The 71,929-nt window shown below is 40.4% G+C and overlaps 3 protein-coding genes and 1 long non-coding RNA gene across 7 annotated transcripts in view; all 4 read right to left on the bottom strand.

The window, feature by feature from the left end:
- LOC120746052 overlaps positions 1-2,498 on the bottom strand; it is a 6,545-nt gene extending 4,047 nt beyond the window's left edge. The window contains exons 1-3 of the mRNA XM_040051259.1: positions 1,816-2,498; positions 826-987; positions 469-575 (exon numbers count right to left, since the gene is read on the bottom strand). Coding sequence (XP_039907193.1) covers positions 496-575; positions 826-987; positions 1,816-2,179 — 606 coding nt within the window. The 5' untranslated portion in view covers positions 2,180-2,498 and the 3' untranslated portion in view covers positions 469-495. The remainder of the gene's footprint in view (positions 1-468; positions 576-825; positions 988-1,815) is intronic.
- Positions 2,499-18,583: 16,085 nt separating this feature from the next.
- Positions 18,584-26,822, bottom strand: LOC120746363. Of its 2 annotated transcripts, XM_040051844.1 has the most exons (4): positions 26,334-26,822; positions 24,171-24,266; positions 20,504-20,601; positions 18,584-20,408 (listed from the first exon to the last, which is right to left on the bottom strand). In XM_040051844.1, the coding sequence occupies exons 1-4, from the start codon at positions 26,695-26,697 to the stop codon at positions 20,316-20,318; spliced, it is 651 nt and encodes a 216-aa protein (XP_039907778.1). In that variant the 5' UTR covers positions 26,698-26,822; the 3' UTR covers positions 18,584-20,315. The 2 variants fall into 2 exon arrangements, with proteins under 2 accessions (XP_039907778.1, XP_039907777.1); XM_040051843.1 differs by having other exon boundaries at positions 18,584-20,601.
- A 918-nt stretch (positions 26,823-27,740) lies between these two features.
- On the bottom strand, positions 27,741-50,562 carry LOC120746364. 3 transcript variants are annotated; one of them, XM_040051845.1, is made up of 8 exons: positions 50,029-50,562; positions 46,435-46,533; positions 45,683-45,780; positions 45,448-45,587; positions 34,283-35,146; positions 33,397-33,501; positions 31,606-31,703; positions 27,741-30,814 (listed from the first exon to the last, which is right to left on the bottom strand). In XM_040051845.1, exons 5-8 carry the CDS (start codon positions 34,644-34,646, stop codon positions 30,716-30,718), a joined length of 666 nt encoding a protein of 221 aa, XP_039907779.1. In that variant the 5' UTR covers positions 34,647-35,146; positions 45,448-45,587; positions 45,683-45,780; positions 46,435-46,533; positions 50,029-50,562; the 3' UTR covers positions 27,741-30,715. The 3 variants fall into 3 exon arrangements, with proteins under 3 accessions (XP_039907779.1, XP_039907780.1, XP_039907781.1); XM_040051846.1 differs by lacking the exons at positions 27,741-30,814; positions 31,606-31,703; positions 33,397-33,501 and having other exon boundaries at positions 34,331-35,146; positions 50,029-50,545; XM_040051847.1 differs by lacking the exons at positions 27,741-30,814; positions 31,606-31,703; positions 33,397-33,501; positions 34,283-35,146 and having other exon boundaries at positions 42,276-45,587; positions 50,029-50,544.
- A 14,765-nt stretch (positions 50,563-65,327) lies between these two features.
- The window catches only part of LOC120746372, a 15,250-nt gene continuing 8,648 nt past the window's right edge, over positions 65,328-71,929 (bottom strand). The window contains exons 2-3 of the long non-coding RNA XR_005698837.1: positions 65,979-66,079; positions 65,328-65,556 (exon numbers count right to left, since the gene is read on the bottom strand). This is a non-coding gene — a long non-coding RNA (uncharacterized LOC120746372). The remainder of the gene's footprint in view (positions 65,557-65,978; positions 66,080-71,929) is intronic.

The raw sequence follows: 71,929 nt of genomic DNA, 5'->3' as shown, positions 1-71,929 counted from the left end.
CACAACACAATTAAATATAAATTAAAATATGAAAACAAACAGAAGATGCATATTCTCTGTTATATGGACCTGCATGAATAAACTTTCTGAATCCTTTATCATCCGCAACTGAATATAGTTGTGGATGATTACTGTACCTTTCTAATGTGACGTTGTTGTCCCTGGCTCTCTTTCTCTGTCTCTCACTCCTGCTCTGTTCCTGTGCTACTGAGTGTAACTACCGCCCCTCCCCCCTCTGCCCAGCGTAAAGCACAAGGCTCGCGTGCAGAGTGAAGCGGAAAAAAAAGTGCGAGAGAGGGTGAGAGAAAGAAAAAAAAACCCATGGCTCGCGATAAGGAGCCGACTCGCGTCATTCACGTCAAACATCCGGCTCTAAGAGCCATTTCGTTCACGACCGACACATCACTAGTATCGAATGTGTACTGTAGACAGCTGTAACTGGTGTCAGTAGTTCTGTGGTTTGTTTACCTGGGAGCTCTGCAGAGTCTCTGTATTCTACTTGGTCACAGGTTGATGTTCATCCGCCTGGTCTCTCTGAGATTTCCTCTTCAACCACAGAGATGCAAAAACCACAGCTGCCGAAAGAGCAACTGGATCAGTTCACTATCAAACTAACATCATCACTTAGTGACTCATAAACACTTAAACTAAATTTAATGCATTCTTCCTGTTTTTCTTCCTGCATTTGTCCAACATGTGTCATTAAGTTGAACCTTCTTTCTGATTGCTCAGTGCTATGAAACTTTATCAGAGATGAATGTGTTTCACTTGTGTATTAGCAGCTTTTAACTCTAATAATGTTAATCCAATAAATAAAAGACTCACCCAGCATAAGGAGGAAGAGGGCAGTAATGACGAAGGCTGAGCGGTACACGATGATAACCTGATGATCTGATGTGGAGCTGTTCTCCTGATGATGATCTGATGTGGAGCTGTTCTCCTGATGATGATCTGATGTGGAGCTGTTCTCCTGATGATGATCTGACTCTTTAAAATCAATGAAATAACACAAAAAGCAACAGAAAAATCTTATAGCTGATTTCAAGTTTAACATCACATAAACAAAAATGTTTAACATCAGACATTTAAAGCATGATGAAAGATTTTGCTGAGTTTTGACAAGAAAAAAGCGATGAATTGAAAAGTAACATGAAAAGTGTAAATCTACCAAAGCTCAGATTTGATGAGAATAAATCTTATGAGACAGTTAGCTTCATCAGAAATGATCAAATTAGGATCAAAAATCTCCAGCACATTGTGTATCGTTTTAGTTGGTGTATAATTATTTTCTGCCATGATATGTTTATGTAAATGATGTAAATGCCTCTCTCCACATGTTATCTGAAGTGAATTTTAAACAGGATGAAGAACACGACTATATGTTGATTCTTTTGGTTATATGATAGAGAATTTCTTATTATTTCTTTCCTGATTTTAGGACATACATGTAACTGCTCACAGGTGCTGGAATATCTTACCGCTCATATAACCCGAGGCAATTTCTAACACTGAGATGGTGCAAAACATTATTATAAATATGACGGAGAACTTTACAGTCATTAATTTTTCAAAGTTGAGTTCAGGCCCTGATGCTGTCAGGAGGTTTTTATGGCATGTTTTTGGAGTGAGCAGATTCTGATGAGCTGTTTTTTTCTTGGAAACTTTGTATGTTTACCACAAGAAACCTTTTCCTTTATTTCCCACCTTGGTTTTTACATTTTGTAGCTTTGAATCTTTCCAGTTCTTAGCAAACTTAACCAAGACATGCATCACACTTTTTAGAGCAATTTTCCAAAATTAAAAACTTTTACTTACCTGAGACGAGGAAGAAAGTCTCCAAAAACTGAATGCTGCCTCCTCTCTTGATGCCACAGAAGTAAAGCCTGCAGTCCTCTGCTGTATAGTTTTTAATCACAAGTTTGTTTCCCAGGATTGAAAATTTGGTTTCAAAACCAGGAGAGTAGTAGGTAGAGCCTGCTGAAGAAAAACTGCGGCCGATACCTGCTCTGAACTGACTGTGGATCTCCATGTACCAGTATGGGTCTGCTGTCTGATTGGAGCAGGTTAGAGTGACATTAGTCCCCAGCTCTCCTCTGACCTCGGTCACGTTCTCGGCCTCTGCACAGAGCAGAAGCACCAACAGGATCATCCACAGGAGAACCATGATCAGCTTCAGCATCCACAACAAGACGGAGTTGTCTGAAAGCAGCTCAGCTCTGATGGGACTGACGATAAAATGTTCTACACTTCCTGTTTCACATGGCTCCCTTTAGCTGATGTGACGTCTAATAAGAAACCACAAATACCAAGAAACTTACAGGAAGTAAAACTTGTTCATGTCCAATCTGCAGATTGAGTTCATACTCTTTCGTTCATACACTTCCAGCTGCTTTCTGTTGATAATTGATGAATTTTAATCACGGTCCTGCGGTAGTAAAGAGCTGTTTTTGTTTGGCTGTAACCAGTGTTGGGGAAGTTACTTTGAAAAAGTAATTAATTAGAACTACTAGTTATTTCTTCAAAAAAGTAACTGAGTTAGTAACTGAGTTACAATATTCTAAAAGTAATTAATTACTTGAAAAGTAACTATTCAATTCAATTCAATAAAACTTTATTGATCCTGAAGGTTGACCCGGAAGGAAATTGTTTTTTTTTTTAAAGTATTGCGTTACTTTAAAAAAATGTTTAACCCTCTGGGGTCCAGGGTATAATTGGCCATTTTTAACTACTTTTGATTTTCCCTCCATATTTTACCTTTAAAAACTATTTACTTTGCCTTGTTTGTTATCATCCTTTTCAGCACAACCTCACGTGTCTGAATTTACAGTTACGTTTTCATTTTGACATATCTTTATTAACACAATTGATCTGAAATCAGACAAAAAACATAAAATCAGAGTAGAAAAAGTGATATTTTTTACTGTAACAACCACAAACATGTTTAATGAATCATATTTCATAACTTTAAATGCAAATATAAATTATAAATTTTAAAATCCTATGCACAAGTTTTGCAAACAACAAAGTTATTTGCATCCATTTACCTTTTACCTTGATTTTTTAAATAATCATTTCAAACTATTTACAGAACAATCAGCTGTTCTGCATTCAATAAGATGCCACACAAATTATTTGTGCCACTCCAAAAAAAACTTTTTGTCCACTATAAAGGAGAACATCACAGCCTGATACCTGCAGGTCTAACAGCAGCAGGTGTATCACTCCTGTTTCTACCTGGACACAGCAGTCGCCTCATTGTTCTGACACACAACACAAAACTATCCACAACACTACACACTAACTACAAACACGACACATTAACTACACACTACAAACACGCTAAACGTCACAAATCTCTCACATCTCAAAACTCGCTCTCTCTTTTTCTGCTGTCTTTCTCTCTCTCTCTCTCTCTCTCTCACCATCACTCCTAAAACTTCCCCTGTTTTTTTGGGGGGGATTTTTTTGCTCATAAGCAGAGTGTGTGCACTAGCTCTGTTCTTAGACAGTAAACGTGACGAAACTATTGGGGAAAAAACGCCGCGTATATATTGTTTATCATGACTCTGGTTTTACGTGGCCTATCAACACAATTTAAAAACTGGTATATATCACCTTGTTGCTTTGTCTTTAAGTGGTCATGTGATTGGCTTACCACGACTCAGTCAAAAAGCAGCACTCATGCGATTGTTTTGCCCCCTCAGCTCCAGGTGTTGCGCCAAAAAGGGATCGTATTACCGTCCGCGGGAGCGCGCGCAGCTGCTTAAAGCTGTAGCGTCCAGATTACTTACAGCTACTTCCGCGCAACTGATATAAGATGCGGTAAACTGAACACAGCTTCAACTGTCTGTTTGTTGAAAAATAGTAACAGACCGCATTTTCTTGTTAGTAACTGTAACGGCGTTGTAATGATAGGAATAGTAATTTATTAGATTACTCGTTACTGAAAAAAGTAACGCCATTAGTAACGCCGTTACTTGTAACGCCGTTATCCCCATCACTAGCTGTAACACTCTACAGCAGGGGTGTCAAACTCAATTGCACAGGGGGCCAAAACTCAAGGCACACTTTAGGTTGGGGGCCAAACAAGATAAACATTTATTGAACACACTAAAACAATGTTTTTTAAACATAAATATGAATAAAAACAGACAGGAATATTATTCCAGATTAAATAAACTTAAAAAAAATATTTTTAATATTTTGCTCTTCATAAAAATATATCCTGTCAAAATTATGCAAGTTAGAAATATGAACATGCTGCCAAAACCCCAGAAAAAATAAATGAAAGCATATACAAGGTTGGAGCCGCATGTAGACGGAGCTGGGGCATTGCTTCAGGAATGGAACTAATAAACTGTGCGGGCCATTCAGTGTCGTACTTTCCCTTGAGTGTATCATTACACTGCAGCTCCATCTGAATCTGCACAGGTGCAGTTCAGCAAAGTCCGCTGACTTGGTTCAACATTACTTGGCAACAGGGAAAGTGAGGCAGGTTGCACTGGTGCAGTTGTGACAGCGTCACTTGAAATGCCTTCACCGCATCATACATGCCATGTCCATGAACTGACAGATTTCCTTGCTGAGCTCAAAAACTCGATTGAGAATTTTTCCCCAACTTAGCCAACAGACCTCTGTATGATAAGGAATGTCGGCAAACTCTGAATCTATTTCCCACATAAAAGACTGAAATTGACGATGATTTAAACTTTTAGCTCAGATAAAATTTGCGTTACGGTGATCATTACATGCTCCATTTTTAGGACTTTACCACACAGCCTTTCCTGGTGTATGATCACTGTTGGGGAGTAACGGAATACAAGTACTGCCGTTTAGTGATGGGATTTCCGGCTCTTTTTAGAGATCCGGCTCTTTCGGTTCGGCTAACTAAAAAGAGCCGGCTCTTTCGGCTCCGAACCGGCTCTTCAGGTTGTTTTGTTGCTTTAATTAATTTATTATTAACAATATTATAAAATTATGCACAAAAGGAATTACTAACGTAAAAAAAGTGGTTTTATTTATATATGTTTATATATAAATATATGCGGTGGTCCCTAGAGACAAAACACGTACAAACTCCAAGACACATTTCTAGCATGAACTGAACTTCCAAAGCAGAGCTACTAGATCACTTAAATTACACAATTGAAAGCATGTGTGTATTGTTTGTGTATTTATACACAGGCACTCATATATATTCAAATAATTTTAAAAAAATGTTCATTTACCTGTTACTACCACACAACAAATCCAGTCATTGGTACTTGCTGGCTTGTGTAGTCACTCGGTAACAAAAGTTCAACACTGCCCCTAGCATCCTGGAGCACTTCTGTTGTCTTTTGTACGTGTTTTGAGTTTTTATGTGCTTCTGAGTTTTTACGTGTTTTGGAGTTTGTACGTGTTTTTACGTGTTTTGGAGTTTTTACGTGTTTTGGAGTTTGTACGTGTTTTTACGTGTTTTGGAGTTTGTACGTGTTTTGGAGTTTGTACATGTTTTGGAGTTTGTACATGCTTCAGAGTTCGTTCGTGATTTGAAGTTTGTATGTGTTTTGTCTGTAGGGGCCACCGTAAATATACTTTTATTTATTCACTCCAAATAAAATGTAATAAATAAATCATATAATACAAAAATCAACTAGTCACATTTCAACTTTTAACTATTTAAATTTTCAGCTTTTTCCTTTTACAAATTTAAAGTGAAACAACACAAAACACTGCAAACCACAACACAATTAAATATAAATTATAATATGAAAACAAAAAGAAACATGCACATTCTCTGTCATATGGGCCCGCATGAATCCGCACTTTCTGAATCCTTTATCATCTGCAACTGAAAATAGTTGTGGATGATTACTATACCTTTCTAATGTGACGTTGTTGTCCCTGGCTCTCTTTCTCTCTCTCCCCCTCTGGATCTGTTCCTGTGCTACTGAGTGTAATAACCGCCCCTCCCCCCTCTGCCCAGTGTAAAGCACAAGGCTCGCTTGCTGAGTGAAGCAGAAAAAAAGTGCGAGAGAGAGGGTGAGAGAAAGAAAAAAAAACCCACGTGACGGCTCGTTATAAGGAGCCGGCTCGAGTCGTTCACGTCAAAGACCCGGCTCTAAGAGCCATTTCGTTCGCGAACGACCCATCACTACTGCCGTTACGTATTTAAAATACAAAATATGAGTAACTGTATTCTGTTACAGTTACCGTTTAAAAAGGTGGTATTTAGAATACAGTTACTTTGCTGAAATAAATGGATTGCACGGCGGTACTTTCCTGTTTCATTTTGTTGCGGGTCAGGACTGTTTGGGTTTTGTTTGACAGCTACGTTCTGTTGTTCCAGGCGGCAGCGTTACGGTTGCCATGGTTACAGGGTGACGCTGTCTCTGCGACTCTGTGTTTCCTGGGTGAGAGAGAGCGCCTTTTTGTTGTTGTTGTTGTTGTGCTAAGCTAATAGGCAGAATGCTACAGGCATAGCCCTAAAGAATGTAGCATCATGGGCAGTGTAGTCCGTGCTACAGGGAGAATGGACTGCCATACACGTTATGTGTCTGTGAGCGCGAGGAGGGAGAAAAAGGAGAGTGGAAAACGTTAGCTGGAAGCATGTAAATATAATAATAACCACTGCAGCCAAGAAGAGTTGCTGACGAGCCCAGTTGTAAGTGAGCTATTAAGACTTGACTGTACGCTGTGTTCGTGTTTTCCTCCGAAACAATAAGTTCCGTTGGAGCAGCCTTTCAATGCCTCTCTCTGTCTCTGGCAAGCAAAGTTGACCCAGACAACAAAGTAAAGCGATTTTTCGGCTACGAGCCCAACACGGAACCTGACGTATTAGCCAGAGGTCCCTTTACTACGGTTCAGAGCCGCGGACCTTCAGCAATAGTAATAAATCACACATCAATAGTACATTCACGTAGTTGTAAAAAGCATGATAATATATTAAGTAATCCAAAGTATTCAGAATACGTTACTCTCATTGAGTAACGTAACGGATTACATTACAAAATACATTTTGGGGCATGTATTCTGTCGAATACATTTTAAAAGTAACCTTCCCAACACTGTGTATGATGCAGTGATATGCTGATAACTCACCGGTACATTTCTCCTCCTGCATCTTTACTCACATCCTGCTGACTAGTCCGCTCTTTTCACCACAAAACACCGGCGCTCCATATGTTGTAAGTCCAACAAGTTTGTCCCTGGGCAGTTTCATGTCGGTTACACTTTGACATACGTTTTAAAAAATGTCTTTTCCTGTCGTTGTCCCGTGCATCAATTTAATGTTCAATATTTCCTCTTCACGGATGAAGATGGCCAGCTGTGCAATGTCCATCATGTCTGTATTTTCATCCACAGCAAGAGAGTATGCAATAAAGTTTTTGCTTCTTTCACACAACTGTGTTCTTAAATCAGTGGCCATCTCACAAACCCGATCAGCAATCGTATTTCTCCTCAGGCTCACATTTGCCAAAATCAGCGTGTTGTCTGGACACAAGACATCGCACACCTTCATCATGCAGCTCTTCAGAGTGGTACCGGTGTTGTGCCAAAAAGTGATTTTCGGTATTTGCCAAAGACTGATTGCTCGTATTTAAACTGCTATAAGTAGCTTGTTGGGCTATAATATGTGAAACATATGTCAAATGCATCCCTTATGGATGACATAAAGTCATCTTGAGCCACGAACAACATTCGTGTAACAAGGTAGAAGCCGCAATCAGTTTTTGGCAGTGACTTTTATATAACCTTTATTTATGCAGTTAAAAAAAGTCATTAACATTAAAAATGTCTTTTGTAAGAGTAAGTTGGCCAAGAGGACAGCAGAAATGGCAGCAAATATTACAATAGTTCAGTAAAAATATTTTAAGTGGGGATAAAGGACTGGATTGGTTATAATGTAAGTACAATAACACAGAGTTGTAAAGATACTTGAAAAACGGATAATTTTTTTATTCTCAATATAACCCCTTTGTAAACCCCGTTCACCGAAGTCTATTTACGAACATACGTAAAGATATTACACATAAAAAATACACAGAAATATTGGAAATCAGTTTTTGGCAGACAATCACTTTTTTGGCACAACACCAGGCTGATTTGGCTCCCCTGCTACAATAAAACTTGCTTTCACAACAGCTTCACTTTGTGATTTTGCTCTGGTGAAAAAAGTCTGCTGAAATGTCAGATTCTTCTTTAGCTCTTCTACTTTCTGTAGTTTCTGCTCTGCATTTAGGTTTTTCAGCTTATCCTGACGTTTTGTCTCGTAGTGCCATCTTAAATTAAATTCCTTAATTACAGCCACATTAGCTCCACTAATAAGACACACGGGTTTACCAGCAATGTCTGTAAACATATATTCAGTCACCCACTGGCGCTGAAAGGCTCTGTTTTCAGAATCAGCTTTTCTCTCCACCATTGTGAGCGGCTAGCTTCGCAATAACAGAAGTTTGACTTGATTGACGCGGGGAATGTTCCCAATTAGCCTAGCGTTCAGCAAGGAGGCTGCAGTGCTGCATTATGGGATCTGTAGTTTGTATATTATTAGCGCCTCATATCGCCGGGCCGTGCATAACAATAATAGTACATCTATATAAAATGATCTCACGGGCCGGATATAAATGTACACCAGGCCAGATGTGGCCCGCGGGCTTTGACATTGACACATGGGCTCTACAGTTTCCTAATCCATCATTTATATTTTGTAGCATTTCACTTTTACAGTGTTATAATTTGCAGACAGACTATGGACCCACGTCACCTCCAGCCAGGGACAAAAAGTTCCAACCATCATCAAACCATCCAACTTGGATCATTTGGATGAAAAGCAATTGAATTAATTAAATCAAGTAAATGGCCTGTATTTGTATAGCGCTTTACTAGTCCCTAAGGACCCCAAAGCGCTTTACACATTCAGTCATCCACCCATTCACACACATTCACACACTGGTGATGGCAAGCTACATTGTAGCCACAGCCACCCTGGGGCGCACTGACAGAGGCGAGGCTGCCGGACGCTGGCGCCACCGGGCCCTCTGACCACCACCAGTAGGCAACGGGTGAAGTGTCTTGCCCAAGGACACAACGACCGAGACTGTCCGGCAACCTTCCGATTACAAGGCGAACTCCCAACTCTTGAGCCACGATCGCCCCCCTTATAGTAGTTATTGTAAGATACAGGGCACAGTTTACTGAAAGTTTAAAAGCTCATCTGTAACTCGTCTAAATTTACAGTGTGGTTACAGATGTGTAATCTATTTTTTTTAATTGACCTCTGACCTGAGTGGAGGCAATTAAAACAATACAACAGGTTGTGGTTCGGTCGCCCCAAAACATTCTACACTTAAGTCAACTCAATACATGATTGACCCGATTTGTTACAAGACAGTCTTCTTCTATATCGATACACTGCTCCCAGCTCTGCTGATATGTTTAGAAGTTCTCTTCTGAGTGCTTGGACCTGTTTACTGGATCTCCTCCCTTTAACTAGAACCAGGTGAGCTGGGCTGCTGGAGGTGCTCAAGATTTCTCAAAGCAAAAGTACCTGATAGTAAAACTTGGGGTTGATGATCTGGCTGATGAGATGCTGCCTTCAGGTTTGGACACTGCAGACTTTGACAGAAGCTGCCGACTGGTCTCTGAGTCATAGTCATTATCATAATGATACTCCATGTGAAACATCAGAAATAGATGTTTGTTCTCTGCACAGGTTTGTAAACTGTGGTGAAAACATAGATGCAAATACAAGTATTCAGAAGACACACCGCTCCTCCTCTGGACATCTCACACCTCATCTTTGAAGAGGAGCACAGAGCACTTTAAATTAGGTGTTTTTTTTCTACTCTCTTTTTTTAATGGTCAGTGTTCAAGTACATTTTGATCATCTACTATGTGGTAATGTGTCTCATATTTACACAAGGTGTTTTAATCTAAATTTATATATGCTCAAGAGATGAGTTAACGTCTTGGTTTTTTGGTCAGGCTTTTATTAGAGACCCACAACCCCACCAGGAAAACCAGCAGCTGTTTATGAGGAAGTGATTCAAACCTTTGTGTTATTTTCAGTTGTGATGGTTTCCATGTTTATAATAAACCAGCTCATAAAAATATTGTAAACATGGGGGAGATGTAAAAGAAAAATAATTGCCCATGTTTATAGTTTGACTGTATGTATTATCTGATTTATACACAATTTTCTTTCTTCACGTGAACACAAGAATTTGAACCTAGTTACCAAGTAAAGTGTGAGGCTTTTGGGATATGTAAGCTAACTTAAACTGGACTAGTCTTCTGCTGCACTAAAATTCATGGTTTGGACTTTTGCTATTACAATGATTGCTGGATCTCCTCCGGTGTCAGGACAGCTCCCTTCAAATGGAATTGATTGTAGAGAAGAGGACCAATTCATGGACTTGTAGTAATGAGATTGTCTTCATCACACTGACATTTTAGTCTTGGTTAAGGAGAGTGTTAAATTTTAAAGTGCGTAAAAATGAGTCACTGGGAAATAAACATACCGTAAGTGTGCTTTTAATTAGATAACATGGCTGTCAAGTGACAGTCTGTCCATGTGATTTGCAGTAAAATAAACACTCCTGATAATTTGGGATGATTCTGTTTTAAGTGAATGTCTCTGGCCTTTGAGTTCTCTCATCTCATATAATATTGGTCTTTGGTTTTAAATTTTAAACCAAAGTTGTAACAGAATTACACCAAAGAAACAAAAAAAAATATCATTAAGTTTTTTGTGACTAAATACACCTTAAAAATAGAGATAAAATGAGTTCAGCAACAATGCTGACTAAAACAGACTTCATCAGATAACTTCTCTCCTGTAGCCTCCTTCAGAGCTGAGAGGGAAATAGGATGTGGTTTCAGAGTGAGACATTTTTTGTTTTTGTTTTTGATGCAAACTTCTCTGTGGTTATAAAGACTTCCCTAAATGGGAAGTCTAAAAGCTTCTGAAGCCTCTCCGTGACTCATAATTAAAAATAAATGACCTTCGTTTAATTTATGCAGATCCCCTCCAACTTCTACTAATTGGGCAGTTATTTTATTTTAATTTATAAACATCTGTAAAATGCTGCTTTTACTGTGTGGAACTCTTTTACTGTGAAATATGTCTTCTATGACTGCACAGTGACACACACACACAGGACTACTACACACTCTGCGTTATTTCACACTACATATGAATATTTGATTACATACTTTACTTGGAAAAAAATAGTAAATGTAATTACATTTAAATGGTTCATATGCTGTACTGATGCTGTTTATTTATTTTTAGAGCTTTGTTTCCTGTCACAACAGGACTGAACGGACTCACGCGCAGGCTCTAGGTCTTGAAAGCACAAGAGTCTTTATTATGATACACCAGGTGATTATTTACAAAAGTGAGGGGAAAGCCGGGCTCTGGGGGTCCACACACGAACGGGAAAGACGCCGATAGTCACACACACACACACTCCGTCCACTCCTCTTCATACTCCACTCACTCGGGTAACACAGGGGTAGGTCCAGGGAATCTGTACACAGAGACACGAAGGGATAGTAAGGTAAATCGCTGTGAAAACACTTCAGAAGTAATTGAGCTGGGGTTACACTGACGAGGGTCGGCAACGGTCCAGCGACGAGAAACACAGGGCTGCCATCTTATAAAGGAGCTGGATCACTCGTGATGAGCCACAGGTGCGTGGGCCAAGGGCAGGAGCCCACAGGTGAGCTCCGCCCAGGCAGAGGGAGGAGGGAAAGAGGGGAAGGGAGAGAGCAGGGAAAAAATAAAAAAAGAATACAAAACATATGCAGCCATACTGAGCCGACCGGGTAGGCACAGGGACCCTGACATTTCCGGCTTTAAATGAATCTTTAAATTAAATGAGTAAAAAAAAATCAGATCAATGCATCTTAACAAGATTATCTTAACTAAAAGCAGAATCTAACTTGTTAATGGAAGTATGGACATGAATGTAGGTAAAAACACTGAACGATGCTGACATTCAACTTTAAAAAAAAAAACAAAAAAAAAATGAAGTTAGTGCCAAAAACCTCCAGTTTCTCTAACGGCCACTTGAGGCCGACTCCTAAAGGGAGTCAATCCCTATAGACACCATATTTTTGGTGTTAACATGGCTGTATCCCAATTCAGGGTCTGCAGCCTTAAAGTATGCAGCCTTAACGGTCCACAAAGGCTGCGTACTCAAAGACCGCTAAGGCTGGAAGTGCGAGGCTTGTGAAATGGGACATCATCATCCGTCACGCTGCCCGGGTTGCCTAGCAACCATGATACTAACAGTGGAAACGTTTCATACAGCTTTGTTTGACAGAAATGAAGGAGAACATATTTTGTTCATTTATTTGTTTGTTTGTACAGGAGCTTTGATTTGATAAGTATCTGAGGTTGAGACCACAGGACAGTAAAACATGATTGTTGGGCTTCATTTCTGTACTGAACGGTCATTTAAGATTAGCTAGTAAATAACAATTAGCTGATGTTGTTCATGAGACAAAATTCATCTCACTTTGGTAATGTAAATATAATATGGCCAATATTAAAGTTATTATTTCAATCAGTATTAGTTATTACAGCAGTGAATGAACTCTGTTTGAAATACTGAGCTTCAGTAAAGATTCAAGCTGCATTTATTTATATTTCCTGTCACCTTAAATCTTCACCCAAAGACAGGTTCCTTTGACACTGTATATATAACTGTGTTATATATAAGAGACAAATATTGTTCTTTTAATATGTTGGCATTACTAAATTTCTCTCAGTGCTTATTTTAAATATCCATAAAATCATTACATTCTCTGTAAGATTAAGCTCAGCTATTGAACGGCGTATATATTAAAGTAAAGGCTTTAAAACCAAGTTAGTACAAACATCACTGTTGTCACATAACTTTGCCGACATGTGGCCAACAGTAATGTTTTAATGTTCTTCATTATTACACATTTGCACATAAATAAGTGACAGAATCATCAGTACTTACTTTTAAGTTTACTTTTCGGCCGCCCCTCTTCCAACGTTTTTTTTTCGGCAAAATTATCCACACCCACTGCCGCACTATGCATTCTGGGATATGTTAGGCCACGAAGTCTACACTGACCCATCCTTAAAATTCAGGGAAATGAAGGACGCATTTGAGGGCCGCATTTCGAGCAGCCTTTGAATTGGGACAGCCTTCGTCGCTGTGATGTAATCGGCCTTAAAATGCGGCCTTTAAGGCTGCAGACCCTGAATTGGGATACAGCCCATGTGTAGTGATCAAAACCACACTCAAACTGCCAATGGCCTTTATACTAATTGTACAAACTTTGAGCACAAAAGTTCTTACATGAATGAGCCCAGAATGAGCAGGACCAGGGGTCAGTATCAGCCAGGATATAAAGTTTGTTCTTGTCTTTTAAAATAATAAAGAGGGTTTGCAATAAAACTAACACATTACGATAGAAGGTCACTAACGACCAACATCATACATCACTTTGAGCTGCAAGTAAACCTGAGAACACCGCTGGTGTTTTGTACAAGGTGCTCATTGGCCACGGCACATGATGATCACTTCCTGCAGTGTGAGGAAGATTGAAAACTGAATCCATTTTGGAGTCTTCAGAGAGAATGAAGCCAACTCAAATAAATAAAGGAACCCCTTTACAAAAGAAATAAGATGGATGGGGAGGTTACTTTAAGGAACTGACATAAGGCTCAGCAAAAAGGGAAATCAGTGATACAACCTTCTTTGAAAAAGTCATGTAGGCAGGACTGTTCACTTTAGTTGTTCTGACAGCCTTTTTTGAGCAGGCTTTGTCTGAGAGCAGACATGACATCTGTCGGTTTCAAAAACTGACTCAAAGATAAACAAGAGAAAAATCTTAAGAACAACAAGAGTTTTCACAGGGTCTGGTTCACAATCCAGAACCACTTCGGGATCAGATCCATGATCACAAAAAACCAGTCTGCACATACAGTACAGAGCAACGAACAAAATAGTTCTTAACAGTTGTTTCTAAATAAAATAAGATCTCATTAAATTTTCAAAATCAAATACACTGTTGTTTTAACCTTGTTTCAGTTTCTATGAATTAAATGTGTATTGCTTTATAGTATTACAATCAAATATATTTATGCATCCCTTTTTAAGGCACGTGTAATCAAATCATGAAATGTTTGTAACTTAATTAGTTTTAAACAACTTATTTAGATGAATTAACCCATAACTGAAATGACAAAGTGCAGAAAAGGCAATGACTACTGTAACTCACTCTTATCTGGCCTGCCACAAAAATCCATCAGCAAGCTTCAACGTAGGTCTGGGCGATATATCGAGTTTTTAAATATAATGATCTATTTTTATACAAGATATGAGATGTGACAATATTGTTTATATTGATATAGTCTATGTTACGTTATAATTATACTTCTGGAGTCGCAGGTTTGCCTCTCTTTCGTCCACTTTTGTCTCTATGCAACGTTACTCTGCCTCGCCTCTCTCCTTCACTGAACACAACTCCCCCTCCCCCATCGCTTCACCTGCAGCCAACGACAAGATGGACACGGCAGCTATCAAAGAGGAGCTGGTCGGCAAAAAGAAAACATTTGGAGATTACTATTTTAGTGCTGCAGCGTTACTGTCATTAAAATGACGTTAACGCCATAACTGTATTAACGTGGCAAATCTCCGTTAACGAGTTACCGCGGATCACCCCGTGTGTGGGGCTGCACAGCGTCAACGCGTTAGCGGTTGGCTCCTTAACGTGTTGACGCCGTGCAGCTAGCACTACTAGTATTTTCACCATTTACAACAGCGCCATAAAGTGCAAAATGAAGAGTGTGTGAAACTGTGTGCTGTATCCCAGACCACGTTTTACATTGAGATTTAAAAATCTAGTTGGTATTGCCAATACCAACTAGATTTTTAAATTGGTATTATTGGTATTCATGTAGTTGTAAAAAGCATGATAATATATTAAGTAATCCAAAGTATTCAGAATACGTTACACTCATTAAGTAACGTAACGGAATACGTTACAAAATTTTGGCGCATGTATTCTGTAATCTGTAGTGGAATACATTTTAAAAGTAAAGTTCCCAACACTGGACACAACCGTCACTTCTGTAATGTCCAGGAAAGCTGTCCCATTAAAAAAAACAAAAAAAAAAAACGGCTTGTGCGCACAGTAGCAGTTCCTTTATTTTGGTTGTTTTGGCACCACTGTAACATGCCTGTGTCACAAATGCAGCTTGACATTCACCCACTTTCTCGCAGTTTGTTGTTACAGGGAAGTGAAAGTTTATTGCATTTACGCAATTATGTTCTGTCCCGACAGCTTTTTAACACGACAGCATGATTAGCATGATCTCAGTTGCCATGGCCCCTGAACCCACTGCAGCTTCACATTGGTCACTCCACCCGACAGCTTACCACTTGGACTTTACATGATAAATTAGCTAGGTCTGTAATGTATTCATTTCTGAGTGTTATTTCTCTCTATTTGCTCTTTTCATGGTTGAGCTTCATGTTCATGCAGGTCTTGAACACCAAGAACATCCAAGCTCTGCATACTTGTATCTGTGTTCACAGGTTTCTTTCATACTCGGAATCTTTATATGACATTATAAATATAGATTATGGAGTCATCAACAAAGTCTTTCACAGAGTAGAAAACCTTTTTTTTAAAAAGCAAACAAACAAACAAATAAAATATCTAATTTTGGTTTATGTTACTGTGAGAGACTGGTGACCCTGGTGGCCGTGAGTTGAATAAGTAGAGGAAAATAGATGGATGTGTCAGTAATTTTGACAGCTTTTCCAGATTTTTGCTGCCCCTCTCCCAACATTTTTGTCATGTACTGTGTGTGGAAGGCAGGATCGGACCCAGAAAGGATTTAAACATAAAAACCCCTCAGCTTTATTGCTGGCACAAGTTAATACTGAACTACATTGGAAAACCGAGGAACAGAACTATGAACAGCACACAGCCGGCTATGTCATGGATCCTGGGTGAGCAGTTGGTGATTTATATTATAATATATCACACTGTGCTGCTGTTCCTGTTGTCCATGCTTGTGTATATAGGCAAGTGGGTGCGGCTGTGACAGGCACCTTCAGGCGTGGTGGGTGTGGCCCTGCCAGGTGACTGGCCACACCTGAAGATTGAGGGCACTAGGGAGCGGACACACGGAGCACAGACACTTGGAGAATACACGGAGTGGGAGTCAGGGATGCACATGGATTCATTGTTGTGTGGATTGTCTTTACGTCACTGTAAATAAACACACTGCATTCATCAAAGAGTCCATCGTTTCGGTCCTCCATCCTCACATCCCCACAGTCTGCCACGTAGACCGTGACAGGCTACGAGGGAGATCACGACAATGAGCATAAGAAGACGCAGACACTAAATATAACAGGGAAACACGGCAAAGAGGAAACACCGCTGGCACTAATTACACTGACAAAACAGGGAAGAGCAAGAGCAAAACAGAACATGATCCACACCAGACAGAACAGACAAATGTACAGGGTGGGCCATTTATATGGATACACCGTAATAAAATGGGAATGGTTGGTGATATTAAAGTCCTGTTTGTGGCACATTAGTATATGTGAGGGGGCAAACTCCTCAAGATGGGTGGTGACCATGGTGGCCATTTAGAAGTCGGCCATCTTGTGTACAACTTTTGTTTTTTCAATAGGAAGAGGGCCATGTGACACATCAAACTTATTGGTAATGTCACAAGAAAAACAATGATGTGCTTGGTTTCAACGTAACATCATGGCTCTCGTCACTAAGTATTTAAGTCAATACCTGATATAATATCAAAATATGCAATTGAAAATTTCTTTTTAAATATTTTTTAAGTGATTAAAATCGTGTCCAGAGTTTTTGTCAATACCGTCAGATTTTTTTAAAAGTACAAAAAAATCAGGAATTATTGTGGGTAGTGTAGGAGTGTTTAGCTTATTTTAGAGTTTAGAAATGTGTTAACATAGAATGTAGAACTATTGTAGAGACATTGACACTGCCCTCAATATAATAAAGGCCTCACTGTGTCGTGAACTTAGGAGTAGATTGTAGGAGACCCCTCCCCCACTTGAACTGTGAAAGTAAAACAGAGAGGAGTTAATGCTGAGTGGAAATTTCCCAGAGGATGTTTGGGTGGGGGTCTCAACATTTGTAACTGGATAACTGTGGTCTGGAAGGGAGAGGGGTTTTATGACCTAGGGAGTTACCTACACCCACAGTGTTTTAACTGTCACGCACACACATCCACACGCACACTCACTCATGTGCACTCGCACATACACACAGGTATGCGTACACAGTCACACACGAGCACTCACATAGACACGTGGGAACGCGCACATGTAGGCATTCATGTGCTCGTGCACATAGACACAGACACAGAGTTTGCAGCACACCGTAGGGGGTTTTATGATGGGGACAGCCTCTATAAAGCTGGCTGTAACGAACAAAGGGGTGAAGATTTGGAGAGGGACACCGGCCTTGTCTTCCCTTCTAGAAGTGCATGCTTAAATGAGGATAAATGAAGAAGAGTAAAGATAAATGAAGATTAGTAAAAGATGAGTAAATGAAGATGAGTAAAGATGAGTAAAGATGAATAAAGATTTTGTGAAAATGACTACTGAGTCCGGTGCCATCTCTGGATGCTCGAGGAATAAAAAGAACCGAGGTAAAACTGATTTCACAACAGTAGCTTACACTCTGAGGACCCCTGTACCACTTCCTGTTTGATACAAATGCCACGAGGTCACTGCTGTGACAATTTGTTTGTTTTTATTTCATTTATTGCACACCTTTCTAATAAAACTCTGTGTTACAACCATAGTGCATCAACACCAAAGTCGATGTAATCCAAGATTACATTTTTTTTTTTTTTTTAAAAACAGCCTCATTTAGGTAGATTGTAGAGGCCATAAGCAAATGATGAAAAACAAGATGGCTTCTGTCAGAAAAACATGTGTTTTGAGAGAAAGTCGGGTATTTTGTCAACACCATCAGATGTCAACACCATCAGGATTTTTATCTGACAGCGTTGACCCTTTTTCTAATGGTGTGGACAAATGTCACAAAAGTGCACTATTTACCATTTATATTAAGTTATTTTTTACTAATATTTCAGTCATATTACGTCTTGTGTGTTTTACTGATATTTCTGCTTCACAGATGTGTCAAATATTATCAAATTTGCCTTATCTTGAATCTCATTGTTTATGTATACATTATTAATCCTGTAGGAAAGTGCTTAGTCCTCTGCATTTAACCCATTCACTCAGTGATGCAGTGGGCAGCTACCAATCCAGGATAGCCTCTGTTCGTTGGATTTGAACGCCCAACCTTTTGATCATGTGGCATCTACTGAGCTAGCTGTGCCCCGAGAGCTGTTCTTTAAGTGATGATGTATGAATCCTGCTTTCGGGCCCAAACTACTCTGCGTTTATTAAGCATGTTGTGCTGTTAAAATGTTTTAATGCTTTTTATCTTGTTCTATTACATCTGAACAAGCCCCTAAAAACAGTCAGTGATCACTGTCAGCCTAACCATCGAGAACCCTCACGATAACTTTTATCAAGTGGAAAAAAGTTAGCATTCATCCTCCAGCTTCACTGTGTTTATGTTATGCTAACACAGCTGTGTCGCCAGCGGTCATGTAGCACATCACTATATACCAGCTGGCCCAACTTCAGTAACCTGACAATAGTCACTGCTGTTTAGTTTTCTGTCTCCATTTATGTTGGAAGTGGTAGCAGAGCTGGTATATCATGTTCAGGTGGAAACAATCAATCTAACTTTAACTCTGTTAAATTTCATATATTCTGTTTTCATGGATGCCTGGATGTTACACCTGGTAGAGCCACACACTGATCATTTTATTAAAGATGAAAGAATTTAGACAGTTTGTAACTCTCAGTGATGCCGCAGAGTTCCTTTGACTTTGGGATCTGCAGCGGAGTTTGGACCTGGAAATGGCTAATGACATCAAACTTAATGGCCGGATAGCATTTCTATTGCTTATGCATAATTGTGCTGTGAATATTCATCCTTAATCTGTGAAAAAGCATAAGGTTCAGAAAAATTATAGTGATTACAAAATGGTACATTTCAGGCTAGAATAGCAAAGAGGAACACCAGTGATCTGAAAGCAAGAGAAAAAAGTCAGAAGAGAAGGTTTTGGAAACAAGCACAGAGAGACAAAAGGAGAGAAAGTCCAGCAAGGTCTAAACACACAACCACAGAGAACTTTAGGAATCAAGGAGTAGTAGGTAGCTACTTGCTGGTGAACTATTGTAGAACTTGACATGTGCAAAAACAGAATTGTTATGACGTGTCTTGTGATATTACAAAGGTTGTTAAGGTTTAATTGTCATTTTGAAAGAAATAATATCTTGTTTTCTACTAGTGTGTCACCACCGTCAGCACGTTGTCAACTCCATAATATGGAGTTTTTGTTTATTTTTCTCTTTTGGAGAACCATATAGTTTCCTCCCTCATGATCTTCCAATAAAAATACGTAATTTTCTCAATAAATGTGTAATTTGCATGCTGCTTAATATGACTGTTTCTTATACAGATTAAATACAAGCTTCTGAAAATATGTACGACTGTAACTCTAATAATAAAAAGCCAAAACAATCTTACTTTTAAATGTGGTATAATTACTTTGAAAACATATGTGCATAAACAATAGAATAGAGAAGCTGCTAATAGTTTAAAGAGCTGAAACAACTTAATTTAAAATATATATTTTTGCATTTCTTTGTGTCTGACGGTGTTGACAAAAACCTTGTACTTCTGCAAAAACATAAATTATTAAAAAGGGAGATTGCTCCAAAACATGGTGAGACAGCCAAAACTTTGTGTAACAATTATATGTAAATATGTTTTTGAAAAATCAAAAAATATATTTTAGAAAATTAAAACCTGTTTTGTCCCTAATCTCAGGAATCACTGGTAACTAAAACTGATAAAGAATACAGACAGAGGATTCAAATAAATATGAAATGTTGGACTGTTTTTTTACAGGTTTTCACAGAAGCTTTGACTTGACGCTTATCTACCTTAAATCCTAAAACACCTTAAAGCAGGATAAACTGGTTTAACCTTAAAGGTCACATTCATTTGAATCTGACTCAAATGGTCTTACAGGATTTTCTTGATGTCCTGTTGTCCAAGAAGCTAACAGTTGACATGAAGAAAGAAATCCTCCAACGAGCAGAGGAGCAGCAAGATCTCAGTCATCAGACTGACCTCTGTCCACAAAATCTGAATCCAGCAGGTATCATCCACCTGTCCAGGTGTGTCCATCAGCTTTGAGGCAATGTGAAGGGAAGAAGCTGAACCTGAGAGTAAACACTCTCAGCAGGAGCAGATCGACAGGGGAGCTTGATCTCCTCGTACTGAAACACAACAGCAGCACTGAGTACAGGACAAAGTAGCACTGAAGGAGAACAATGAGCATGAGCTGCAGGGTCACCTGTACACTTTGAGTTACCTGTGGAGCCTCCAGCCTCTCACTGGTCCCAGCTGGAGGGAGGTTTGCCTGATACTTGCTGATTCTCCTCTTCAGAGACAGCGATACACAAGTCAGACCTGCCAACAGACCGTCAGAGGAGTCACTTCACCTTCACACTCACATCAGCACTCATCACATACAACACATTTCTCCGCTGTGCAGAGAAATCTTCCAACATCTGGCACAACACCTGGACAACAGAAGCACTGCTGAAGCCTGCTGGGGCAGTGAGCAGTACGTTTGTGCTGTACTGTCTGTACAGCGTCGGCTTTCAGCCCCCATGGATTACATCTACGTACTTTGGTAATATGTGAGTAACATTAAGAATGTTGTGGGCCAACTTTAAAAATACTTATTTCCACAAATGTACAACTATAAAACCACCTCACATACTTGCAGCTTATGTGTAAAAGTTACAGTATGAACCTGCACTTGTAAATGTTTTATAAGCTGGATGAATATAAACTACAGATGCCTGAATCCACATAGTAAGAAGCACTGCTGGATGGAGAGGGTTACAAGATGAGTTGACATCTATTATAAAAATAAGAGGTTGCTTCAAAGCAAGCTTGACAGCTGGCAGAACACAAAGAGAGGAAGTTGTTTTTGAACTGTGACTGGAAGCTGCTGCAGGTCTGAACTAAACTCTGATCAGAAACAAGTATGAGCAACACTGATCTCTTTCCACACAAGCAACACCAGCTGCAACACAGCTTTGAAGGTGAAACTCTAAAAGGACATGAACTTATATCTCACACTCAAAATAAAAGACAAGAACTACATGCAAAAGTGAAACTTGTACAGTTTAAATTTTCACTTTGAATATGAACATCTGATGTTCCGATTGTTTATTTTGGTAAGAATGATTAAACCCCATAGTTTTATTTTATTTAATGTCCTGCTTGAATATTCAGAATGAGTTTAAGCAAGTGAATTATGCTAGCCATGATAAGCTAACATTTAATAAACAATATTAAGAAATTAAACAATACTTTTTCTTCAAATAAGTCATACATTTCTTTATATTTGTAACATTTATTCACTGTCTGTGTTTTAGCTAGTAGTAACATCACTTATTTGCTCTTACACATTTGTTAGTCTTGCTAGCTGCGCTGTTTGGGTGTTGTTCAAGTCTCAACATGTTTTAACATTCATTCTGTCCATGATTAAGACTGAAGGTTTATTTTGACAGTGTCTGCCATCTATAATCCAGTTTTCAGTCAGGTTTCACAATGAGTTCACCCGAAACTCTGGCTGATTGGGACCCACACCCGTTTTCAGGTGAAACGTCTTCAAGCAACTTAAAGAAGTCCAGACGCCTTTCTTTGAAAGCTCCTTTGACTCAAAATCTGACTCTAATTCGACGTTAGATCTCTGACAGGGAGACAAGCTAATGTAATGGCTACTCAGAAGGCAGCTGTGACAAAAATACATTTTTCACAGTGTAAAACAAGATAGACCCCAAACATCCAGTCTGCATAACAACCTGGGATGCAATAGGTTTTGCATTCTTTGTGTTTAAGAAAAAGTTGTATGTCATTATGCCATAAGCATGAAAAAAAATGTTTTCTTTTTTTGTCATATCAGGAATACTTCCTGATTCTACACTGTAGCAGGTTTCTGACAGAAACTAAGTATTTATGAGTACTGTTGTGGAAACTGTTGTGGAAATTTTAACAGTACACCTTCAGCCCCATCCTTTAAACCTTTTCCCTCACAGAGAGAATTATGACCTTGTTTTCTGCTTGGTCGTCACCCAAGGACACATATACAAGAAGATACATCCCTGATAAGCAAAAGGAGTCTCACTATCTATTTAACGTATTCCATGAACTAACAATAGCCTCACTGTGTGCGCATATATGTGTGATAGAGCATAAGGCCCATTTGTAGTGCACATGCGTGAGAAAGTGATATTACTATTACTAAAGTGATTTAGCACACTCATTTGAGATGATTTACATTCAAATGGGTTATTTTAGTATAGTTAGTAATTTCGTAAAGTTTTTATTTTTTAGTATAACATGGGTGATAATGTACATTTGGATAATTCAGTTTTTTGATTTGGAACAACTCAAAAGTTTGACTTTTAAAACTGAGTCAGAGAGATTTGAATTCTTTATTTGAAAGAAGCTGAACGATTTGAGTAAGATTGTTTGACTTAAAAAATTTAAGTCAAATTTAATTAAATTAGGTATAAACCTAATTTAATTACTTGTTACCAACTGAACATTAACTAATCAGTTGGATCAATTATTCTCTTTTTTCAGTGTACTAATTTTCAGAACTGCATTTGTGAAATATTTATTTCATTTTTTCTTACTAATTTAGTTCTAATATGCAACATATTGTAGACACCTGCATGCAGACATCACTGACTGTGAGTGATGAGAAAAATAATCTAGCTTAAAGTTTTGCAGATTTTTGACTTTACCTCCAAAATAGTTTTGTAACTACTCTGAAACCAATCCAATTTTTTAGAGAGCACTTTTAAATACCCAGCACAGGACCAAAGTGCTGTACAGAAAATAAGTTAAAAAACAATAGAATAACAGAAAAGAGCAAAAAAATAAATAAATACACATAATACATAAAAATTAAAACAGCCCTATATTCAAAAAGAAAACAAGATAAAACAGCATAGAATCAACTAAAAACAACTAAAAACTTAAAATAAAAACCAACATCTCACGTGGTGTCAAAGGCCAGGGTAAAGAGGTGGGTTTTCAGGAGTGACTTAAAAACAGATGGGGAAGTGGCCTGTCTCATCTCTAAAGGAAGATCGTTCCACAGTTTTGGAGCTGCTACAGCAAAATCACAATCTTTTACGCCCAGTCCTGAGTACATTCAGGAGCAGCTGATCCGCTGACCTGAGAGAGCGGGTGGGTGTATAAGGCTGCACCATCAGAGAGATAAGATGGGGCTAGGCCATGGAGAGCTTTAAAAGCAAATAAAAGAATTTTAAAATGAATCCTAAGAGAAATGGGCAGCCAGTGAAGTGAAGCTAAAATAGGGGAAATGTGCTAAAACTTTCAAGTGCCAGTTAAAAGACGAGCTGCAGCATTTTGCACCATCTGTAGATGACTAATATATGATGCGCTGACCCCAATATAAAGTGCATTACAGTAATCCAGCTGAGTGCTAACAAAGGCGTGGATTACTGTCTCAAAGTGCTGCTGTGAAAGAATTGGCTTTATTTTTGCCAGCTGCCTGAGGTGAAAGAAGCCAGATTTTACCACTGCCTTAATTTGATTATCAAACTTCAGCTCACAGTGCACTTTGACCCCCAGGTTTGTAACAGTTGGCTTAACATACTGAGCCAAAGAATCTAAATACACACTGGGAGTCTCAGTGGGGCGACCAAAAACCATCACCTCGGTCTTTTTATCATTGAATTTTAAAAACCCCTAATGTCATCGAGACACTGAAGTAATGGCTGTGTGAGGTATGTGCCTTTTTTCTTTAGAGGGACATAGATCTGTCATCAGCATAAAAGTGGAAAGCAATGCCGTGCTTTCTCAGTGCAGAAACGTGATCTGATGGTTACATCTATGCACCTCTAAATGCACCACGATGCTGCACACTGCGGAGGTGTGCTGATATTAATAAAACAGCAAACCACAATGTGAAAAAAGGACAGACTCACAGATTACCACAAAAACAAGTGCAGCATTCAAGCTCAGAGAGATAGAGACGACATGATCACTCTGCTGGTTTTTGCTCTTATGTTCAGCTCTTGGATCTGAAAGAAGAAAATGGACACAGGTTGAGAAATAGGTTAAAGAGTGTTTGAAGAAACATGTCTTACATGTTTAAGGACTTTGGGGCTGATTAGTTGAAGAACTTTGTGATCTACATTTCAAGAAAAGTTTGAGAATGAAGTTGTGAACTGGCCCAGCCGTCAACACTTTTTAACAAACTGGTTTCTTTGAAGCCTCAAAGTGTGGACGGCTGTCTGTTTCACAAAGGTACAACGTTACTGTAAGAAGCTGCCTTCAGTTTAAGCATCTTAGACTTTTGAAGTCTGTTTATTTTCAAAGCTTTGGACCCTTGTGAGTGTGAAAATAGTTTTAGTTACAGCTGATTTAAATAAATGAGAAAAAAAATCATGCTCACATGATAAAGGATTTAAGTTGCCTGTGAAACAGCAGAGTAGGACTAGAAAGCAACACTTAAAACTCAAAACAGCTGGAGGGTTACAAAGTAAACATAACAAAGGCTGGGGACTTATTACCATTGGCAACATCCTTTAATGACTAGATTTTATAAAAATATTGCTATAGAGCTTTGGTCAATCTTTCAGATGATCCCACTGAACCCTGTGCTGTTTGTTCTGGGTCTATAGTAGGCCTCTCTGTCTTTGTACAAATGCTTTTGTTATGTAAACCTTTACATTTAGCGAGGCGATGTGTACTGTTTCAGTGGATTCAGAGACAGCCTCCCACTGTTACACAATGGTACAGAGAAACATTCAAGGTGTTGCCAATGAAACGCCTTAGTGCCATTATAAAGGGCAATCGTGATGCATTCTGTAGGATATGGCGGCCTTTGCTTGATCTCCAACCTCATGACCTTACTGTGTTAATACATAAAAGGAGATCACATTTTGTTTTTAAACATAATAATTAATGTCTGTATTCCCTTTTTTCTCCTTTTCTTTCTTTCCGTTGACTTTAAATGTGGAACACTCGACATATTTTGACTCAGACATGTACATTTGTAACTCATGTACCTGTATTTGTTTTTTTTCTTTCTCTTCTTCTTGTTTGTATTTGGCTGTGCTGATTTGTTGCTATTTGTATTGTTCAAAAAGAAATAAATAAATCATTGTTTAAAAAAAATATAACAAAGGCAAGGAACGAATAAAAAAAAAATGAAGTGACGCACAGAATCTAACTAGGAACACACAAAGAGGACACTTTTTGAAGAAACTACATGATGTTTTCAGTTTGAGTCTCAAGACTTTGTAAGCTGTTATTTTTAACTGTACTAAATACAGCATGAGCATGACAGGGACACCCTGGCAACGGGTCACTGGTGGAAGAAAAGATGTTGCAGATAAGTGTTCATATCCAGAAACATGACAATGAGGTGGAACCAGTGGGCATATACTGTGTCCACTCAGAACAGGCAGGTATTTGGTGTAGTCTTTGGTTTCCACCAGTGTGCTAAAACTAGAAGCTGCCTTTAATAATAATGGATTGGATTTATATAGCGCTTTTCAAGGCACCCAAAGCGCTTTACAATGCCACTATTCATTCACTCTCACATTCACACACACTGGTGGAGGCAGCTATGGTTGTAGGCGTACAGGGGCAGACTGACAGAAGCGAGGCTGCCATATCACGCCATCGGCCCCTCTGGCCAACCCCCTGAGCCACGGTCGCCCTTTAACCACGAGGTCACTGCCTGACGTGAACACCTCTAACAGCAGGACTCTGAGACCACATCCTATGCCGCGGACAGTGAACTGTTATTAATACAATGATCCTGATCTGCACCAACATTTAACGACTTCTTCCTTTGACTGAAAACAGAACTTTGATGAAGCTGAACTTGTGAGATTTAGCTTTGGACTCATTCATACATATACGTTAGTGCAAGCTTTTTTCCTAGAGTGCACTTGGGACCTCCAAACAAACAAGACTGAGTGGAAAAACAACATGCAGCACCCTGAGGCCTCACTGAGGATTCACAGATAAAATAACTAAGAACATTTTTAACATTCATTTATTTAAGGTGGTATGATGGCTGTGAGGGGCCATGTTTCTGTAGTTTTCAGCATTAAAGTAAAAAACTTTCTACTTACCCGAGATGATGTGGAAAGTCTCCACAAACTGAATGCTGCCATCTCTCTTGATTCCACAGAAGTAAAGCCTGCAGTCCTCTGCTGTATAGTTTTTAATCACAAGTTTGTTTCCCAGGATTGAAAATTTGGTTTCAAAACCAGGAGAGCAGTAGGTAGAGCCTGCTGAAGAAAAACTGCGGCCGATACATGCTCTGAACTGACTGTGGATCTCCATGTACCAGTGGATCTCTGATGTCTGATTGGAGCAGGTTAGAGTGACATTGGTCCCCAGCTCTCCTCTGACCTCGGTCACGTTCTCGGCCTGTGCACAGAGCAGAAGCACCAACAGGATCATCCACAGGAGAACCATGATCAGCTTCAGCATCCACAACAAGACGGAGTCGTCTGAAAGCAGCTCAGCTCTGATGGACTCTGATAGAGAACTGCTCTACACTTCCTACTTCAGGTGCTGTTGCTCACAAACCACTAATACCAAGTAACTACAGGAAGTGAAACTTGTTCACCTTCAGCCAGAAATCTGCATCAGAAATTTTATACAGTAACTCTAAAGGAAGGTTGACCGTTATACTTAGACGACAGTGATGTCTTTAAAGTACAGAGGAGCAGAGAATGTACTGACTCATGATCATGTAGTACTAGTAGTAAATGTTGCAGTAGAAATAAAAAAAACAGGATTCAAATTGTTGAAACAAATCAAAAGCATAACCAAAGAGCATCCTCACTTTAACATGTCTGAGCTGAAAAAGTGTCTCCATCTTGTGTCTCTAACCAGTTACTGCGTACTTTTATACTGCAGTCTGTACTACAAACACTTCTTATTCTCTCTCTAACAGCGGTGAAGCTTCAACTACAGTATGTAGCAGTAGCCTGTGTACTACTACATGACTGCAACATGCACTACGCCCTCTGACAGTACTGCTTTTATTACAACTGCTTCTCCTTCATTTGCACTACAGCTGTCATCTATATTTAGTTTATACTTCTCTGTTTCCTTTTACTTCATTTTCTACTGTACTTTCTAGTTTTCTATTGTTCTCCTGTAAAACGATGGGTAATAACTTTTGTTATGAGCAGAATTACTACCCCATTACTGCCCCTACTGTCAGCACTGATACTGCAAACTTAACCCTGAAACTGGGTCAGACTGTCTGTCCTTGACTTCAGCCTGGAGATGGTTTCAGTTCTAACACTGTTAGTGAATCTCTCTGTCACCTGATCTGATGGTGTTTAATTGCTGGTTTGTGCTGCTACTCTCAGTCTGATCACTTCGGTCATTATTATTTCAAATATCTTGATAGTTCTCATGTTTTATGCTCAGTAACTTTGCTTTCTGTTCTTCAGTCGCCTTCCAACTGCCTGTGTGAAACACCTGAATTATTTTTTCATGTATAATGTTATACCTGTAATACATGTATGTGGAACAAAAGGGTAAAAAAGGAAGCAGCTTTTATTGCTGTTACACGACACTCCAAACAAAAACAGAAAAATCATAAAGAAACAAACAAAAACTAGAAGCTAGGAAAGGAAAACAAATGAACAAGCAAACTATGACGCTATGAAAACATGGAAACACAGCCTATGGGGACAACACGAAAACAAGCAGGGGAGATGCGGACAAAAGATTAACCAGAGGCTGGACAATAGGTTGGTACACAGCTGAAACTAATTACTCACAAAAGGGACAGAGGAAGCAAAAGTGAAGTCAAAGCAAACAGGACAAGAGATTTCCAAAATAAAACAGGAAGCTACACACACACACTGAGACTCACCCCAAGACACATGAGCTTGACACAAGGACAGGGGAAACAAGACAAACTAGAGAGACAGTGGGATGAGGGACCAGACATGGACACAAGACAGACTAGGGAGACGAGGAGCAAAACACAGAGATGAACATGTGAACAGGGACAGAGACAGACACGGTATGACCGAGAGACTGAAAGAATAAGAGAAAACACAGAGATGAGGAGACGAGGACAGAGTGGACATGCAGCGACATGAACAACATATATAGAGCTAAAAATGCAAATGATAAAAAGTCAGTAGGAAATACAAAACTAAAGACCAGCTAATACAGAACTAGAATATGGAAATCTCCTAAATCCAAAAGAACGAGTCACAAAACCAAAATCAACTTTAAAACTGGATCTGAAATATTACAAAATATCTCTAATGTATAAATATTGTGATATTTAACAGAAAAATAAAATATATATGAATAAAGTTGGAATTGAGGTTACAATTTCAGGACCATGGAAAGTGCATGGAGTTTTCAACATGATCTGATGATCTGTCTCAAACACATTTTTAGTGTTGGACCTGCACTAATTCAGCTGCCTGCACTTTAACAATGTTTTATTTCTTAAACAAACACAGCAAAGTGCTACTGTTAACACCATCAGGCATTTTATGCGTCGCAGCCCACAAAACTAACCACACTTGCAGTCTTATTTGGACACTGCTATTTTGTCCTTTTTAGTAGATATGGTCATATTTACATACACAAAGGAACGTAAACCTGACAGTTACAGCATTGCTAACACAGGTGAGAGTAGAAATATGTAACAACCTCTGAATTTTCTAAACCAAAAATGAATGAATCAAACTGAAAATGTGCACAAACATGGATTGCATGTACTTTAAAGGGTAGTACACGAGTATGGTTTTGCTTCACCTGCAGAAAAAATAAGACTTCCCTGAAACTGACATTTTCTGGAGGACAACGTGTTTCTAAACCTGTAGATGTTCAGGATTCCTCTGCCGTGTGCACTAGCATGTCCCACATTACTCAACACTCTGGCTTTGAACTGTCTGCTGATAGTAACTCGGCATACAAGTGTGTGTGTTCTCCTCTTTGCCCCACATTTCATGCTGGTGCTGTGGGTCTGTCCACTGTGGGGAAACCACACGGTTTGCTGTGAAGCCAGATATCCAAGAAGACACAACATCCATGACTTCCAAAGAATCTCACACTGTGATTGGCCGGAGCATTCAGGGATAGCTCAGTAGGTAGTGTGGTTGCCCCATGATCGGAAGGTTGGGGGTTTGAATCCACTGAACGGCTACCCTGAGGTACCCCTGAGCAAGGCACCATCCCTACACACTGCTCCCTGGTGCGCCTGTTTAGTGGCTGCCCACTGCTTCACTGAGTGAATGGGTCAAATGCAGAGAGAGTAATTTCCCCATGGGGATCAGTGAAGTATACATCATTATTATTATTCGACAGGTTTCCACTTGTACTCATCTTAACAAACTCCGGGTGCTTTGTCAGTGTTTCTGTCTCTCTGTTTGTTTTTTTCATGGTAGAGTTTGAGCTGTGTGTGTGTGCAGTGATTATCCACAGAATTAGGTTTGTTTTTAATGCCGTGCTGCCTGAAAACCTCCAACATCCAAGCTCTGCAGTCTGATGCTGGTTGCACAGGTTTGTCTGGATTCTTTGAACCTTCTCATGAAATCATGAACATAGATGATGTAGTTCACTTATTTTTTTTAAATTATTTTTACTTCTTAAATTGTTTAAATTATTTGTTAGTGATGGGCAGTACTGTGCCGAGGCTTCAAAGCTCATAACAAGAAATCCAGAAAGTCTTTTATGAAGTGACGTCATTGATGAAACTGAAGCCTCTCTGGTTCAGAAAGTGGTTCAAGTGTTGGTGTGATTTATGTGCATATACAAAACTCAATGTATGTTGGTTTTTATGTAGTTTCAGTTCTGTTTAAGCTCTGAATGTAAATCAGCGGATTCTGTTTTTGCACACACACATTGTCACACAGTAACAAAAGCACAACATGACACATTACGCTGTCTCATTATTTATTTAACAAAAGCTAAACCAACTGTTAAGCCCATCCTTACTGTTTCCATAGGAATGAACAGGATTTGTAGCACCCAGGTGCACATCAGTAACTGATCATCAGTGAGCGTGAGCAGCTCTATAAAAGCAGCATTGTTGGCAGGTTGCAGGTCTGGAGCGTTCAGGTGTTTGTTAACACAACGCAATGATCTTCTAAATTGATTGAATTGAAAAAAAGAAAAAAAAAGAAAAACTACATCTCACACTCTACTTGATCTATTTATGACTTTTTTAAATTTAATTTTCAGTCTCTGGTAGTTTTACAATTTATATTGTTTTTATTTTTTTTAAATCTCAAGATTTTCAGACACGACCTTTTTTTGTCCAACATGTTTCATTGTAACGTTCACACTGTCTTCACTATAATGTGATGAATGAAAGTGAACTGTACACATATTTACAGGTTTTTACAGCAGCTTCTGGGTCTGGTTTATCCATCGGAAGTTCTGAACCACTTTAAAAAAGGTTTGGCAAAAAGTTGTGAAATCTGAATCCAGCAGGTATCATCCACCTGTCCAGGTGTGTCTGTCAGCTTTGAGGCAATGTGAAGCAAGGCAGGTGAAGTTTGTAGTAAATGCCCTCTGATGGAGGAGCAGCAGATCGAGGCGGGGGCTGGATCTCCTTCTTCTGAAACACAACAGCAGCACTGAGTACAAACAAAGTGGCACAGAAGGAGAACAAAGGGCATGAGCTGCAGGGTCACCTGTACACGTTAGGGCCTTTCCCACTACTACCTACTCGGCTTTGCTTGACTCGACTTGGTTTTTAGGTACATAATTTTCCATTAGGTGGTAGTACCTGATACCAGGTACTAAAAAAAGTAGCTGGTTCCAGTTCCTTGTTTTAGAACCTGCTCAGCCAGAGTTTCAAGCGATCTGAGGCGACATGCAACATCAATAGACTCCATGCCACCGATTGGCTAGTTAGTGGCATCATTTAACGAGTAATGAGAGCGAATTCGTCAAAAACTAAACAGCATTTTTGTGTTACTATCGCATACATCGGGGGCGATTGTGGCTCAAGAGTTGGGAGTTCGCCTTGTAATTGGAAGGTTGCCGGTTCGAGCCCCGGCTTGGACAGTCTCGGTCGTTGTGTCCTTAGGCAAGACACTTCACCTGTTGCCTACTGGTGGTGGTCAGGTGGTGGTCAGGTGGTGGCGCCAGTGTTCGGCAGCCTCGCCTCTGTCAGTGCGCCCCAGGGTGGCTGTGGCTACAATGTAGCTTGCCATCACCAGTGTGTGAATGGGTGGATGACTGGATATGTAAAGTGCTTTGGGGTCCTTAGGGACTAGAAAAGCGCTATACAAATACAGGCCATTTTACCATACAAGTGATGTCACAGGATTTGCTACTCAATTGTACCAAACTGACCCAAACTGGGTCGAGTTGTGTAGATACTGGTAGAAAAGTCTGAGTTACCTGTGGAGCCTCCAGCCTCTCACTGGTCCCAGCTGGAGGGAGGTTTGCCTGATACTTGCTGATTCTCCTCTTCAGCGACAACGATACACAACTCAGACCTGCCAACAGACCATCAGAGGAGTCACTTCACCTTCACACTCACATCAGCACTCATCACATACAACACATTCAGGAAGCACAGTCAGCTGCTCCTCCCAACAATGTGACACCTAATGAGTGCATAAAGGTTCCTTCCTCTCACTCCTTCCAGCAGAGCTTTGTATCATTCACAGTTCAAACTAATCCTTCTTTATCTCATCCTGGACAATAGCGCACTCTGAAAATGTTTTTGTTTTTCCTAACAAACTGCTGACTTTAACTAATTAAATTACATGTAAATTTTCTTTTTAATTGTGTTACACAAGTGCAATGTAAAACATTTCATGTAATGGAAACTGGTAAAACTGATATACAAGTTTTTACAAAGCACTTTTTTTCATTAAAGTCAACTATTTGCATAAATAAACCTTTGATTTGACATATGTTACTTAAACTTATTGCTTCATGTTTAGTGAAGGTGAAAAATCATTTTTCTGAGTTCAGCTTCTTAGTTCAGTTTTTGTCATGATCCTGAGTGTGACCCAGTGTTTTGTGTTTAATTTATATTTGGTGATTATTGTTATTCATGGTTTTAGTTCTTTTGAGGTTATATTTTGTTGTTCTGGTTTCTATTTTCAGTTTCTTTACATTCTCTGTGTCCCACGTCTGGTTACTTGTTGTCTCTGTGCTTCATGTTACTTCTGTTTCCAGATCTGTCATGTTTCCACGGCTTAGTGTCTAGTCTGCATCTTTGTGAATTGTCTCATGCTTCCTGTTTTACTTTGGTAGTCCTCGTCTTATGTAAACGTTTTTACATTTTCTTCCTTTGGTCTCATCATGTTTGATTACTCCTGGCTGTGCTTTCCTCCTGTGTCTCATTCCCTCGTTATCACTCTGTGTATTTAAGCCCTGTGTTCCTTTTTGCCAGTGTTGCATTGTTCCCTCACTGTGCTGGTCCTCCCCTCCCCTCCCCTCCCCTCTCCTCTCCCTCCGCTCTCTCCCTCTCTCCTCTCTCCTCTGCCGCGCCGCGCCGCGCCGTGCCGTGCCGCCATGCTTCCTGGTATCTTTGTCTCTAGCTTTTCAGTGTTTAGTTATTAATTTCCAGTTTCCATGTTGTAGTTTGCATTTGATTTTTTTTCCGCTATAGAACAATAAAGCTGCCTCTTTAAGTTTTCATTCTGTGACACACAGCCGAACCATGACAGTTTAGCTCCGCCCCCTTTAAGAGGACCCTAAAAATTGCACCTGCTGAGGGACAACACCCGTGCTCTCTGTGTTTGGACATGCTGCACTTTCGGTTCACACTGATCATTTTACAAAGGTTTACGTCATTCATTAAACTTTTCACGTTTACTGTGAACATCTGGCCTTCATGCAGCAAAAGCAGAATTTAAGACCCTTTTAATGGACTTATCTCAACAAAAACTAACAAAAGAACAAATTAAAATCCTTGAAGTAATCTTGAGAGCTGCATTTGTACAACACAGATTTTATTCTGTAAAATTTTATAAAATTTAGTTTAGATGTTTGCATCCAAACATGTTTTACTCAAATGATAAAATAACAAACACAGAAATAAAAACAGCTTCATTAATGAGCAGGTGGTTTGATTGCTGTTCTGTAACATGATCTAATGGTTGCACACTGTGGAGACATGGTGGTACAAGCAGAAGAGCAGAGACACCAAAGCTTCAGACAAAGTAACAGACTCACAGATCACCACAAGAACGAGTGCAGCGTTCAGGCTCAGAGAGCTCAGGATGAAAAGCTCACTCTGCTGGTTGCTGTCAGTGAGTGCGACAGGTTTTTGAGTTACATCTGAAAAGAAAAGGGAGACAGATTTATGAACAAGTGTGTGAAACATGTTTTACATGTCTGAGGACTTTTCAGCTGATAGTTTAAGAAGTTTGAACTGGCCCAGCTGTGAATACTTTTTAACCTTTTTTTTTAACCTTTATAATTCACACTTTAACTTTTGAATTTGCCACCCCTCTGTAAGAAAAATGCATTGGTGGTCGCTTAAATCACTTGTCTCAAAACTGACATCAGACAAAGCTCACAACCCGCCCACTTGTCTTCACTAAAGGTTAGCGTATCTGTTGCTGCTACAAGAGGGTGTATTTTGCTGACATTCATTGGCCTCTGGTTTCCACATCACTGTTGGTTTCCTACTGTATCATTTTGAGGCATTAGACAGCTATTTCATAGAAATTCACAGCAATCAAATTGAGGGTTACATAAAGGTTGTGTTTTATACAATTTTAAACAAGGTGGATGTTCATTGTTCCATTAGCCCACTCCTGTGTTACTTATAGAGTTTCTTCAAGCTCAGCTGAGTTCATTGATACCCATGTAGTCTGAGACTGTTTAGACCTTTATTTTGTTATGTTGCTCTTCAGACTAGTCTAGTCTTTTTTTACACCTTAAATAGGAAATGTGCTGCATTTCTCTGTCAGACTCACATCAGAGGTGTAAAAAGAAGAAAACCACAATTTTACTGCCAGACCTATATACTTTTGACATATTTAACTGACAGTGGGGCATTCTGACACCACATCCTCTAAAAAAGTCAATGCAAAAATGTTAACTAGTCAGTTACCTGAAATAAGATGGAAAGTTTCCACAAACTGAATGCTGCCTCCTCTCTTGATGCCACAGAAGTAAAGCCTGCAGTCCTCTGCTGTCAAGTTTTTAATCACGAGTTTGTTTCCCAGGATTGAAAATTTGGTTTCAAAACCAGGAGAGTAGTAGGTAGAGCCTGCTGAAGAAAAACTGCGGCCGATACATGCTCTGAACTGACTGTGGATCTCCATGTACCAGTGTGGGTCTGATGTCTGATTGGAGCAGGTTAGAGTGACATTGGTCCCCAGCTCTCCTCTGACCTCGGTCACGTTCTCGGCCTGTGCACAGAGCAGAAGCACCAACAGGATCATCCACAGGAGAACCATGATCAGCTTCAGCATCCACAACAAGACGGAGTCGTCTGAAAGCAGCTCAGCTCTGATGGACTCTGACACAGAAGTGCTCTACACTTCCTACTTCAGGCACTGATTATGTTGTGTGCAACACCTTCAGACAAACCACAAATACCAAGAAACTCTACAGGAAGTGAACCTCCTTCACATCCAGCCTAACGTCTGCAGCATTGACTTTACTTTGTGCAATCACCATTTCAGGTATTAAAGTGATCTGGCCTAATTATACAGTTACAATGCACATATATATTTGGAGTGTGGTGGGGTGCAGCTTAGAGAGGTAGCTGTGTGTTATGAAGAGATAAAGAGTCTGATTAATCCTGCTGCCCTGACCTCTAAAGGTAGTACTAGTAATACATGTTTTAGCAGAAGTAACAGCAGAAGCTACATCAATGTAAATTCTGAAACACTGAACAGCAGAGCTGATGGTCATCATTGGTCGAGCATGTTGATGAGCTGATCAGGTGGCTCCATCTTGTGTCTTCAAGCTGTTATAGCAGAAAAACACAAATATTTAAATATCTAGAACTCTCATAGTACTCATATTAAAAATCCAACTCTATTCTTTATTAGTGCAGATACAACAAACTTCTACTACAGTTCAAAAGTCTCCAAAAGTTTGAAAAACTGACATCTTTAGCTTAGATTTATAACAAGGCTCAGTTGATAGATTTCTGGGAACTGGAACTTAATGATCTTGAGCTTGATTATATGGACACAAATATTCCACGCACATATATTTTATGTAGGTGCAAGATCATTTAAGGCTATACTGGATTCTCTAATGCACAGAGAGCCACTCCAAAGTGGTCACCACTGGCGTAATGCAATATCTTTTTTTTTTTTTTACCACTCAGTAATCTGGCTGCACCATTTGACTAACTCCAGTCTACATGTGCAGTCTTTTCAGGGCAGCATTTTTTCCCTGCATCTGCGTGTGTTGTTCCCGGGTACTCCGGCTTCCTCCTCCAGTCAAAAGACGTGCAGTTAGTGGGGTTAAATCAATTAAATCTAAATTGCCTGTAGGTGTGAATGTGAGTGCAGATGACTGTCTGTCTCTATGTATCAGCTCTGCGACAGACTGGTGTACCCTGCCTATCAACAGCTGGGATAGGCTCCAGCCCCCTGTGACCCTGAAAAGGATAAGTGGAAGAGAATGGATGGATGGTGTCGTCTCTTCCAGACTGGATGTTTAAAAAAAATTTACAGTTTGGAGATATTCTGAGCTGCAAGATACTCTTCACCACAGGATTGCTGTGCTTTAGCAGAAGGAGTTTTTTTCTTTTTCTTTTTTAAGTTATATTTCAACCTAAGAATGGAAGGTGAAAAGTGTGACCTTTGTTTTGGACTCTTGTAGCTGGAAAAACTGTGGGACACACACATGGTGGACTCACTCAGTCTTTTTAAGGAACAGTGATTTCCAAGAATCAAAGCTAAATTCAGCTCTTCATTATCTGCATAATAATTAAAAACCATGTTTATAATAATTTGACTTAGATGGAAGAAAGAAAACAACAACAACAAAACTACCGGCTCCGACATCGACCTCTGTGGGACCCCAAATGTCGTCACTGCATCAACAGTGATGACATCTGCAGTGTCTTCCAGTGTTAACTGAGAATATCTGAATTTAAGAAAATATTTACACCAGTTAAGAGCCAAACTCTGGACTGTGTTTCAAGTGCTCAATGAGCAAGTCATCATGTCAAAAGCAGGACTCAAGTGCACCACAACTACGATGGAACCATCAGAATTGGCATGAAGTGGAATATCATTTGTCAGTTTCAAATGAGGAGACTCTATATTGTGACGTGCTGAAGTCTGATTAAAAGGCGTCAGATACTGTTCTTGTCTAGAAAGAATGAGAGTTGATTTTTTTATTGTAATTACTACAAACACTGCTACCATACATATTGTTGACATTAATATAAGACTGACAGCAGTCAGTTGTGTTTTCTGTGCTTTTGCAGCGTTTTTCTTATTGCTGGTGTTTTCTTAAGTTGCAGTCCGTTTGGCCTCTCAGGCCCACCGTACAATTTACAAAACTCATCCACTCTTTTTCTCAAAATCTTAAACACAAGTTTAGGCCACTGAGAATTTGGTTTAGGGAAGGGAGTTTAATGTTTTAGTGATTCAGAAAAACTTTAATGAAACCTTAAACCTGCATTCTTTCCAATATCCAGCAGGGGGAGACTTGTAGCTATAAAACGATATCTGAATGGACCGGAGTTTGTGAGAAAATAAGTCTACTGATCACCTGATATCTGATCATTAGTGATGGGATTTCCGGCTCTTTTTAGAGAGCCGCTCTTTCGGCTCCGAACCGGCTCTTCAGGTTGTTTTGTTGCTTTAATTAATTTATTATTAACAATAATATAAAATTATGCACAAAAGGAATTACTAATGTAAAAAAAAAGTGGTTTTATTTATATATGTTTATATATAAATATATGTGGTGGCCCCTAGAGACAAAGCACATACAAACTCCAAAACACATTTCTAGCGTTAACTGAACAGAGCTACCTAGATCACTTAAATTACACAATTGAAAGCATATGTGTATTGTTTGTGTGTTTATACACAAGCACACATATATATTCAAATAATTTTTAAAAAAAAAAGTTAATTTACCTGTTACTACCACACACCAAATCTGGTTGTTGGTACTTCCTGGCTTGTGTAGCCATTGGGTAACAAAAGCTCAACACTGCGCCTAGCATCCTGGAGCTAGGCGCAGAGCCCCCCCTCTTCCCAGCGCAAAGCACAAGGCTCGCGTGCGGAGTGAAGCGGAAGAAAAAGTGCGAGAGAGAGGGTGAGAGAAAGAAAAAAAAAAACATGGCCTCCCAATAAGGAGCTGGATCGCATCGTTCACTTCAAAGAGTTGGCTCTAAGAGCCGTTTCGTTCGCAACCAACACATCACTAATAAGAAGGATGAGACCAGTAATGAGGAAGGCTGAGCAGTATATGATGTCGAGCTGATGATCTGGTGTGGAGCTGTTCTGCTGATGATGCTTTGACTCAGTGGAAGGAGAGATATGTGGAAAAAATATAGTAAAAAAACACAAAAAAGCAACTAGAAAATTGTGACCTGTTTGTATTCACACTTTTAAAAATGATGCTGCTAGCATCATGATGAAGAATCTGCTGAGTTTCTTGTAACAAGAAAAAAGTGATGAAATTAAAAATAAGATAATGACTTTGTTGCGGGGCAAAGACGGTGGCGCGGCTGTGGCGAGGTGGTCTCACCTGAGCAGCATCAACGATCATGCTGCACCTGCTTTAAAGGGCTGAACTATGTCCTGCCGTAATTGTTGTTGTTGTGCAGGTGCGAGCTGGAAAACTGCAGCTGGTTGTGTGTAATTGACAGCAACTGAGAGTAATAAAAGAATGCTGAAAAGCATAGAAATGTGATCGCCTCTGCCATGTGGTTATTACAGACCAGTTTTTTCCTTCTTCTTGGAAGCTCACATCTCTGAATGTTTTCTGTCCACTGCTCCCAGCTCTGCTGATATGTTTAGAAGTTGTCTCCTGACCGCTTGGACCTGTTTGCTGGATCTCCTTGCTTTACGTAGAACTAGGTGAGCTGGGCTGGTGGTGCTCAAGATTTCTCAAAGCCAAAGTACCTGATAGTAAAAAGTGGGGTTGATGATCTGATCCTGGGGATTGAAATAAAGGTTTCTTGATCTTGGTCGCTACCTTCAGGTTTGGAAACTGCAGACTTTGACAGTTGCTGACTGGTCTCTGAGTCATAGTCATTATCATAATGATGCTCCATGTGATACAGAAGTTGATGTTTGTTCTCTGCACAGGTTTGACAACTGTGGTGAAAACATAGATGCATAAATACAAGTATTCAGAAGACACACCGCTCCTCCTCTGGATGTTTTGCACCTCATCTTTGAAGAAGAGCAAAGAGCACTTTAAATTAGGTGTTAAATATATTTTGATCGCCCACTGTGTGGTAATGTGTCTCACAATCACATGAGGTATTTTGATCTAAATTTATATATGCTTTAACAAGATGAGTTAACGACTTGGTTTTTGGTCAGGCTTTTATTAGAGACCCACAACCCCACCAGGAAAACCAGCAGCTGTTTATGAGGAAGTGATTCAAACCTTTGTGATATTTTCAGTTGTGATGTTTTCCAAGTTTGTGAGAAAAAAATTGTAAACATGGAAGAGAATTAATAGAAAAGTGCAAGTTTTATGAATAATTGTCCATTTTTATAGTTTGGCTCTACGTATTATCTGATTTATACATGTTTAGACTGAGTCAAAGCCGGAGACGAATATGGCATAAAACAAAAGCTAAAGTTTGTTCTCTGCACAAATTCTGATAAATTGTACAGTAACATTGTATGGTAATGTGTCACATGTTCCCACCTGATCCAATGACCAGTTCAAGTCTTGGTTTTAGTTAAAATAAAGTTTTTATAGACACAATGTCACAACACAAGAATCAGATGTTTCATTTTAGTCTCAGTTAAGGAGGGTGTTAAAGGTTAGAGGGTATGAAAAGGATTCACTGGGGAACAAACATACAGTAGGTCTGCATTTAGTTAGACAACAAGTGAGTCAAGTGACAGTCTGTCCATGTGACTGTGCCACAGCTGTTGCAACAAAATAAACACTCCTGATGACGATTCGCCAGGAATCAGTTTCAAGTTGACGTCTCTGACTTTTGGGTTTAAAAGGAAACATGAGTTCTCTTGCCTCATGACTATGACAACATCAAAAACCCGCCGACTCACGCATCCAAACACAAACAGAATATTGCTCTTTAGCATTGAATTTTAGGCCACTTTGAATGATTAACACTCAAGACAAACTTGCATTAAGTAAAGAATGACTGAATACACCTTAACAATAGAGGTTAGTGCCAACTTTGACGAGTTTAAAACAGACGTCTTCGCATATCATCTCTCCTGTAGCCTCCTTCAGGGCTGAGAGGGAAAGAGGATGTGGTTTCAGAGTTTTTTTCTTGTCAAGTCACACTCGGTTCTCTGTCAGACATTTTTTTTATGTGAACGTCCCTGCGGTGATGAAGACTTCTGCAAAGCTGCTGAAGCCTGTTCATGCCTTAGAAATAATAATAAAATGACCTTCACTCATGCAGATCCACACTGACTTCTAGCACTAACTAAATATCTGCAAATGCTGCTTCTAGTGTGTCGAATTCGTTATTGCCAAATATAATCTTCTATTACTGCGCAGTGCAGACACACACACACACACACACACACACACACACACACACACACACACACACACACACTACTACACACTTACAGCTACTTCTAACACCTACTCTAGCTATAATACAGCTGTTATACAACTTCTTCTCTTTTTCATTAGTACTGTTACCACTAACACTATTATTATCATCACTAATTATATCTAATTATATTACATATCTAATATCTTTAATATCTTAGCAACAGAGAGGGTTTATTTGTCCTCATAAATTTTGTTGTATAATGTGGTAAACACATGCAGTCGGTTTATACACAGATGACTCTGCTCTTTAACTGGGTGTTGATATTCTTCATAAGTTGGGTTTAAAATAATTTTTGTGACAACTTTACACCAGAAATAAGGACGGGTTAGGAAACTTTAAGGAACTCAAATAAGGGTCAGTAAAAAGGGAAATCAGTGACCCAGCAAAGTGAAAGGTTCCCAAATCACAGCATTTTTGTGTATTTACAGTAATGTTTCTTTCAAATTTGTACACAACACTACAACAATAACTTGGTAACAAATCTAAAAAGTTATTATTAACTAATGACGAGTTTTGAGTGGGTGAATCAGGGCACATATGCCAAATGTCACCATAGTAACCGTCTCTAATTTTTTAAAAAAAGTTGAAAATGCTGTTTGTATATTATATTGTATATTGTCTATTCTGAAGTATGTTTCATAAAAAAATCCCCAACCCTACACAAAAACAATAGTGTAACAATACATGTCTTTCCAAAAAGACTGTTCCACTTTAGCTGTCTTGTTGAAAGTTTCTTTAGAAGTCTTAAGCAATGCTGTTTTTTTAGGATGGCGTCAGATATCTGAGTCTAAAATTAATGACAATTCCAATGAGCTCTGCTTAGCTGGTAATGGTCAGTCATACAGTGCTTGAGTTGGTATAAAATTCACAGTAAATATGTAAATGCATATAAATATAACTGCTGACCCTTAGAACAGTTTAGCAAACAAGCTTCCCTCTTATGAAATGCAGAAGTGTCTACACTGGCATGTTTCCCATAGCTACTGTAGCAGAGTGAATATTATATTTGAAAACTGCATTAATCACATTGTATGGCACTAGTATAAATAGTAGCTGCCATCCGAGCATCCCTCACTGGCTCGCTTGTTGCTGTATATATCTGTGCCTTTGGTTATCTTACTTCTATAGCTGGTAGGAGTCGCGTGCATGTTACTGCTGCCTCAGTTTGAATTGGCCACATTTTTGTTGATTGGTGCTACTCGTGTTTTTGTAGAGATCACCTGCGCATTATTTCCTCTGAAGCCATCAATCGATTGCTGGTATGTTTTTATTTTGTGCCGTACATTTAATCATTTCACTTGGTAGTAAACAGGTGTTTTTATATATTTTGCTTTATCTTTTTGTTTTTGCCTGCCTGCTGTATATGGAAGCCTGTTAGTGTGCATTTATTGTATTAAATTGTTTAATCAGAGCAGATGTGTGAAGCTGAGCTGCAGGTCCTCACCTGGCATCACATTCACCTGCTGGTAACCCACAGCTCTGAATTTACAGTAAATGTACAATTGAATCCTTATTTTACTTTGATATAATAATAATGGATTGGATTTATATAGTGCTTTTCAAGGAACCCAAAGCGCTTTACAATACCACTATTCATTCACTCTCACATTCATACACTGGTGGAGGCAAGCTACAGTTGTAGCCACAGCTGCCCTGGGGCAGACTGGCAGAAGCCAGGCTGCCATATCGCGCCATCGGCCCCTCTGGCCAACACCAGTAGGCAAGTAGGGTAAAGTGTCTTGCCCAGGGACACAACGACCAGGACAGAGAGCCCGGGGATCGAACCGGCGACCTTCCGGTTACAGATGTGATTCCCAACCCCCTGAGCCACGGTCGGATATGTTTTGATTGGCTGTCATTACATTGTTGTTTTGCACTGAAGCTTGTTTCTGTCCCAAGTATAGCAGATTTAAGAGCTGATAATTAGCATAGTTTCAAACTAAATATTCTCTAGGTGAAATTTGTTGCCGGCTTTTTCTCTTTCTTTGTAAAAGCTTTTGAGCTTTCTATTGCTGCTCTGCCATTGTGTTGTGTGTGTGTGTGTGACATCACTGGTTCCTTGAGCTCTTCCTCATTATTCTCCCACACAAAGAAATGATAAGAATCATGTGGTGTTTTTACACCACTTTCTCTTCGTCTTTATGTTCTTTATGTTACTTGCGGGTCCCTTTGTGTATCTACTGAAGTTCCTCTTTTGACTGACTTGCCTCTCAGTTCCTAAACATTTTGAGATTGGCTAATTGTTCAAAAGGTTTCTATTCTGAACTCAATAAGTTCTTAAGGGGAAATTTCTGAACTACCATCATAACTAAAAAAAAGACTCAGCACAAATGCAGGCTGTGCTTAATGCGCTTTATTCTTCAAAGACAAACGTGAATAAGGCTCAAAGTAAACTCTATGAACAACATGTGAATGTGATCCTGTAGGATTATGCTAGGAGAAAATATTTGGTATGTTTTGGTAATGTAGATAAATAAATGTGTGTTTTGTTTTGTGTTTGCTTTTTGTTTTCTTTCTAAACCAACTGATACAAATGCATGATCATTGTCGTTATTCTGCTCCATGTGGTTATCATCACTGTACATATACAGTGATGATAAACTTGTGGCTGAAGCTTGCTGCAGAAACAGGAACTAGAGCTCTGAATGCTGCAAAAATTCAACCCCACAAACTGATGTGGCACAGGTAACTTTAAACACTCCACTAGACACGAGGCCTTATTTATGAAAGTAATGAAGAAGCCACTCTAAAAAGAACATGCCAACAAGGGTTAAAGTGAAGATGCATTAAAACAAGCTACAAAACATCTAAATTAATGCTCTTTGGACATATAAGACAAAAGCGTCTATGTTCAGTGATAGTGCACAGCATCACACCTGGGGAAAACCAAACACACATGTCAGCACAAGAACCTCATGTCAACTGTTAGCACGGTGGAAGGGTGATGATTTGGGATTGCTTTGCAGTCATGAGACCTGGGGACCTTACAGTCATTGAGTTGACCATGAACTCCTCTGCATGCCCATGCAAGTATTCTAGAGCCAAATATTGATGCTATCTATCTGACAGCTAAAGCTCAGCTGCAGCTCAGGCGTGCAGCAAATCTCCAACAGAACAGCTAAAAAAGAAAAGAATCAAGTTCAGCAATGGGCCAATCAAAGGTCAGACCTCAACCTGATTGAAATACTGTGGTGGGCCCTTCAGAGAGCCGCGTATAAACGAATGCCTCCAAATCCCAATCAAAGGAACTTTGTAAAGAAGAGTGACCCAGAATTGAACGTGAGAGATCATTAAACTCAGTTTTTCTACAAGCTGTTTCTGAATTTGGGCTTTGTTTGAGTGTTCTTGTTCATCTCAGGTTGTAAAGGATTAATTTTAGGACATGATAAAGACTTTTTATCACTGGTGTAAGTCACATAAATCCAATGATTTCTCAATTCAGATTAACAAATATCATCATTCTTGATCTGCTATCTGGACCTGTTTTTGCCCCATCTTCTCTCATCCCTGCTCGTTTTGCTAACCTCTTTGGGATTTTTGGTCATTCAGATTCAGTTATTGTTCAGTACCTTCACTTTCTTTTATTTCCCCCCCATTTTATGTTTCTGTGTAGTTTCTTCTTTGTTTTGCCATTTTGAGTTTGGTATTTTAGCTCATTTGTACTTCAGAGTTATTTCTCTTAGTCTCATTCCTGGCTCTATAATTTGCAATCATGTTTTTCCTGATTTTGTCGGCTTCCTGCCTGCCTGTGTTTCTGTTTACAAGTTCAGTTACTTCCTGCTTTATTTTGTTTGGTGTTTTGTCTCTTGTCTTTGTATTTAGTTTCACACCCCTTCTCTTATTTTCTCAGTTAGTAAAACTACCCTCCCAGGTATCTCCTGTTTGCCCTCATCATCTTGTTTATTTATTCCTTCAGCTTTATTCAGTTTTTGTTGTGTTTTTCCTCATTACATTTGTGTGTGTCTCATTTCTGTATAGTTTTTGAATTCCTGGGCAACATTTTCATTGGAATTTAGGATTAAAGCTGCCTTTTAAATGTATTTCCTGTCTCCTGGGTCCTACATTTGGGTCCAAATCCTGCCTACCAGACATGACACGTGACCTGTTTGTACTGGTTGGAGCAGGATGGGGCCCAACATAGTCAGAATACATGGAAACAGGAAGCTGGCATTCTACTGAGAAGCAACAACTGAAATTGTTTTTACAGGTTGTCACTTGCTGTTGTTTTCAGAACGTGTGATGAAAGTGCTGAATAGTTTCCTGCGAAATCTGACCAACAAACACTCACATGGCCTTGAGGAAAGAGGAACATTGTGAAACTCTTTTTTAAATAATATCATCCAGATTTGTTTCTGTCCCTTGTTGTTCTCAAATGTTTAATAGGTTCATATTAAACATTACAAAGAAATACTTCAAACCACATTTTCTCTTTCAAACAAACAAATCACTGGTGTGAACTCAAGTTCTATTTGTGTTAAATAACTACACGAATGCCTAAACCAAAAATAAATGCTGTAATCAAACTGAAAATGATCGCAGTGTATTTTCACAGAACAAAAGAATAATGCCACAGATATGTAGAAAGTTCTTTTACATATTCTTATACTAACACAAACCTATTATGCAATAATTTGCAAAGACCATATAATCTTAGATTTTAAATCAACAGCCCAAATGTTCAAACTGAGATTATTAATGTGGATGAATTAGTTATTTGTGAACAAAGTCTTTCTGGAGAACTTCAGTGTTTACCAGGGATGCTTTTAAAAAAACACATTTAATTTTGTTACACGTTATTGTGACAGACTGGTGATCTGTCCAGCGTGTACCCCTCCTTTAGCCCTATGACAGCTGGTATAGACTCCTGCATACTTAAAATGGATAAGCAGAGGAAAATTGATGGCTCAGTAATTTTGACAGCTTCTCACAACATTATTTTTAAATTTGATGCTGCAACAAATTAAAAAAAATATGTCTTTCAAAAGTCAATTTTCTCACAGTCAACATGTGATATTTTGTCTTTGTCCTGGTTTCAGTTCTGTTTGACATTTAATTGTAAAATGCAGCTTTCTGTTGTCATACTTAATCATCATGCTGACCTTTTAGGAAATGAGACGGTGTTTAAAATCTGTGCTTTCAAAACAGCATAAACAACAAAACAGCTGAAACAAAACAACAAAAACTGATAAACAGATACAAACTATAAGAGAACAAATAAATATTAAATGTTGGAGTTTCATATTTCTAGGTTTTCACAGCAGCATTGAGTTATGGTGTTAAATCCTGAAGCACCTTAAAGCAGGTTTGGCTAAAGGTTGTCACATTCTTGGGTCCATCTCAGCTCAGAAGCAGAGCAGATTGTCTCTGACTAAAATTAATCTTGCAGCACTTTCGTCAAGTTTGTGGAAAATTTTGATTCAGAACATTTGGTGCAACAACTCAAACCAGAGAGGAAAAAATAAATCCTCCTACGAGCGGAGGAGCAGCAAGTCTTCAGTTATCAGACTGACCTCTGTCCAGCAGGTATCATCCACCTGTACAGGTGTGTCCATCAGCTTTGAGGTAGTGTGGAGCGAGGAAGCTGAATTTTGTAATAAACACACTCTTGAAGCGGAGCAGCAGAGGGAGTGGGGAGCTTGATCTCCTCGTACTGAAACACAACAGCAGCACTGAGTACAGGACAAAGTAGCACTGAAGGAGAACAATGAGCATGAGCTGCAGGGTCACCTGTACACTTTGAGTTACCTGTGGAGCCTCCAGCCTCTCACTGGTCCCAGCTGGAGGGAGGTTTGCCTGATACTTGCTGATTCTCCTCTTCAGACACAGCCATACACAACTCAGACCTGCCAACAGACCATCAGAGGAGTGACATCACCTTCACACTCACATCAGCACTCATCACATACAACACATTTTTCCACTGTGCAGAGAAACCTTTTAACATCTGGGACAACACCTGGACAGCAGAAGCACAGCTGAAGCCTGCTGGGGCAGTGAGCAGTACGTTTGTGCTGTACTGTCTGTACAGCGTCGGCTTTCAGCCCCCATGGATTACATCTACGTACTTTGGTAATATGTGAGTAACATTAAGAATGTTGTGGGCCAACTTTAAAAATACTTATTTCCACAAATGTACAACTATAAAACCACCTCACATACTTGCAGCTTATGTGTAAAAGTTACAGAACCTGCACTTGTAAATGTTTTATAAGCTGGATGAATATAAACTACAGATGCCTGAATCCACATAGTAAGAAGCACTGCTGGAAGGAGAGGGTTACAAGATGAGTTGACATCTATTATAAAAATGGGAGGTTGGTTCAAAGCAAGCTTGACTAAAAATTACTGTGGCTGAGCTGGTTGCATTAAGTACTGCTGCATGAGTTAGTGGTAGCATTTCTGCATATCTACATATGCAACATGTTGCTGTGGAGGGGTGCTGGTATTAATAGAAGAGCAGACAGACCACAGAGGTTTAGACAAAATGACAGACTCACAGAGTACTAAAAAGAGCACAAAGTTCAGGATCACTGAGCTGACGAGGAAAGTCTGCCTCTGCAACACTCCACACTCAGGGTCAGAGGTTGGACAGATATCTGGAAGAAGAAAAGTTACACATATCGAACAAGAAATTATAGTGTTTCGTAAAACTATCAGACATTAACAATATTTTCATGTCTGAGGCCCAGCTGACTACACTTTAACAAATAGTTCATCTAGTCGACCCAAGTTACTGTTTTATATTACAGGAACTTTCAAAAGCTGAAAAAAATTGCAGTAATAAAAAAAAATCGTATCTGTTTTTGCTCAGGCTTTGGGTACCGTGATTCCTGTGTTGTGCCAAAGACATTTTGCACTGGTGTTTATTTATTATAATATTAGAAATACTATTGTTTATTATTTTAACCTTTGACCATCTATGAGTTGCAGTTTTGAGGGTGAGTGGTAATTGATTAGTGAGCGATTAGTCTGTTGTAACTTTAGAGACCAACACAATGGTGGAAAATAAATGTTTCCAAGATTAGGTGAGTTGACAGGTTGATTTAGCAGCTGTTAGGATGATGTCTTTTTATGTTCTCAGGCACCCAAGTCAGGGAAGTCTAAGTAGCTTTGAAAGAAAACGACTGGACTTGAAAGAAACTTTTTAGATTAGAGAAACTTAAAGTAGTCCAGTCGCTTTCTTTCAAAGCTCCTTAGAGCCGTTTATATTTCAAATTGGCAACCTGTTGAGGATCATGTCGTATTTGAGCAGTTGTCTTTAGAAATGAATGATGTCATCTTTTAGGTAAAGCCTCAAATTTTGTTTCGACTGTTCTTCTATTGTACAGTAAAGAGGTCACACTTCAAAGAAATAAGGTGGATATTACCAGAGATGGGCAGTAACACGTTACTGTAATCCGATAACTTTTTTAAAGTAACGAGTAAAGTAAGGGATTACTATTGCAAAAAAGGTAATTAGATTACTGTTACTTTCCCATAAGCACGCTGCATTACTAAACCGTGATTCTCATGGCAGTGACGTAAGCGAGTGCGACGTTCGTGGCAACAGCTGTGTGCAGATCAACAGTGGATCATATATCGAGTGTGGGAGAGAGTATGATCCTGCAGCGTTTAAAGCGTGGAAGTACTGACCTGACTTTGAATTTGATTCCGTCAAAAGTGACAAAAACATTAGTGTCCTCTGTTCACTGCGTGGGAAGAAAACTTCTTTTTACAGTGAAAAAACCCTTAACTTCCGAGAAAGCTGCCACGGGAATGTGAAATTCACAAATCCTTCGACACACTGCGGCACACCTGCACCAGGGCAAACCTCCGCCTGCCCCACTCCTGCTTTACAGGTGAAAACAGAGCAACAGGACCGCTGAGTCTTTGATTTTATTTATTTTCTGCTGTGTTTTACTTGCATCTATTTGAAAGAGTGAGTGTAAACAAAAAAATTTATTTTATTTTATGAGCTGGAATGTGCAGAAAATAAGTTTAAATGTTAAACAAATTTCCTCCAGTCAGAGAATGTTGCATATAATTTAATTTTTGCTTGATGTATAAAGTTAAAAGATTAAAACTGATAAAAACAAGTTTTAAAAAGAGACTTTTTCAGTTGATTACAGTTTGTATGGGCTTAAAGATCTATCACTTTATCACCTATTCAGGTTGTAAATCATGTTTTTAAAAAGTAACTAAGTAACTGATTACTTTTGCAAATAAGTAATCAGTAAATTAGCAGGATTACTCTTGGGGGGGAAATGATCAGTAATTAGTTACTGATTACTTTTTTCAAGTAACTTGACCAACACTGGATATTAATGAAGATTTACTTTACCTCTAAATAGGACACTGTTACAATAATGACTATTTGCAGAGAACTTTTAAAACACACAGTCACAAATTTCTTTACTGATTTGATAAAAACAAGTAAAATATAAGTGTACATTTCCACACAGACAAACATGCAGTCTTACATTCAGTCATCATGTTGACTAAATGAACTATAGTCAAAATAACTGGCTAAAGATTAAGGAAAAGCTAACCTACAAAAGTTTTCAGATAATTCAAAGCAATCATTAAACTGACCAAATAAGAAAATCTGCTTTCATGCCATGGTCATCTCTGGATATGAAAAAGTTCCACTTCCAGTTCCAAGACACTCACAAAATGATCAGAGGGACCAACTACTGGAATGAAGTCTTAGCAGATCTGCTATATTGCCACATACCTGATCATGTAGGGAAATATATATGCTCCAAATAAAGTTTATAAATGAATTCTAAATTTCTAGCAGCCAAGCTGCTGGAATAATTAGAGATTAGCTGAAGGTCTCAGCAATGCATGGGAATACTGAATCAGAACAATCGAGATGGGAAGAAGTTAAAGTGTGTGCTAATGGTTCCTCCGCTTGAGTGAGCCAGTGATGGTTTGATTTTTGCAATGTTTCTAGATGAAAGAAACAAGACTGGGTGAGTTTTGTGATGTAAAAGTTAAATATCAAGATTCAAATGCTGATCAAGAACAACACCAAAGTTGTGATGGAGGAAATCTCATCAAAATTACATCAAACTAGTAACAGCTATGAAGTAATCACTGTGGTAGGAGGTAATAAATCTTCTATCAGTGATAAATTCAGGAACATTTTGTTTTATCTCTAGAGACAAGCCTATCACTGCATTAGTCACAACAGGGAGCTTCACCTATTACAGTCTGTGGTTTCCAACATTATACAAAAAAGCAACCATGAATGCACTGCACCACATAAATACCTCTGGTGCACTGCAGGGAAACTGTCACCACAGCCACCAAAGCCTGTGAGCTAAAGAACAATGCAATTTCAAACAGCATGATACAGATCTGCAGGAAAGCATAATGAGTTTTTGACTAAGAAATAGCTTCACTAAAGCGTACCAGTGAAACTGTGTACAAACAATTACAGTGGAACCCCGACTTACGAACACCCTGTTTCACGAAAAATTCAATTTACGAAGGCACTGAACGGCAATATTTCTGCCCGTGTTACGGCAAAATGCCCGAGTAACGAAATCCGCTTTCTCTGATTGGCTGAGCCTACAATGCCCACAATGCCTTCCGAATCATGTGACATCCCCTTGGCTTCTGTACTTGCGCTTTGCTGTTCCACTTGAACGACATATTGTTGTTCTAGTTAGCAATTAGTCTATAGCCTATCGTTCAGCATCGCCTCACTCAAAATGCGCAATGGGTGCTTCGACTTACGAAAATCTTCGACTTACGAAAGACCCTCGGGAACAGATTCATTTTGTAAGTCGGGGTTCTACTGTATTAATAAATGTAGTTTTAGTTATCAAATACAACTCTTTTTTTTTAATATATTTTTTTATTTTCTTTTTTCCATTGTGTCCTTTGGCCCTTAGAAAACACAACATGCAAGATACTGAGAGCTCACTGAAGTTACACATTTAAGTTATCTTTATTAATCCTTTATATCCAGGTAAAAATTTCATTGAGGTTAAACATTTATTTTCCAAGAGAGACCTGGCATCATGGCAGGTCTCTCAAGTAAATCAATAGTAATAAGTACTTCTGTTATTATCAGCATTAAATTTAATAAACTTTGTACTTACCTGAGACGAGGCTGAAACTCTCCACAAACTGAATGCTGCCATTTCTCTTGATGCCACAGAAGTAAAGCCTGCAGTCCTCTGCTGTCAAGTTTTTAATCACGAGTTTGTTTCCCAGGATTGAAAATTTGGTTTCAAAACCAGGAGAGCAGTAGGTAGAGCCTGCTGAAGAAAAACTGCGGCCGATACCTGCTCTGAACTGACTGTGGATCTCCATGTACCAGTGTGGGTCTGATGTCTGATTGGAGCAGGTTAGAGTGACATTGGTCCCCAGCTCTCCTCTGACCTCGGTCACGTTCTCGGCCTGTGCACAGAGCAGAAGCACCAACAGGATCATCCACAGGAGAACCATGATCAGCTTCAGCATCCACAACAAGACGGAGTCGTCTGAAAGCAGCTCAGCTCTGATGGACTCTGACACAGAAGTGCTCTACACTTCCTACTTCAGGCAGTGATTATGTCGTGTGCGACGTCTGCTGATAAACCACAAATACCAAGTAACTCTCACAGGAAGTGAAACCTTCTTTTTACCCCCAGCCTGACTTCTGTAGCAGGAATCTGACACGGAGCTTTCAGACTCAGTTCTTCTGGAACTGAATTTTCACATTAGGAATGGTACTGTAGGAGTAATAACAACAACACAAGCAAAGGGGAGTTTAAAATCAGCATGAGAGGACAGTGTTTCATTTAAAGTACAAAGCACAGGTAGAAAAACTAGCTGTAGTAGCATATGTTTTAGTAGAAAATAAACAGACGTGCAGATACAATGAATGAATCCAAAACTATCCAGATTTTAACATGTCTGAACTGACTCAGTCCTGTTTCTCTGTAAATAAAAAAAATCTTCATCTAGAACTTCAACTGTTACTCCAGTGAAACACATCTCAAGTCAAATCAGACAGTAAATTAAAGGACAGTATATTTAACCCCTTCAAACATGGCTTCGCGTCTGTTACACCACAGCGCCCCCAGTTGTATCCAAATATTACTGCAATACAAACCCACTGAATTCCTATTATAAATACTTCTATAACCTCTACTGCAAAAACAGGTATTAAACTCTTTACACTCAATATTCTCACTAAAACTTTAACTACTGTAATTACAGTGTATTCCATTCAAAGTGTATTAGAATGACTACTTTCACTACTACACTCTGTACTACAAATATTACTCAATCTGATTAATCTAATTCAAATATGAAACTGCTGCCTTTATCATAGCAGCAGTGAAGCATGATGTGAGTGGCATTTGGCTACATGTACATCTGCATAACTGCAACAATAACCACTACACACTCTGACAGTACATTTTACTAATGCTCATCAAATAACCTTCTGCCCCCAGCCCTGGTTTTAGTGCCTGCTATTACAACCTAAAACTATGACAAAGTTGCTCCTCCATTTGCAGCACTACTATCATCTATGTTCTGTTTATCCGTCTGTGACTGTTTAGTGTTACCGTGTTACTGCGAAATGATCAGTTACAACTTCTCTTAATGACAGATATCAGCCTGTTACTGCAGTTAAAGCTGATCACTGAACTGGGTCAGACTTCCTTGAATTCAGCCTGAAGATGGTTCCAGTTAAGAAACTGTTAGCTGACATAAAATGTACTTTACTATATACATGACTGATGTCTTTAAAGGATATCTAAAACACAACAGCAAACACTTAAAAGATATTTGAACTTGCATGCATGTATAGATGGTGCATCAACACTGATGTAGTTTAAAGTTAATCACTATATATGAGGCCAAAACTACTTAGAAATATTTGACTAGAATTGAACTTTTCATTCATTTGGGAGCTGTGAGCCTGTTGTGAACCTTATGTTGGAGCACATACGCAATTCTGAAAAAGTTGTTACACCGTAAAACATTTTGAAGACAATTGTTTTGAGACATTCTTCTTCCATCAAATTTAAACTACATAAATATTTTTTTTCTAAATTGTACTTTTCCTTAGTTTAAACGTGCTATTGTGAATTAAATATGGGTTGATGAGATGATGAGTAAAATTATTAATAACACCTGAGATGAGTGATACCTTTAAAGTAACACACAGGGACAGCACCAGCAGTACATGTTTAATAGAAGTAACAGCAGCCATAATATGGTTTGAATTTATAAAGGTCAGAGCGAAGATCATCATTAGTTCAACACATGCGAGCAGATCAGCTGTTTTCATCTTCTGTCTCCAAACTGTTGCTGCAAAGAAACTCAAACATGAACACAATCTGAAAACAGTGAAAAGGTCAAAGCAGACAAGCTAACACAGGTGGTACATTTTCTAATACTGTAACATTTCTAAAACATGACATTAATCATACATGAGTAGAAAAATGCGTCTTCAGCATCACTTTGTCAAGTGTAGGCTGTGTACAGGCAGGATAGGAGGACCCAAAGTGCAGACTCATGGAGGCAAACGTGAACTCAAACTCAGCTTTTATTGCTGGATGGCAGAACAGAACAGTAAACTAAATAAACTGAGAATAAAGAGAGCTAAATTGGCAGGCAGGCAGAACACACAGCAAGGGATGATAGAGATCACAACACAGACAAAGGAAAACACAGGGCTTAGATACACAAGCTGTGCCCTAAAATGTCGGCTGCATCCTTCGGAGGACCCGGCCTTCGCGGTCTACGTGGGCCGGGTCCTTCGAAGACCGAGTAGGCCGGAAGAGCGAGGCTGTGAAATGGGACGGTCTAGCCTTTTGATTAGCATCACCGCTGTCTCGGTGGAGTTTAATAAACTAAGCCGTCTGCTCCTTGCTATCTAAAATATAATATCGACCATCTCACACTTCTGTTTCATCAGTTTTCTGTTTGACGTTTATTCAGCTGTGTGAAAATCCCAGAGGAACCCACCTGATGGATTAATAAAATTTTATTTAATGTAATCTAAGTGAATAAGTCTAATCTCAGCCAAACCGATTTACTACGGAACAAATAAAACACAGAAAAAAGCCAAACAATTACATTTTAAAGTTATCTGAGTGACTTATATATCGTGTTTAACCTGTGTAGCGAAAGACAGCGGGGGTCTGAAAACAATGAAGCCGGGAGTCCACTGCTCTCGCCGGGTTAAGTGACCATTGAACCCCCCGGCTTGCTATCGAGCGGGTGGGTAACAGACGTCTCAGAAAACATTGGCGCACTTTTGCAAATATGCGATGTCTTGATAAACCAAGCAGTTATTTAAAGTTTACACAGCTACTTTCTCGCCTGAAAATATGTTAAAAGTTTATTTTGTGACCCAGAAAGAGTAATAAGAGTAATATTAAAACTTAGTAGTGGCCGCCATTGTTGGAAACTGGAATTGGCTGTGCCGCGCTATGAATTCTGGGATATGGTGGGGCCAGAAAGGACACACCTGACCCATCCTTCAATTTTGGACAAAATAAAGGACGGATTTGTTGGACACATTTGAAGGAGTCGAGGAATTGGGACAGCCTTCGTCGCCTGGCTGTGGCGTAAGCCTTCAAATGCGGCCTACAGAGGATGCAGCTTACGTTTTGGGACACAGCTACAGAGGGAGCAATCAGGGAATGGGAACAGGAGACACAGACCTTCAAAGTAAAACAGGAAACAACAACTGAACTTACAGACTCACAAGCAGACGCTGCAACAGAGGGAACAGGGACGTGAGACCAGGGCAGACACAAACACGGACTGGACACAGAACAGAGGGAGTTTGGAAACCAAAACTGAAGAACTACAAAATCTCACAGCAAGAAGAACTGAGGAAAATAGAAATACAAAACAGAAAGCAAAACCTTTACAGTAATAAACCAAGATGAGAACACAAAGGTACAAAACTGAAAACACTGGGTCAACAACACAGGTACCCTAACACACTTCAGTACATGGAGGGTTGGAGTGGATCTCATCCTGAAACAGAGAGCACAAATAATCAGCACTCTGTGATTGTACCATTGATATTGGTAGTAAAGTTAACAGCAGCAGAAAAATGGCATTAGCAACACTAAATCCACACACAGAGTGGGTTAAAGCAGTTGTGAGTCATGGTTTAAGAGCTTTGAGGTGAATGTTGTGGTGATTTGGCGCTCTGTAAATAACATGACATGAAAAGTAGTAATAGTTACAACTGATATTAGCATTAATGTCTTTTTAACAAATACAGCTAACATGTATATATGTACATGTGTACTGTATAACTGGTGTCAGCAGTCCCAGCTGGAACTGTTTACCTGGGCACTCTGCACAGTCTCTGCATTCCAATTGGTCACAGGTCGAGGGTTGCGCACCTGGAGAGATTTCCTCTTCATCCACAGAGACATAAAAGCCACAACTGCCAGCAGAGCAATAACCCGTTAACTGTCAATCAACATCCTCACTGACAGACTCATAAACATGTGAGCATGACCCCAAAATGATTACTGTGTTCATCTGGACGTAGTGTTTTGGGTCAGAGAAATGTTTTGTCACTCATCTAAGTGACTTCTTCAGATTCTGAGACTGAATTTCTTTACCTGTGTGATTAAGCATGCATCAAAACATGTGACTTTTTTTCCTAAAAATAAATAATAATAACAATGATAATCAGATCTAAGCAGAGTGTGATCCAGATTAAAAACTAAAATTAATGCCTTCTTCCTGTTTTTCTTCCTGCAGTAATCGAACATGTCTTATTAAATTCAGCTTGGTTGATTCTGAGTGATCTTCCAGCACAGGAAATAACTCAGTGCTACGGATATAATGAATATTGGCTCTACCAATGTTAATCCAACATACTCACCCAGTATGACAAGGGTGATGGTGTAGCAAGTACATAAGCTAGAATAATTTAAGTTGGTTATGAGTAATTGGGCTAATTCAGAAGATATCAGATTCGGCTCTAGGAGGTGAGTGAAGTACAATAAACATACAACCACAGATATTGTGATTACAGTTATTATTTATAGTGAAAATAAAGTGCAATTACCAAATACCAATATTTACAAAATCTGCAGACAAGAAAAGATAAAACAATTCAAGCTTGTAAAATATCCGCTGCACGGCAGTGCAGGAACCTCGTCCAACCTCTGGCAAACAATGTCCATAAAGTTTATTCCATGAGTGATATAAGTCCAACGCGTATGACAGTCTAGACAGGTTGAAATTTGAAGTATGATGATCAGCACTAAGATTCCAAAACTGAAATCTCGGAAGTGAGATTTAGGGGACTGAAAACCAAGAGGGGAGAGTGTAGGCCGCAGCAGCCTCCTACCAGACTGCAGGAAGTCGTAGCTGGGGTTCTGGCTCGTTGGGCCTAGCTTGCCATCCAAAGTAGTGGTGTCGCTGTGGTCTCTCCAGGGCACCACTAGCCTGCACATTCACTACGTGCGATGTCACATACGAGCCCCCACGCATCTACCCGCGGCGGTATCAAAGTACTGTTGCTTCCATCCGCTAACACCTCTCCCCCGCGTCGTTTCGAGGCGACAACCCGGAAGGCATATATCGGTGCCTCGCGAATGTGATTGGTCACAACAGGCATGTGCAGCCTCGCGGCGTGGCGTGCGTCATGATGCCTTCACGGACACGCTCCGGTTGGAATTTAAGATTCCAATTTAGTTATAGACGCAGTTCTTTTTATTTTTATGTGGGTTACATCCTCCCCGCCTTAACCATGCACGTCCCGTCGCATGTTAAACCGCTAGACAACGTGAACAGACGAAGGACGGATAGCTTCATGGCCCAATGCATTGGAAAGACTATGCAACATTGTTTGGACAACGGAAATCAGAGGATTACCACGAGTGAAATAGTGAAGTCGATCAGGTGGCGCTCTTTGTCGTTGTGAACGTCTTAGCCCGTCACCTATGTCAGTGTCCTGCTCAATAACACTAGACTCTTCAGGAGAATCTTCAACAGCAACGACAGGAATGTCGACAAGTATGTCTCCATTTCCAGGTAAGTTTTCAGGCAAGCTATTTCTGTTTTCAGGGTGACTTTCAACAAGTTCAGGTAGGATTTCTTCCACATCAGAGTCAGATTGCTCACCACCAGACTCCACTGCTGGAGGAAGAACACTGGACACAGAGGCTGGTTCTCCTTGCACTTCCACTTCAACTGAAGGATCCAAAATCAGTGGTCCTAGGCTCCCACCGTCAGATGAATCTGGAAATTGATTCTGTTTTTCCACAGTGAAGTGCAACGTTGGAGGATTAACATACAATGAAACCAAGCTTCCTGTGTCCTCATCCTCAACCAGAGGTTCTGTGAGGAAATTTAAATCCGGGTTCTGCTTTCGAGTTCTTGGTCTGTGCGGAAGCGATTGCTCTGGTGATTCCAAGTTAACCTCACTGCCCGTGAGGAGGCCGCATGGAAGGAGGAGGTCGCGGTGAAGGGTCCGCATAGGTCCATCGCTGTTCTCAGGTTTTACCTTGTAGACCGGGAGGTCCCCAGCCCGATGGACAACCACATAAACTTCTTCCTCCCATTTATCTGAAAGTTTATGCTTCCCTCGAAGGCGAACATTCCTCACAAGCACACGATCACCTGGTACCAATGCTGATGGTATCACACGGTTGTCAAAGCGTTTCTTATTTCGATCGGCAGCTTTTGTAGCGTTACTGGAGGCAATACTGAAACTTTCCTCCAATCTCGATTTGAGTGACTTAATGTACTGTGAGTGACTCTTTTGCTGGGATTCCCGCAGTGGCAGATTGAACGCCAAGTCCACAGGTAGACGAGGTGTTCTACCGAACATGAGTTCGTAAGGAGTAAACCCTGTAACCTCGTTCCTGGTACAATTATAGGCGTGAACCAGCGGTTTCACATGCTCTTTCCACCTTGTTTTTTGTTTTGTCTCCAAGGTCCCCAACATTGCCAGCAACGTCCTGTTGAATCGCTCCACTGGATTTCCCCTCGGATGGTAAGGGGTTGTACGGCTCTTCTGAATGCCTGCAAACTCACACAATTCTTTTATTAGTCTTGACTCAAAATCTTGCCCTTGGTCGGTATGGATTCGCTCAGGAATGCCATAATAAATGATATAATTCTCCCATAGACACTTCGCCACAGTTCTTGCCTTTTGATTGGGTGTTGGAATGGCAACAGCGAATTTAGTGAAATGGTCAGTCAGGACTAAGATATCACGAGTGCCACTAGTGTCAGGCTCAAGAGCAAGAAAATCCATACATAAAAGCTCAAGGGGTCGAGATGTTTTTATGCTGACAAGTGGAGCAGCTTGTTCCGGCAGGGCTTTTCGGCGCACACAGTGGCCACAAGTCTTAATCTTCTGCTCAACATCCTTTGCCATTTTGGGCCAGTAGAATCTTGTACGGACAAGGTCGAGTGTACGTTCAATCCCCATATGGCCCATGTCCTCATGGAGACTTTTCAAGACTGATGGTCGCAGCTCCTCTGGAAGGACAAGCTGGTATGAAAGATCTCCATTGTCCCGTCTCCTCCTGTACAGGACTCCATCCACCAGCTCCAACCTGGACCATTCTCTGAGCAGGAACGGAAGTTCAGGGAGCTCAGCTCTAGCTGTTGGTGGAACCCTGTTCCCCGTCTCAAGCTGGTGAATAAGCTCTCGAATGCAGGGATCTGAGTGTTGTTTCTCTTTGATGTTAAGAGTAGAAACGACAGGCAGCTGATGACAGTCCTCGGAACAGTAACTGTCAGGGATGGTATCCATTTGAACTGACAAAGACTCGACAAGTGTGAAGCCAACCTCACCGCAGTCACCTGGCCGTGTGGCTCTGACCAAATGACTTTGGCAGATTGCTCTCACAGTCTCTTCTGGAAGGACATCAGAATCAGCTGTGTGTTGAGAAATGAACTGACGAATGAGTTCATGGTCATTAGAAACTTCATCATTGGAGCAGGAGTAAGGTCGTCGCGAGAGCGCATCAGCGTCACAATTCTGTTTGCCAGCTCTGTACAGAAGTTTAAAGGAGTACGTTGACAATGCAGCCAACCAACGGTGTCCAGTAGCGTCCAGTTTAGCTGTTGTCAAAACGTAGGTCAATGGATTACTGTCCGTCACCACTGTAAAATCTGCCCCGTACAGGTAATCTTGGAACTTCTCGGTCACACTCCACTTAAGGGCGAGGAATTCCAACTTGTGGGCTGCATAATGGCTCTCACTCTGCGACAGTCCGCGGCTAGCATAAGCTATGACCCGGAGTTTCTCCTCTTGCTCCTGATACAACACAGCTCCAAGTCCGGTCGCACTCGCATCGGTGTGCAGAATGTATGGGCGAGACGGGTCTGCAAACCCAAGGACCGGGGCAGTTGTAAGCTTCTCAATCAGGGTTTCAAATGCAACTTGACAGTTGGTATCCCACCTCTCCCCGAAGAGTTGGTTTGGCCTGTAGGTGGGTATCTTGCGAGCTTTCAGGGTCTTTGATCTTTGAACTGGAGAATAGCCACGAGTCAGGTCATTGAGGGGTTTGGCAATGACGGAATAGTCTTTTATAAACCGGCGGTAATAGCCAGCAAAGCCCAGAAAAGACCTCAATTGTTTCAAAGTCTGTGGAACCGGCCATGTCTTGATGGTCTCTATCTTCTCAGGATCTGTTTGAACTCCTTCCTCAGAGACAATATGACCCAAGTACTTTACTGACTTTTGGAAGAATCGACATTTCTCCGGTGCCAGTTTCAGCCCATACTCCTTCAACCGGTTCAGGACTCTCAGCAGCCTTCGTTCGTGTTCCTCAAGAGTGTCCGAATAGATGATTAAGTCATCTAGGAAAACGAGCACTTCCTTTAGGTGAAGGTCCCCCATGCATCGCTCCATCAAGCGCTGAAAGGTGCTTGGGGCGTTGGTGACACCTTGAGGCATTTGGTTAAACTCCCAGAACCCAAGAGGAGTCACAAAAGCAGTCTTTGCCTTGTCTTCCTCCTCCATCTGGATCTGGTAGTAACCGGACTTCAGGTCGAGTACTGAAAACCACTTAGAACCAGTGAGTGCTGAAAAGGATTCCTCCAAATTAGGTAAGGGGTATGCATCCTTGATGGTTTGAAGGTTTAGTTTCCGGTAGTCTATGCACAGCCGGACCTCACCGTTCTTCTTCCTGACCACCACAATAGGCGAAGCAAAAGGAGACGATGATTCCCTTATAATGCCGGCTTCCAGAAGCTCACGCAGGTGGCGGCGGACAGCTTCAAAATCTTGTGGATGGATTGGCCGGGCACGTTGCTTGAACGGTGTGTTGTCATGGAGTGGAATATGATGTTTGACAGCTGATGTACATCCAAAATCCAAGTCATGATGCGAAAAGACCTCCGAGATGTCATTCAGCTTGCCTATGACTCGCGTCCTCCATTCAGGTGACAGTGGGGAATCACCAAAATCAAAATTCAGGCTGGTGATAGTGTTCCTGACTGGAAGATGGGTCACGTGATGTTCAGACAAGATGCAGTGGTAGGTTTCCAAATCCGCAATGACACTGTGAGGTGGAATGAAGGTATCTTGCTCCGACTCATTCGTAATAACCACGGGAACCTTGTATGGAGAAAGAACAGGGAAGTTGATGAGACAACTGCTGACGCACAAACCCCCAGGTAAGGTGGAAGCAGGATGCTGTAGGAGAACACTCTGGCTAAACAATGGGGTGGAAACTTTGGCAGAGCCCTGGATGACAATAGTGCGGCCGGCCGGAACACGCACTGGAGCTTTGCTTAGTAGCCTCACATTCCCAATGCTGCCATTCTCCTTCTGCTTGTGTGACAGCTGTAGTGTTTTCAACACCGCTCTGTACCCATGAGTGCTAGGCTGATAGCTCGGATGCTGGTTAAGATGCTGTTCATACAGGGGTTCCAGGGTGTTCATCCCAATTAGCACAGTAGCGGGGACGGCAGGGTGTACGTCCGGAACAACTAGAGCCAATGTTGTTACTTCATATTCTTCACCAACAAAATCTCTGGGGAACTTGACGGAAACCTCAATGTATCCAAGATATGGAATGGTTTGACCCGCAGCACCTTCCACCTGGAGAAGATCATGGAGTGGTTGAATTTGTTGTTCATGAAGATGATTGTTGTAAAAGGATACAGGTATTGTAGTAACCTGTGATCCTGTATCAAGCAGGCATTTCTGTGGATGGCCTGCTAGGGTCACCTCTGTTGTGCATCTTGACCCAACTAACCCATGAGGTAACATTGTGGTTGCCTTCGGACAAGTGTGTAGGTCTACACAGTGAACAATTTCCTCCTTGTTCCTTTCCTCCTTTGCGGGACAATGTGGGTCCTGCACAGTTCCTGTACGTCCCATTACAGAAACTGTATCTAGTTTAAATGTCCAGTTGATGAATTCCGCTTCTGCCATTTTGGTTTCCTTTCACTGAACTGTTTGCGTTTTGCATTGACCAATGCAGAATTGGGTCTGTTCTCACACTGTGGTCTAATGTGTCCATCTTCCCCACACCTGAAACAGAAACCAGGCTTGGGATTAGGTGATATAGTCCCCTGTGTATCCGTTCTTGGCTTCTGGTGCTGCTTTGGGACAGGAGTACAGGACTGACGAGACTGGGAAGCAGTTAAGGCGGCAAGTTGCTTTTGTATCTCCGCCATCTGCTGGGTGAGAGTGGACAACGCAGCACAAACCCCCTTTTCTTCTTCTACTGCGAACTGAGCTTGAGCTGCAACTCTGTGTCTTGGTGTTCCCAGATGTTGCTTCATCCTCAGAGTTTTGCTAGCTTCTCTGTCTTCTTCAGTTCTTAATAGGAGTAACAGTTCTGCAAAAGAAGGTGGGTTGGATTTTCTCTGTTTCAGCTGGAGCTCAGAGATAAGGTTACTATCCCAACATCCCCTACAGAATTGGCTGAGCAGGTGCCTGTTCACTTCACCCTGCTTGACTCCTCCCCGCTTGACAGCTAAACTCAGGGCCACCTGAAGTCGCTGTAGGTAGCCGGATGGCTTCTCACCCGAGTCTTGCAGCGTGTCCATGAACTTCGCATAAAGTTCTTCCCCGTCCTGTACAATTCCATAAGCAGAATCAAGATGTTGAATATAAGTCTCTGCTGGTAGGTCAGGGTTAAGGTGCTTGATTATGTCCGCTGCAGGTGGTAAAAGACTATCAAGGATGTGTCTGGATCTTCGCAGTTCTGAGATGGCTGGATCCTTTATGATGAGATCCACTCCAGAGCGCCATGTATCATAGTCCACCTCATGCTGTGGGTGTGGCAGTCTCCCAGAAAACATGCGCAGCCTATGGGATGAACGTATGTTTACATCTTCGCTCTTTACTATATGCTCCACAACATACCTCTGTACTTCAGGTGGATTTAACTCAGCTGCAGACATACTGATAGAATGTCCTTCTGTTGTTGTAGGATGTAGGGCAGCTGAAGAAGTGACAGGAATAGCCATGTTGTGGGTTTGTTGATCCGGAGTGGCAGCCGTTTTGTGTTCAGATGCGGCAGTGCATTCCTGCTTGAGCCCTTCTGGTCTTCCTGGGTGCAGTTCTGAAACAGCTCCATTTATTTGGGTCATTAGTTCTTGAAGAACTTCAGCAAAATCCTGACCAGACAATTTTGCTACTTGTTTTAAGTCAGCTAAATAAGTCTTAGTCTTTGTGCACCCGACAGTAGCCGCATAGATTTTAGACAAGCTTTTTATATGATATTCATTATTTAAGGGCTTAAATGTATATGGCAGAATCGGACCCAATAAATCAAAAGCAGACCCCGTTTTAAACTCAACAACGAGCATATTATTAAACTCAGAGCTGGGCGAGTTTATTGGCACGGAGCGTTCAATAGCACCATACTGGAGAAGAAAATCTTCAACCTCTTCAACCTCATATGCGGGGACGCCACTGACCAACACCGCGTTTGGTATTTTAACACCTAATGACTCCAACAAGTCCATGTTTATAGTAATATGGTGAGATAGTGAGACTGAATGTACACAACAATATTATACTTGACACAACCTCCTGGCTGGCTCGCCACTAATTTGTCTTATGTAGCAAGTACATAAGCTAGAATAATTTAAGTTGGTTATGAGTAATTGGGCTAATTCAGAAGATATCAGATTCGGCTCTAGGAGGTGAGTGAAGTACAATAAACATACAACCACAGATATTGTGATTACAGTTATTATTTATAGTGAAAATAAAGTGCAATTACCAAATACCAATATTTACAAAATCTGCAGACAAGAAAAGATAAAACAATTCAAGCTTGTAAAATATCCGCTGCACGGCAGTGCAGGAACCTCGTCCAACCTCTGGCAAACAATGTCCATAAAGTTTATTCCATGAGTGATATAAGTCCAACGCGTATGACAGTCTAGACAGGTTGAAATTTGAAGTATGATGATCAGCACTAAGATTCCAAAACTGAAATCTCGGAAGTGAGATTTAGGGGACTGAAAACCAAGAGGGGAGAGTGTAGGCCGCAGCAGCCTCCTACCAGACTGCAGGAAGTCGTAGCTGGGGTTCTGGCTCGTTGGGCCTAGCTCGCCATCCAAAGTAGTGGTGTCGCTGTGGTCTCTCCAGGGCACCACTAGCCTGCACATTCACTACGTGCGATGTCACATACGAGCCCCCACGCATCTACCCGCGGCGGTATCAAAGTACTGTTGCTTCCATCCGCTAACACCTCTCCCCCGCGTCGTTTCGAGGCGACAACCCGGAAGGCATATATCGGTGCCTCGCGAATGTGATTGGTCACAACAGGCATGTGCAGCCTCGCGGCGTGGCGTGCGTCATGATGCCTTCACGGACACGCTCCGGTTGGAATTTAAGATTCCAATTTAGTTATAGACGCAGTTCTTTTTATTTTTATGTGGGTTACAATGGCAGTAATGAGGAAGGCTGAGCGGTATATGATGATGAGGTGATGCTGTGATATGGAGCTGCTCTGCTGCCGAGGGTCTGACTCAGAGGTTGGAGAGATATCTGGAGAAAGAAAAACTGGAAAAAAGGGTGAAGATAAACTGAAAATCTTAAACAGAAAAAATGAAATGAAATTCCTAAACTTTGACACAGTCAGGAGGAGGTAATCGTGGCAGGCTTTTCAAGTCCCTTTTTTTATGAATCACTTCCTTTGTTTCCTAGTGTCTTTTTGGATTTATCATCAGATTATCTTTTTAAGTCTTCCTTACCAGAAACAGACCATACAGTTTTTAGAGGTTTCTTAAATTATTTTTTCTACATATGTTGTTTCACATTTTAACACTGAATGATTGCAGTTGTTGATTACCATAAACATGCCAGCATTTTACTTATTTTGCTTCTGTAGTTTTCAGAGTTAAAGTCAAAAACTGTGCACTTACCTGAGATGAGGTGGAAAGTCTCCACAAAATGAATGCTGTCATCTCTCTTGATGCCACAGAAGTAAAGCCTGCAGTCCTCTGCTCTGAAGTTTTTAATCACGAGTTTGTTTCCCAGGATTGAAAATTTGGTTTCAAAATCAGGAGAGAGGGTAAAATATATTGAAGAAATCTGGCAGCTGACACATGCTCTGAACTGGCTGTAGATCTCCATGTACCAGTGGGTGTCTGAGGTCTGATTGGAGCAGGTTAGAGTGACATTGGTCCCCAGCTCTCCTCTGACCTCGGTCACCTTCTCGGCCTCTGCACAGAGCAGAAGCACCAACAGGATCATCCACAGGAGAACCATGATCAGCTTCAGCATCCACAACAAGACGGAGTCGTCTGAAAGCAGCTCAGCTCTGATGGACTCTGACGTCCTCTACACTTCCTGTCCCAAATGCTGACTTCAGCCTATATGACACCTGATAAAATACCACAAGTACCAAGTACCTCACAGGAAGTCCAACTTGTGCACCTTCACTATGAACGCTGCTGGATGGGTTAATATGAGAGACTTTCTGTTGCTTTGTGATGAATTTTAAATATGGCACTGCAGTATTTAAAGTACAGGAAAAAGTGTTGAATTTAACACTAAAAAGTCAAAGTATGTGTTAACATTTTGAGCTTCAATACAACGCTTTTCAAGGTTTTGCATTAACACAACTGGACAGTGGCAGCTTGAGACACAGAAAGAGGAACAAGTGGGAGAAAAAAACATTTAAATTAAAAGAGCAAATCAATGAAATTAATCGTTGCCAAATTTCAAAGCCATTTATAAAATAAAACTCTTTTTGGAAAGATTCATTTTACTGGAATTCTAATAAATATCTCAACAATGACCTCTACAGGATGGAGGAGGCGGTGTGTGTGGCCTGTGTTTAGTGTATTCAGTTTTGCTTCCTCCAGATTAGCATCCGTTGTGTTCGAGTCCAGCATTTGGGTCCAGCCTCATCCTGCCTGCCACAGCACCGTGCATGGCGCATGATATAACTCAGTAATCAAGGAAAGAACCGTTGTTGTGACTTATCTATATATCTATATCTATATATAAATATATAGATATAGATATATAGATATACACAGACTTTTTTTTCTTTTTGGTAGGATTTCATCTTTCAAGTGTTGTGATTTGTGTAGCTTGTTTAAAAGACTATCTGTTTTTGTTTTTACATTTTGATTGTGTGATATTAATTCCAGAACCATGAATGCATGACAACCTTTCCAATCATACCAAGGTCAAAAGCTCCCAGTTAAACATACCTGAAAAGTTACACTCACGTCTCAACTGACGATTATTAATGTATTTATTTCGGTGTCATTTTAGTTTCGCTTTTGTGCCTCTTCACAGTAATGATGTGTTCCCATTCAATGTGATTTGTTCAGCAGCTGACAGTCGTTTGCTTGCTGATGTTCCTAGATCATGTTACCTAGATAACTGCCTAATGCAGAGATGTCAAAGATAAGGCCCAGGTAACAGAATCAGCCCGATAAAGACTCCAGCTTGGCCCACTGGGTGTCTTTAAAACTGTGAAGCAGGGCATAGATTTTGGACATTTAACTGTAATTTCATAAGGTTTACAGCTGATAAAGACCTCCATTGCCATTCAAAATACACATAAGTAATAGATAAATAATAGATGAAAATTTAAATGACAGAAAAGTTTTTTCACTATTGACATTAATAAAGTATTACTTTACAGTGTTTCTATTTTTACAAACAGCAAACAAAAGAACATTTTTTGGGAGTTAATAAAAATAAGAGTCTGGGCCATTAGATACTGTAATTTTACACATTTATTCTACTATTACTGTTGAAATTGCAAATAAATTAAGCTGGGTTTTGCTAATCCAACCCACTTATGATCAAAGAAGGGCTGTATATAGCCAACGATGCAAAATACGTTTAACACCCCAGCTATAATGTATTTACTCCATGTCATATGTCAGTCAGTGATATTCTTCATTGCAATAGTCCATTTGATTTCTTTCACTCATCAAAGTAAAAAAATTCTGACTGTAATAGAGGACAGCACCACATGTTTTATTAGAGGTAACCACAGCAGTAATATAGTTTGATTTAATATACAGAGTCAAAGATCATCATGAGTTTAACATGTGTGAGCAGATCAGCTGTCTTCAGCTTCATTTTCTCATACTATAACATTTTAATACATTATGAAATAACATTAATCATAACCGATATATGCTTCTTTAACATCACTTCAATGATATGGAGGGTTGGAGTGGATCTCATCCTGAAACAGAGAGCACAAATACTCAGTACTCTGTGATTGTACCATTGATATTGGTAGTAAAGTTAGCACCAGCAGAAAAATGGCCTTAGAGACACTAAATCCACACACAGAGTGGGTTAAAGCAGTGGTGAGTCATGGTTTAAGACTAGTAGCTGACTTCACAGTGACTGCATCCATCTTAGCTTTAGCATTTTAGTAACATTAGCAGCAGTAGCGCCTTGAGGTGAATATTGTGGTGATTTGGCGCTCTGTAAATGAAATGGAAAGTAGCAATAATTACAACTGATATTAGCATTAATGTCATTTTAAAAAATACAGCTTACATGTAATTATGTACATTTGTACTGTATAACAGTAGTTGTGGATCAGATGAGCACTCACACTAATGTCAGTGTTAGCAGCTCCAGCAGTGGTTTGTTTACCTGGGTGCTCTGTAGAGTCTCTGTATTCTAGCTGGTCACAGGCTGAGGGCTGCGCACCTGGAGAGATTTTGTCTTCACCCACAGAGATGTAAAAAGCACAACTGCCAGCAGAGCAATAACCAGAGAGAGTTATTATTAAAGCTGCAGAGAGACTCATAAACATGTGAACATCACTTTTTGTCAAAAGTAAATAATAGTAATAATGACATGAACATGAATATTAATAAGTTATATTAAAAAATAGGTTTAGTGTTTTATTTTTGAATTTGAAGTAGAACGTAATCCTGATAAACACCAGAGTTTGTCATAGTGGCCCTGAGAGGTCAAACGAGATTCAGTTTAAGGTAACACCAGCAAAGAAAAACACAGCAAAAGCATACGAAACACAATGGAAACAAAAAAAAGACAACAAAAGTTGAATAAAACACAGCTGAAATAGAAAAAACAAATCAGGAAAGACAATAAACATGTTTCTCATGACTAACCCTAACCCGTCATAGCGAAAACGGAGACTTTCTAAAACGATGACGCATGTTAGTCATATGATGCAGTCATGTGACTAAGATAGCGGAGGGCATTATACAGCAGTTGTTTTGTTTGCTCTCAATTTTGACAGCCCTATTAAAGATTAATATCAGTCTGTACATGCTCCAGATGGCTTTTCTTCAAATTCTTTAACTCTCACTCGCTTTTGCAACTTTGTACTTTTGTGTTACTCGCAGCAACAACTCCACCTCATTGTTAGTCCATTTAAAAAACTCAGTGCTTTTCCTCAACATTCTGCTGCAACGTTTCAAAGAGCCGGAAAGTCAGAAATGAGGCAGGTCGAATCTTCTTGCGTTTCACGCATGCGCAGTACTGGAACATAAGTGTTTTTTTTATTATTATATATATTATATATTATTGCTAATATATATTGTAATATATCTATATCACTAAAGCACTTCTGGATGGATGCAAACTGCATTTCGTTGCCCTGTACCTGTGCATGTGCAATGACAATAAAGTTGAATTCTATTCTATTCTATTCTATTCTATTTTGGCCGTTTCAATGTGGACGCACAACTCTGTGAAAACGACTGAAAATGCTATTGTGGACGTGGAGCGTTTTCAGGCAAAAATGCCGTTTTCAAATCTATCCAGGCTAGTGTGGATGTAGCCGGGGACACTTTCAAAAGAAGCCCAGGGTTCATCAGTGTTGTGAGTGAGAAAAGATGCAGGGCAATGTGTGTTTGAATCACATAATTAATATAATACTGCATACATGTTTGCCTTTAGCTGATAACAGTTAGCTTGCCTCTTCTTCTGCTGTTCTATATTTTTTTTCCCCCAGAAACACTTCAGTGTTCTTTCGTGATTTATTTCTTCAGATTTTTTTTTTGGGGCGGGGGGGGGGGGGGGGGGGGGTATTTTTGCTGAGTTTTTTAGGCTTCAAGGAGCTTAATTGTCATTCGCATCACATGTTTAGATGAGGTGGAATGAAATTATGTACACACGGTCCCGAAATGAAAAGAAACAGAATAACGAAGAAACGAAGAAAAGGTAATAAATAAATAGTTTAATGTTTAAAACAAAACAAAACAGAAAAACATGTAATAAAATAACTTTGCTCTACTCGACTGCGGAGGAGGCGATAGCGGATATGCGGACAAGGGGTGTAGATAACCTGCTGTTAGTTTGGTATTTTGTCCTAATCCGCCTGCCGTACCTCCGTGTAGGTGTGTGTGTGTATGTTTTGAGTGGTATAGGCGCCATTCCGTTATTGAATCCAAGCATGTAAGTTCTCTGCTGCTGTGCTGGTTAATAAAACCACGTTAACTGAGATTACTGCTTCATCATTATCATACTGGTGAACATACAACATGGTGTCAGAAGCGACGGAACACGTACTTCGTAGTTGACCATGTTTTTTTCCCCGTCTCAAGTCTATTTTGTGGGTGCGTTTTTTGTATCCGGACTGCAGACAACATGGCGGAAGGATTCAGGAGGCCCGACCCGCTTGTTTTCGATGGTAATGTTGCTGAAAATTGGCGCATTTTTGAGCAAGAGTATGACATTTTTATAGCGGCGGCACACTCTGACAAGCCAGCGCGCACACAAGCCTACATATTGCTCAACTTAGCAGGTCCCGAAGCTATAGAACGGGAGCGGTCTTTTGTTTACGCGCCAGAAGTGAGAGAGCCCGGCGATGGAGGACGAGTCCTCATTCCTGCAGAATCGAAGGAGGATCCTGAGTGCCTCAAAAGGAAATTCAGAGAAATGTGCAGCCCTCAAACCAATGTCACGATGGAAAGACACAAGTTCAACACGCGGAATCAGAGGACTGGCGAGACTGTTGAATCCTATGTAAGTGATTTACGGATTAAAGCAAAAAGCTGCAGATTTGGTGATCTGAGTGAAGAACTAATAAGAGACAGACTAGTTTGTGGCATCAACAATGACAATTTAAGGAAAGTGCTACTGCGTGATAGTGATTTAACGCTAGCAAAAGCCATATCTGTCTGCCAGATTCATGAAATGACTGAAGAGCATAATAAAACACTTGCTTTTCCTCAACAATCTGCATCAAATGTTGATGTGCTCCAGCCCACATTTACAAGAAAGCACAGAGGAGATAAAAAGAAAATACAAGGAGACAGGTCTGAAACACAGCATGTCACTAACTGTACTAACTGTGGGGGTGCTCATGCTGCAAAAAAGAGCAAATGTCCAGCTTTTGGGCAGCAGTGTCATGCATGCAAAAAGTGGAATCATTTTAAGAAACGGTGCAGAGCTGTTCGGCCTACCCAAAACGTAGCAAGACACAGAAAGTCAGTTCATCATGTGGAACCAGACCAAGCTGATGACAGCGGAGATGACACATTCTACGTTGATGGTGTAAATCTGCAATATGCAATCCATGCGACTGATGTGCATGTGGAACACAAAGAGGAAGTTTTTGTCACCGTGCAGATTAATGGGATTCCTGTTGAAATGAAGGTGGACACAGGTGCTAAATGTAATGTGCTTCCCAAGAAAACGGTTAACATTATAAGAGCAGATAAACAAATGAAAGCACACCCCAAGTCCGTTAACCTAGTAGCATTTGGAGGCAGCAAGATTCAAACCTCAGGTGTAATTAAGCTGCAGTGTTTTCTGCATGGGCAGCCACATGTGCTATCATTCTTTGTTATTAATGAAGATGTTCAGCCAATACTTGGACTATGTGCATGCAGAGAAATGGGACTTGTATCATTCAGCAATGACGTCCACCAATTGAGCATGTCTGCAGACGACCTGTCACAACAGCTTATCACAGAATACAGCGACTTATTTTCTGATGAGCTTGGGAGGTTGCCAGTCACCTATCGCATGACACTGAACCCAGATGTGAAACCAGTTGTTCGCCCAGCACATCGCATCCCTTTGGCCATGAAAGACAGGGTCAAGGCAGAGCTGGTCAGGATGGAGAAATTAGGCGTCATTACTCCCGTCTCAGAACCGACGGACTGGGTGTCTTCCATGGTAGCCACCAACAAGAAGGGCAAAGATGAAATCAGGATATGCATAAATCCTCGAGATTTAAACACTGCTCTGAAAAGACCACACCATCCCATGCGCACAGTAGAAGAAGTGGCTGCAATAATGTCAAATGCTACTGTGTTCTCTGTTTTGGATGCTAAGAACTCTTTTTGGCAGGTGTCATTGGATCAAAAATCATCCATGCTAACCACCTTCAGCACTTGTTTTGGTCGTTTCAGGTTCCTCAGAATGCCTTTTGGTCTTAACGCTGCCAGCGAGGTGTTTCAGAGAGCCATGGAGCAGATATTCGCTGGGTATCCATGTGCCATCATTGTTGATGATATACTCATCGGCGGAAGAACCATGAAAGAACATGATGACAACCTGAGAAAAGTCCTTGATCGTGCCAGAGAAGTAAACCTGCGACTAAACCCATTAAAGTGCAAATTCCGGCTGAATCAGGTCAGTTATGTCGGACACATTTTCACAAGCGAGGGGCTTAAAGCAGACCCTTCCAAAACAGCCGCAATCAGAGAGATGCCAGTTCCAACAGATGTCCAAGCCCTGCAGAGGTTCCTGGGGATGGTCAATTATCTTGGAAAATTCATTCCAAACTTCAGCCATCTGTCAGCTCCTCTGCGACAGCTCACACACAAGGACAGCGAGTGGATGTGGGACACACAGCATCAGACTGCGTTCGAAGCACTTAAAGAGCACATGTCTAATCCACCTGTTCTGTCATATTATGATGTCAGCAAACCTGTGACACTAACGTGCGATGCATCACAGTATGGTCTTGGTGCAGCTTGCTTACAGGAAGGGCGACCTGTGGCATATGCTTCACGTACTCTGACAGACACTGAAACCAGATATGCTCAGATAGAAAAGGAGCTGCTGGCTGTTGTTTTCGCATGTACAAAGTTTCATGACTACATTTATGGCAAGCCTGTGGTCGTAGAAACAGACCATCAGCCACTGGTCACCATACTAAAGAAACCTATTCACGCTGCACCAGCCAGATTACAGAGGATGTTGTTAAGGCTCCAAAAATACAACATCACCCTCACATATAAACGTGGAAAACACATGTATCTGGCTGACACACTGTCTCGTGCTCCCAACAGCTCCACTTTCCAGCAGCCTGAAGAAGAGGACAACTTCGATGTCATGACGGTGAGCTGCATCTCTTCTTCACGCCTGGAGGAACTTAAAGGACACACAGCTGAGGATGAGACACTGCAAGCGCTCAGCTCGTTCATCAAACATGGTTGGCCACAACGACTCCACAACCTTCCCACAGCAGTTCATCCATATTTTCCTTTCAGGGATGAGCTGATTGTGGATGATGGCATCATTCTTAAAGGTTCCAAAGCTGTGATCCCAAAATCACTGCAAGGAGACTACATCACCATCATGCACAGAGGACATCCCGGCGTAGAAGCTACCAAGCGGAGAGCATGGGGGATCGTCTTCTGGCCGTTCATGTCAAGAGATATTGAACAAACAGTTACTTCCTGCTCGGTGTGTAACAGCACTAAACCTCATCAACAAAAAGAGCCCCTTCATCTGCATGAAGTTCCAGAGCTTCCTTGGTCAACTGTGGCTACAGATATCTTTGAGTGGCACTGTCAGCACTATTTAGTAGTAGTCGACTCATACTCAGGCTGGTTTGAGCTTGACCTGCTAAAGGATTTGACATCAGCGACAGTCATCAAAAAGCTGAAAAGACACTTCTCAGTTCATGGTGCTCCACACACTCTGATCTCAGACAATGGCAGGCAGTTTACAAGCCAGCGTTTCAAAGACTTCGCTTCACAGTGGGACTTTCAACATGTCACCAGCAGTTCAGGGTATCCTCAATCCAATGGGCTTGCTGAGAGAGCAGTGCGCAGTGCTAAACAGCTGATGGAGAAATCACACAGAGATGGCACTGATGTATTTCTCAACCTGCTGAACCTCAGGAATGTTCCACGTGATGTGAACCTGGGTTCCTCTGCAGAACGACTTCTATCCAGACAGACTCGAACCACGCTCCCAATCACAACGAAACTGCTCGAACCACAACACCTTGAATCTGAGAGAGTGAAAGCCCAACTACTCAACAAGAGACTGACTCAGAAGGTCTGTTATGACAGATCCAGCCGACCACTTCCACCTCTCAACGAAGGACAAGTAGTGAGGTTACAGACCCCACAGGGTTATGACCGCACAGGTGTGGTGAAGGAACTTTGTAAAGAACCTAGATCCTACCTGGTACAGTCAGATGGAAACACTTACAGGAGAAATCGCAGACACATATTGCCTGTGTCTGAGCCTGTTACTGTTCAGAAAGACACTGATCATCATCATTATGATGGACTGCAGGTTGTGGGTGAAAACAATGATGTAGAACAGTTTAAAGACAGCACTCATGTTGAGAGCTCTTCTGATGTTTTGCATTCTCCAAGACC

This window comes from Simochromis diagramma, unplaced genomic scaffold (assembly GCF_900408965.1).
Source record: "Simochromis diagramma unplaced genomic scaffold, fSimDia1.1 OVJJ01000107.1, whole genome shotgun sequence".
NCBI lineage: Eukaryota > Metazoa > Chordata > Actinopteri > Cichliformes > Cichlidae > Simochromis > Simochromis diagramma.
The sequence above is the reverse complement of the archived record's forward strand: the minus strand, read 5'-3'. Positions and strand labels throughout refer to the sequence as shown.

Excerpts from the sequence above, each read along its gene's own strand:
- LOC120746363 (XM_040051843.1), bottom strand. The coding sequence starts at position 26,697 with ATGCTGAAGCTGATCATGGTTCTCCTGTGGATGATCCTGTTGGTGCTT. Across the intron at positions 24,267-26,333 it reads GACTTTCCACATCATCTCGG|ATCCAAGAGCTGAACATAAG; the intron begins GTAAGTAGAAAG and ends TTCTTCTTTCAG. Across the intron at positions 20,602-24,170 it reads ACTTGTTTTTGTGGTAATCT|GTCTGACTTGTGTATCGCTG; the intron begins GTGAGTCTGTCC and ends GTCTGTTGGCAG.
- LOC120746364 (XM_040051845.1), bottom strand. The coding sequence starts at position 34,646 with ATGCTGAAGCTGATCATGGTTCTCCTGTGGATGATCCTGTTGGTGCTT. Across the intron at positions 33,502-34,282 it reads AACTTTCCATCTTATTTCAG|ATGTAACTCAAAAACCTGTC; the intron begins GTAACTGACTAG and ends TTTTCTTTTCAG. Across the intron at positions 31,704-33,396 it reads ACTCGTTCTTGTGGTGATCT|GTCTGAGTTGTGTATCGTTG; the intron begins GTGAGTCTGTTA and ends GTCTGTTGGCAG.